Below are 60760 nucleotides of genomic sequence, written 5' to 3' on the forward strand. Positions count from 1 at the left end.
TATTCTATCTCTCTTGTTTCTCTACTCTCTGTTTCTATACTCTCTCTCTCTGTATACTCTCTCTGTTTCTATACTCTCTCTGTTTCTATTCTCTCTCTGTTTCTATTCTCTCTCTGTTTCTCTACTCTCTCTGTTTCTCTACTCTCTCTGTTTCTATACTCTCTCTGTTTCTATTCTCTCTCTGTTTCTATTCTCTACTCTCTCTGTTTCTATACTCTCTCTGTTTCTATACTCTACTCTCTCTGTTTCTCTACTCTCTCTGTTTCTCTACTCTCTCTGTTTCTATTCTCTCTCTGTTTCTATTCTCTACTCTCTCTGTTTCTATTCTCTACTCTCTCTGTTTCTATACTCTCTCTGTTTCTATTCTCTACTCTCTCTGTTTCTATTCTCTACTCTCTCTGTTTCTCTACTCTCTCTGTTCTATTCTCTCTCTGTTTCTATACTCTCTCTGTTTCTATTATCTCTCTGTTTCTATACTCTCTCTGTTTCTATTCTCTCTCTGTTTCTATTCTCTCTCTGTTTCTATACTCTACTCTCTCTGTTTCTCTACTCTCTCTGTTTCTCTACTCTCTCTGTTTCTATACTCTCTCTTTTCTATTCTCTACTCTCTCTGTTTCTATTCTCTACTCTCTCTGTTTTCTCTACTCTCTCTGTTTCTATTCTCTACTCTCTGTTTCTATACTCTACTCTCTCTGTTTCTATACTCTACTCTCTCTGTTTCTATACTCTACTCTCTCTGTTTCTATACTCTACTCTCTCTGTTTCTATACTCTACTCTCTGTATTCTAGTCTCTACTCTCTCTGTTTCTATTCTCTACTCTCTCTGTTTCTATCTCTACCTCTCTGTTTCTTCTGCTACTCTCTCGTTTCTATTCTCTACTCTCTCTGTTTCTATACTCTACTCTCTCTGTTTCTATCTCTACTCTCTCTGTTTCTATCTATACTCTCTCTGTTCTATACTCTACTCTCTCTGTTTCTATACCTACCTCTCTTTTTCTATAGCTCTACTCTCGCTGTTTCTATTCTCTACTCTCTCTGTTTCTATACTCTCTCTGTTTCTATACTCTACTCTCTCTGTTTCTATACTCTACTCTCTCTGTTTCTATACTCTACTCTCTCTGTTTCTATTCTCTACTCTCTCTGTTTCTATTCTACTCTCTCTGTTTCTATTCTATTCTCTCTCTGTTTCTATTCTCTACTCTCTCTGTTTCTCTACCCTCTCTGTTTCTATACTCTCTCTGTTTCTATTCTCTACTCTCTCTGTTTCTATACTCTCTCTGTTTCTATTCTCTCTCCGTTTCTATTCTCTACTCTCTCTGTTTCTCTACTCTCTCTGTTTCTATTCTCTCTCTGTTTCTCTACTCTCTCTGTTTCTCTACTCTCTCTGTTTCTATTCTCTCTCTGTTTCTATTCTCTCTCTGTTTCTCTACTCTCTCTGTTTCTATTCTCTCTCTGTTTCTCTACTCTCTCTGTTTCTCTACTCTCTCTGTTTCTCTACTCTCTCTGTTTCTATTCTCTCTCTGTTTCTCTACTCTCTCTGTTTCTATTCTCTCTCTGTTTCTATTCCCTTAAGTGTGTTAAAACCCTTAAGTGTGTTAAAGTCAGAATAGTTAGTGAATTGATCGACTGTGTAGTCGATAAAACACTGACGGCCCTGACGCTGTAGTGTGGACGGGCCCTGAGTCTCTCACGTACTCCTTTCAGCGGTCGCCTAGCAACAGAGTTACTAAAGCTTAAACCCGACTCTCCGTTCAGCGAACAGAGACAGCTGTCTGGAGCGATCTTAAATTCAGACGACTTTTTGAATGACCGTTTGCTCTGGCGACCGAGCCCAGCGCGCTCAAACCGGTGAAGTGGATTCTGAAACAATTAACAATGAAAAACACATTTATTGATAACGTAGTAACTGAGTGAGAGCGCCGCAGCTCGAGGCGGAACGTCAGCAGCACGTTAAACAGAACAACGAGCTGCGCCTCGAGTAACGTGTTGAAAGCTTTATACGGTCTGTGGTTTAGAGGCAGCGCCTCTCTGTGAGACATCGATCCACTGCAACGAGCAAACTGAAAGAGCCTGTGACACGGTTTCCCCATCACTCTGAGTACACCTCGTCCCCTTCAAACCGTCACTGAACTGATTTGGATATTTGTACTTTGATAACCGTTAATCTCAATGTCGACCACTTTCTGGATTCTTCAAGTCCCGCCAAATGATGTGTGAGTCATTGGGGGCACAGCGCTCCAGCTGCACCGCCAGGATCCCAGCGTGTAAACCTTTATATATATACAGTCAGATGCAAACGCACGACGGCGCTCAGACAGCGAGGACAGGTTCATGTTGAACGTGTCTGAGAGCTCGTATCAATCATCAATCAATGTTTATTTAGAGCCCAAATGTTACATTTGTCTCAGTGTCTTCACAGTGTGTACAGAATATCAGTATGACAATACGACACCCTCTGTCCTCAGACCCTCTGTCCTTAGACCCTCTGTCCTTAGACCCTCTGTCCTTAGACCCTCTGTCCTCAGACCCTCTGCCCTCAGACCCTCTGTCCTTAGACCCTCTGACCTCAGACCCTCTGTCCTCAGACCCTCTGCCCTCAGACCCTCTGTCCTCAGACCCTCTGTCCTTAGACCCTCTGTCCTCAGACCCTCACATCGTACAAGGAAAAACTTCCAAAGAAAACCCAGTTTAAGGGAACATGGAGAAACCTCAGGGAGAGCAGCAGAGGAGGATCCTCTCCAGGACGGACAGACGTGCAATAGATGCCGTGTGTAATTTGAAAAGATAATACATTTGCAACATAGGTAGTCCAAATGTTTGGAAATGCATGTGTGTATAATAGGAAGATGAATCCACGAGGATATCCATCAGGACCGATGATCCAGGACCACAGCCACGACTCAAGGTCCAGGGCTCGCGATCCAGGACACAGGACCGCAGGATCATCCATGACTCCGGATCCCAGCGTATATAGACACCACAAAGAAAGACATTTGGGGAAGCTGGGTTAATGGAACATGAGAGGACACAGGTACAGACAGAGAGAAGGAAGAAGCAAGATGTCCCCATGAGAGGACACAGGTACAGACAGAGAGAAGGAAGAAGTAAGATGTCCCCATGAGAGGACACGGGTACAGACAGAGAGAAGGAAGAAGCAAGATGTCCCCATGAGAGGACACGGGTACAGACAGAGAGAAGGAAGAAGTAAGATGTCCCCCGACAAACTAAGCCTATATCAGCAAAACTAGGGGCTGAATCTAATCAGCCCTAACTATAAGCTTTATCAAAAAGGAAGGTCTTAAGCGCACTCTTAGAAACGGATAGGGTGTCTGCCGCCCGAACACAAACTGGAAGCTGATTCCACAAATGTGGAGCTTGATAAGAAAAGGCTCTGGCTCCCATTGTACTTTAGAGACTCTAGGAACAACCAACAACCCTGCATTCTTGGAACGCAATGCCCTAGTAGGCCAGTAGGGTATAATGAGTTCTTTAAGGTAAGATGGCGCCTGCCCATTAAGGGCTTTGTAGGCGAGAAGAAGAACCTTAAATTCTATCCTGTGTTCTATAGGGAGCCAGTGTAAGGCAGCCAGAACAGGAGTCATGTGGTCCCTTCTCCTAACTCTGGTTAGTACACGAGCCGCAGCATTTTGAATCAGCTGAAGCCACTTGACTGACTTCTTGGTACTCCCTGATAATAAAGAGTTACAATAATCCAGCCTAGAAGTAACAAATGCATGGACTAGTTTCTCTGCATCGTTTTGAGGCAAGATATGTCTGATCTCTGCAATGTTACGTAGATGGAAGTAGGCGGTCCTTGAAATTGATTTTATGTGGGCGTTAAAGGATAAATCCTGATCAAATATAACACCAAGATTCCTTACGGTCTCACTGGAGGCCAAATTAATGCCATCCATAGTTAGTATGTCTTTAGATCATTTGTTTCGTAGATTCTTCGGGCCAAGTACAATAACTTCAGTTTTGGTCGTGTTTAACATCAAAAAGTTTAAGGTCATCCACGTTTTTAAGTCCTTAAGGCAGTCTTGAATTTTATTTAGATGATTAATTTCATCAGGCTTGATTGATAAATATAGTTGAGTATCATCCGCATAACAATGAAAGTTTACAGAATGATTCCTTATAATATTGCCTAACGGAAGCATATATAATGTGAACAGAATAGGTCCGAGCACTGAGCCCTGTGGCACTCCATGGCTAACTTTGGTTTGCGTGGAAGATTCATCGTTAACACGTACAAACTGAGAGCGTTCAGATAGATAGGACCTGAACCAGCCTAAAGCAGTTCCCTGTATGCCAACTAAGTGCTCTAGTCTTTGCAATAGGATGTCATGGTCGATAGCATCAAATGCAGCACTGAGATCGAGCAGAACAAGAATAGAGACAAGTCCCTTGTCTGAGGCTATTAGAATGTCCTGTGTGACTTTAACCAGAGCTGTCTCTGTGCTATGATGTGTTCTAAAGCCAGACTGAAAATCATATGAGGCTGAAGGATCGGTTTATGTTGTATCTGTTAGAAGTTTAGGAATGAGGTGCGTCAATATGGGCGATCATACGGTCATGTAGCCAGTGGTGGACTGGGACTAAAAATCATCCCGGGACTCTCGACCGGCCCACTTCGGTACCACTAGTAAATTGTCAACGGGGGGAGCGGGGGATGTACAATACAAATATAATGTATAATGTCTGTGTCTTTGACCTTAGCGCTGCTAGTCACCTGTGCCCTGTACTACGAAGCCAGTTCAACAGACCCTGGATATGTTTGAGTAACAAACAAACAAACAACAACAAACTAACAAACGAGATCTCGCTAAGCGGTCCTACGACGCTGGTTATCAACTCGGTAAATCAAGCCAGGGTTTCTCTCTCCAGCTGAGAGCGCGTTCACGTCTAAGACACGCGTGGATCTGACTGTAATTACATTTGTCTCGAGTGTTTCGTCAACATAATGTGTTAAATAATACTTCTGCATCGAGTCTGTGACACTGAGTGCTGCACGGCCAGATGAGGAGAAGCTGACTCAGATCAGGAGATATATGATATATTATGATATTATCTGATCGATGATCTGATTGATGATGTAATATGAATGATAAGTGCGACACGTCGGCGTCTTCTCTGCATACGGCAGTTTAAACTGTATTTCCTTTATCCTGTAATATGACTTGAGAGATTTAAACTCCGCACACTGAGTGGATCTCTTTTCTATAGACGCCGGAGGCGGGCAGCGTCAGGTAAAAGAAGTTATTTAGCCTTCCCAAACCTGAGCCTCACGCGCCGCCTATGGGGGATGTGCTTGTGACTTATCCGACCGGCCCACTTCGGTACCGGCCCATCGGGATTCGTCCCGATGGCCAGTCCGCCACTGCACCCAGCCCACGTAAACTGTCAATGGGGGGAGCCTCGCTGCGGGGAAAGCGTGGACCTCGTGTCCCGATCGGAGTGGGAATAATAATAATAATAATCCGTGCATTTTATCCATTAATTTCCCAACATTGTGGTAAAAAAACCACACGTTTAATCCACGTTGGTGTACTACAACTACAAAAAGCATCGGTTTGTTTTCTCATCAGGAAATGCAGACCGGCTCAAACAAACGATCATTTAATGTATCATATGTCGCCGAATTGACATGAAAGCACTAATAAATGTAGTTTCATTGACTTGAGTTTACAACCACAAAAATAATCGATTTGTTTTTATATCACATCCGACGGGAGGAAATTCAGCAGCTCTCACTGCCGATTTGTAATCCCAATGTAATCATCATCTTCACCACGATCATTTATGTTTATGTCGCCGAATTGACATGAAAGCACTGACACATATGAATATACTGTAGTCAACTTCATTAAAACGTTATTAACGTGCCTAATCTCAGTAATTCACCATTTCTACGCATGACAACACACTTTGTCCGTGTTTGGCTCTCGAAGCGTTCCCGCATTGACGTCACTTCCGGCTTCCCCCAAAACTTCAAAATGAGTCGAAGGAATTTCCCCGCGATGTTCGAAATTATTGATATTTAACGGAACGGTATCGCTTTTTCTTTTTTAAACTGACGGTTCGAGATTACTAGTAGCCCAATATTTCATTGCACAACAGTTGTTGGGATGCTGTCACCGGCTCTTTAAAGCATGCTGCATTCAGCAAACAGATCGTATTGTTCTTATTTACGTGGATAAACAACCACCAGTTGTGCCTCTAACCGATCTGTATAAACACGTATAGAGAGCCACCGTGACGCGTCCTGAGACTCGGAAGTGAACTCTATCACTCACTACTCTATCACTACTCTATCTCTACTCTATCTCTACTCTATCTCTACTCTACTCTATCACTACTCTATCTCTATCTCTACTCTATCTCTACTCTATCACTACTCTACTCTATCTCTACTCTATCTCTACTCTATCACTACTCTACTCTATCTCTACTCTATCTCTACTCTACTCTATCACTACTCTATCACTACTCTATCTCTACTCTATCACTACTCTATCTCTACTCTATCTCTACTCTACTCTATCACTACTCTATCTCTATCTCTACTCTATCTCTACTCTATCTCTACTCTATCACTACTCTACTCTATCACTACTCTATCTCTACTCTACCACTACTCTACTCTATCTCTACTCTATCTCTACTATATCTCTACTCTATCACTACTCTATCTCTACTCTATCTCTATCTCTACTCTATCACTACTCTATCCCTATCTCTACTCTATCACTACTCTATCTCTATTCTATCTCTACTCTATCTCTACTCTACTCTACTCTATCACTCACGAAGACGAGAAGGGAGACAGCGCTCCGGGCGAGAGAAAAGCTACACCAGGGTGAAGGAATGCAGGAGAGGGGGGCGGATGTGTCGGACCACAATCCAGTCTTCTTACAGATATGTTTAAATAACAGGACACGACACACTGTCTGGAGACTCAACTCTGGATATTAAATAGTGAACAAAGAAAGGAGAGAATGAAAGCAGATACTGCAGAACACATAGAGGAGGATGACAGTGGAGCAGTCGACCCTGCAGTCCCATGGGACGCCATGAGAGCTCATCAGAGGGAAACTGAAACTGGAACTGCAAAGAAGATTAAATTAGAGGCATATAGAAAACATTCAGAAAGATGAAGAGGATTGGAAAGGGAGTTTCAGAATACAAAAGAATCAGAAACAGAACAAGAAATCAAACATTTGAGAACAAAGATAAATGATTTACTACTTGATGAAATTGAAAAGAGAAACAAGTTTGTGAAACAAAACTATTATGAAACCGGACCCAGAGCCACTGAACTATTAGCAACACGAACACAACAAGTCATCAACACTATAAATACAATTAGGGACCCAGATACAATCGGATAGAAATAATCTTTCAGGATTACTAGAGACAATTATATACGCAACCAGCATCCGCAGGTAAAGAGGAAAGAGAACTTTTTTAAACCCACTAGACTTGCCGTCAATTGGCAACATACAAAACGATGTTCTTCCAGCGGACATCACAACATGTTGTGATGTCCGCTGGAAGAACATCGCACCAGAGGAGGTGAATAACGCAATAAGTTCATGTCCGCTGGAAGAACATCGCACCAGAGGAGGTGAATAACGCAATAAGTTCATGTCCGCTGGAAGAACATCGCACCAGAGGAGGTGAATAACGCAATAAGTTCACTAAAACATAATAACTCACCAGGCAGTGATGGATACCCTGCGGAGTGGTACAAGATGTTTAGAGAAGAGCTGGCACCGCTTCTCCTCTCCTCTTTCAATTGGACAATTCAAAACAACAAGATGCCACCATCATGGACTGAGGCATCGTTTCAGTCATACCTAAACCAGGAAGAGATAAAGAGCGCTGAAACTATAGACCCGTCTCAATATTAACGTAGACTATAAAATATACACAAACATTATTTCTAAAGACTGAACACCTTTATGTCAGAGATGATAGAAGAAGACCAGACGGGATTCGTAAGCCAACGTCAAGCACAAGATAACATTAGAGGAACCCTGCACATCGTGGACCATGCACAACAGACTCAACAAAGCACTGTGCTCGTAAGCATTGACGCGGGAAAAGCATTTGACGGGTCAACTAGCGGCTATTTTTAATAACCATTTTATTGATTCTGTGAGGCTGACTATAAACAGTCCCCAAATTGGTCAAATACATTCATCACCTATTGATTATACACAGCCAGTCTTCTCCCTGACAGAGACTTCTGAATCCAAAGTTAATTCTATAATTTCTTCTTTAAACAATTCCAAATCAAAAGACACGTTTGGACTGGACTCTCTGTTTCTAAAGAAACATGCTACTACCCTCACAGGGACAATTACCAAAATAATTAACACCTCTTTTAGGGAGGGAACATTCCCAAAAGACTGGAAGTTAGCCATTGTTGTGCCAGTCCACAAATCCGGGGACACAACTGATGCAAACAACTATAGGCCCATTAGTATTTTACCTGTCATGTCTAAGATCTCTGAGAAATGTGTAGCTGAGCAATTGACTGGACATCTTAACAGTAGTCCTTTCACCCTACACCCCATGCAATTCGGCTTCCGAGCCAAGCATTCCACTGAGACCGCAAATTGTTTCCTTGTGGAAAATATTAAATTAAAAATGGACAAAGGAGGCATGTTGGAGCAATCTTCTTAGATCTTAAGAAAGCTTTTGATACAGTCAATCATCAAGTACTCATTCACAAAATGTCCTATTTTAATTTCTCACCCAGTGCAGTAGACTGGATGAGCTCCTATCTGTCAGACAGAGTTCAGTGTGTAAGGGTGAGTGGCGAGACATCACCACCCCTGAGGAATGAACTGGGTGTACCCCAGGGATCTATCCTGGGCCCAATACTATTCAGCCTTTATATAAATGACTTGCCCTCAGTGTGCACTGGATGTGAGGCGCACGCTGATGACACTGTCATTTATGTCCATGCAAAAACCAAGGCCCAAGCTGCGGCCAAACTAAATGATGCAATGGTTCATGTAAATCAATGGCTTACTGACTCTCAGCTATATCTGAACGTTAAGAAGACAGGCTGTATGTTTTTTAGCAAGACCAACACTGTATCACACGGTGAACCCAAGGTCTATGTGTCTGGGGAGGTCATTCAAACATCTAGGCATTATCCTTGACACTACTCTATCCTTCAATAAACAAGTGAGAAAGGTAACGCAAATAACTCAATACAATCTAGCAAACTTTAGATATATAAGGAACTGCTTGACAACACCTGTTGCAAAACTCTGTGACTGCCATGATCCCTCCCCACCTGACAGACTGTATGACCAGCTGGACCCAGGCGAATAGCACCACATTAAGGCCTATCCTGTCACTTTACAAGCAAGCTCTCAAAGTTTTTGACAAAAAACCAAAGCTATACCACCATTGCAAAATCCTGGACAAACATGACCTGCTCAGCTGGGAAGATATATTAAAACACACTGATGCATGTCTCGTTTTTAAAATTCTAAACGGCAAGGCACCCCCACCACTCTGCACTTTTATACAACAGAACAATGCAAACAGTAGAACCACAAGGTCTGCCCTAAGAGGGGACTGTGTAGTCCCTCTTAGGTCCAGTTCCTTTGGCAGACACTGTTTCTCTGTGAGGGCACCTACACTCTGGAACACGACACCAATGCAGATCAGGAATAACACCTCCTTTCATACATTTACCCACAATCATAAGAACTGGCTTTTAAACAATCAAACATGTGAACACTTTTAACTGAATCAAGGTATGATGATATTTCATCTGTTTGCATGTTTGTTTGTTCCTCTCTATTGTTGTACTGCTGTTTATTTATTGTTGAACTGCTATTTATTTATTTTTGTACTGCTGTTTATTTATTGGTGTACTGATGTTGTCTGCTGTACTCTATTTCATTATGTTTTTATTTTCTAGTCTTGTTGTGGTCAGTTAACATGTTGCCAAGGACAACAGTTGAAAATTAGCCTGCTGGCTAATACTGGCTCATTTACAGCAATGTGGATTAATGTGCACTGTCCTTTAAATAAAATAAACACAAAAAAAAAAAAAAAAAAAAAAAAAAACTGGGAATGTCTGTATCAAATATTGGAGCGTATTGGATTTAATAAGAAGGCAACACGACGCATAAGAACATTATATCAGAAACCAACGGCTAGAATCAAAATCAATGGAAGCTTGACGGACAAAATTGATTTGCAGAGATCAACCAGACGAGGATGTCGTCTCTCACCCACTCCATTGGCTCTCTCCACGGAGCGCTCGGCACAGGCCGTTCGCCAACGTAAAGAAATGAAGGGTGTTGAGATAAAGGGAACATAAGATAGGGCTCTTTGCAGACGATGTCGTAGCCTTCCTCGAACAACCGAAGACATCACTTCCGGTGCTTATCGAGCTTCTGGAGACATACGGACACCTTTCTGGATATAAAACTAATACTTCAAAAACACAGATACTAACATTTAACTACACGCCGTCAGCAACGATCAGGGACTCATTCAATCTGAACTGGAATTTAAAGCAAATAAAGTATTTGGGGATCAACATTACTAGAGGATTAAATAAGATATACAAAGCGATAAGCAATAAGATAAATCAAGAGATACAAAACGATATCGAGAGACGGTCTACTCTACCACGAGACTTTACCTCTAGAATTGAGACGGTGAAAATGAATCTTCTGCCACGACTTCTCTCCCTGTTCCAGTCCCTGCCAGTGGAGGTCGCCCAAACTCAGTTTACAACATGGGACAAATATCAAGGTTCATTCGGGGGGGCAAGAAACCCAGAGTCAAACATGAAACCCTCCAGTTATCTAAGAACAAAGGGGGCGTGGGACTTCCAAAGCTAAAAGAATACTGTAACGCTGCTCAGTGAAGATATGTGGTGTGCAAACAGATCACACATCAGAGCGGAAGGAGAGAGAAACAGAATGTGTTGAATATCCGATCCAGAATATTATTGGCGATAAAGAAGTATACGAGAAAATAGATTTAATTACATCCTTCACTCGAAATGATGGTTTAAATAGTTAGAAAGCACGGGACGGGGAAAGATACACATTCACTCACACGGGTAGCATCTGATAGCAGCTTCAAACCTGCTGGTATGATGAGGGATCAAACTGTGGGTAACCACGGGGATATCAGCACGGTGCACATCAGAGAAGGACGGGGAGCTGCAGAGCTTCAGAATCTGAAGGATACATAATCTGGACGAACATGACTTCTAGAAGTCCTCAAGTCAGGGACTGCTACGAGAAGCAAATGAAAAGAGACACTCTGCGGAAGTGAAGGCTGTGATTCAACTCATAACTAACGCGTACAAAGAAACCACCGTCAGAATCAGAACCGCTCTACAAAGTCCACAAATAAACATTCAATAAATATACAAAAGAGAAACGGGAAACAGAATTTAACCATTTCAGATGAGGATTGGAAAACATGTGGAAGATCAAACATCCACCGACTCACGGACATGGAGGGAATCCTCATGGAAGACTCTGATCAGATGTGTATCACAGTAGATATGTAAATACAGGTTCTCTGGAGAGCACGTGGAGAATCAGAGGCCAGCCAACACACATGTTTTGGAAATGCCAGAAAATACACACGTTCTGGGAATCGATACACGAGGTTATGCAAAAGATACTGAGCTACGAGGTTCCTCTGGACCACATGGTTTCTATCTGGGAACTTCACAGAGGAACATATATATACACACTACATAGAGAGATATCTAAATACTGATGATAGCTGGCAAGAGAGCCATAACGAGGAGGTGGTGCAAGGTGGAGCCCTGCTGTGGAGCAGTGGAGGAGATCCACATAATGGAAACAATGACATCTCGTCTGAGACGACACGAAACACAATATGAAGAGAAATGGTCGATAAGAAGCAAGCCAGCGACAAGTCATCCGGACCGATTGAGAAGTTCAAACTAATGTTCAAATGAGAACGTGACTCCCGACTGCATTTTTACCTTTTTTTATTTATTTATTTTTATACTATCTGTATCTGTACCTATAGCTCCATTGCATTGTTTACTTTATTTGTGTTGTTATGAACGTGCACAGCTGTTGTTGTCATGCTTTTATATAATAAAAAGTGTTTAAAAAAAAAAACACATCATTAACTTAAATGAATTAGAGTGTTTATCTGCACTTGGAAACCAGCACCAGAGAAAACCTCACACAAACACACACACACACACACACACACACACACACACACACACACACACACACACACACACACACACACACACACACACACACACACACACACACACACACACACACACACACACACACACACACACACACACACACACACACACACACACACACACCAACGCGTCTCCGGAGCCTCACACACCGGCGCCTGGTCCTCTCTCCGTGGCTTTGAGACAAGAGACCGGCCGTCACAAGCTCCGCCCCTTTTGGAGCGTGTTGCCGGAAGCGGCATTCATATCTTCCTGCAGCTCGCTTCTGAAGGCAGCCCACGCTATCCAATAAACAAACACCCTCTCCTGGTGTTGAACAATACTATAATACTAATACTATAATACTAATACTATAATAATACTAATACTATAATAATACTAATACTATAATACTAATACTCCAAATGAAAACACATCATTATTTATTAGTCCGTTTCTCACAGATCTTACATATTGACCTTCGTCTCGACCCCTCCCGTGAGCTCCTGGTTCCCAAGGAGCCACACCACTCGTCACCTTCAAGTCCCGCCTGTTCTCCACAGGAAGTGAGACGACCAGGCGCCGGACTCTCCATGGAGAGCAGTGGCAGGGATCCTGCTTGATGACCCGTGTCCCCTCCACAGACTTTACTCTTCATCGCTGGGACCGGGAAGCCGGGAGAGGTTCTCACATCCCTTACGATGCCTTCTCCACAGTCTTTACGCGGACCGCTCCCACCCGTCTGTAGTGTCCTCTCCGGCCTTTTGGCCACACCACGTCTCCCACGGCGACATCTCGAGTCCTGGTGTGCCACTTGCTTCTCACAAAGAGGTTCGGACCGGCCAACCGGCTCCATTCCCTCCAGAACCTGCTGACCTGCTCTGGCCTCTTGTTTGGGTAGCCTTCAAACTCCAAGTCCCTGGTGTCCCCCGAATGACTTGCTCCTCCTAGCAAGAGGGATGTGGGCCGATGTTCTCCACCAGCCCTCTCGGCTCGAGTCCTGGCATCTATGGGTCTCTCATTCGCAAGGCCATGAAGAGAAAGGTCTGGAACTCGCCCCGTGTGAAGACTCCTTCTCCTCCAAGGCTGCTCAGGGCCTGCTTTACAGTCGTGACTGCAGCCTCTGCTGCTCCATTGCTATGTGGAGGCTCTGCAGGATGGATCTTCCACGTCCACTCGGTCGCATGCTTTGCAGCTTCGTCTTCAGCTCGGACGTGGTTCAGTGGTGTAGAACCTGCAGAGCGGCTCAGGAGCCGGTTTGGCCCCAACAGAGTTTGTGCCAGGATCCGACCACCATGTTGCGGCGTGTCCTCTTTCTGAAGTGCATCCTTGGTGAGCCAGCAGGAGTCCTTCAGATGACGGGTCACTCACCAGATCAGCATGTATGGCTTTGAAGCCATGCAACAGAACACTGTCCCCCAGACTCTGAGTCTGACCCGTTTGTTCACCTCGTCTTTCACTTCGTGCGGCCGAACGGGTCCAACGCTGTGAGTTCAAAAGGCTGAGCCTCATGCTCTGCTTCCTGGGCTTCTTCTGCCGGTAATGAGGACACCCATGCTTCAGATGGTACCAGCGCCACTGCAGTCTTGTCCTCATGAAACATCTGGACCCGGCTCCACCAACCAGAAGCCCGACTCCTCGTGTCTGCAGACCGCCAGCTGCTCACGGTGGTGTGGGGGACGTTGCATTTCCCTGAGCTGCACGGAGGAGACATTTCAGCGCGTCATCAAGCTGACGCTCCCTTGACCTTCCCTTCGGAGATCCCACCCCACCTTTGATCCTGTCCTAGGTCCTTGATCTCCAGCCACCTTGTGCAGCTCTTCGTACCCAGGCTGTGACCCTGACTAGTCTTTGAAGGCTGCTGAAGTGTTTCACCTCCACCAGACCCTCCACAGTCCTTCCTGTGAGTGTCCTGGTAGGAGTCTGCTTGGCACTAGGCTCCTCCCCTTGGCTCTCTCTTCTCTGTGTCCCCGTGGGTCTTCTGGGCATCTCTTTCATTCCTTTGGGCTTGAGCTCTTCTTATGGCTGCTGAGAAGGCCTTCCTCTTGTCCACTCTCTCTGGCTCGCGCTGCCACCTCTCCACTGATCTGATAGGCCCCTCCTCCACTGGCCACCTCTCCACTGATCTGATAGGCCCCTCCTCCACTGGCCACCTCTCCACTGATCTGATAGGCCCCTCCTCCACTGGCCACCTCAGGAACTCAGGTCCATCTTGCCATGTAGATGTCTCAGCTAGATTTTCAGGAGCGCTTCCTCTTGTAATGAGATCAGCAGTATCGAAGGCTCCTGGGATCCACCACCAGCCTTCCTCCGGCCAGCCTTCTGTATCTCTCCAACTCTATCCGCGAAGAAAGTCTGGTACCCATAACTGTCCCTCTTAATGGCTCCCAGGACTGTTGGGCTGTCCACTAGGTGGAGCCATCGCTCGATCTCCATTCCACCATGCCTTCCAACATATGTCCTCAGTCTAGCTGCAAAGACTGCTAGCTGCAAAGACTGCTAGCTGCAAAGACTGCTAGCTGCAGAGACTGCTCCGCAGGTCTCTGCTTTGACAGCATCTCCCTTTTGATCCAGCGGCGTTAGCTTGGCCTTCGATTCCACAGATCGGACCTCAGTCCCTCGATCTGTCTCCCACCTCAGGCACGTCACAGCTCCAGGTGCTTTCCCCCTGCAGCCATCTGGCGTGATGCTTCTCTGGATGTGATCTTTCCAGGCTGCGCATAGTCCTCACAGAGCTGGATGGCTTCCTCCCTGGGCTCTCTGGTCTATCCCAGGTCTCCCTCGTCAGCTTTCCACCCCCTGTTTCCTGGAATGCCTTCCTGACAAGGATGCTCCCTCTGTTTGACAGGTGTAACGAAGCCAAGTGGTCGTAACGTCCAGCCACCTGACTTGGCAGTTCCGTCTCCTCAGTGGGTGAGGTGCCTCAGGTCTCACTTGCTCCAGGAGGAGATCAGTCCCCTCTCTCCTCTCCTCTTCCTTTTGGAGAAGCTGATTGATTGGTCCTCCCAGAGCGCTGCTGCAGCTTCTCGCCTCCCGCGTTGAGCAGCCGGACCCTGGTTTGAGGAAGAAGCCGCCCGCTCTCAGGATCTCCCCCTCTCCTTCTGTGCCCTCTCCTTCTGTACCCTCTCCTTCTGTGCCCTCTCCTTCTGTACCCTCTCCTTCTGTACCCTCTCCTTCTGTACCCTCTCCTTCTGTACCCTCTCCTTCTGTGCCCTCTCCTTCTGTACCCTCTCCTTCTGTGCCCTCTCCTTCTGTGCCCTCTCCTTCTGTACCCTCTCCTTCTGTGCCCTCTCCTTCTGTACCCTCTCCTTCTGTGCCCTCTCCTTCTGTACCCTCTCCTTCTGTACCCTCTCCTTCTGTACCCTCTCCTTCTGTACCCTCTCCTTCTGTGCCCTCTCCTTCTGTACCCTCTCCTTCTGTGCCCTCTCCTTCTGTGCCCTCTCCTTCTGTGCCCTCTCCTTCTGTACCCTCTCCTTCTGTGCCCTCTCCTTCTGTCCTGGCTGTTACGGGAGGTTCAGAGGTCGTAACCTAGCTGTCCTCTTACAGACCTCTGCGTTCCTCTCTCACGGGGGACACACGGGTAGACTGGCTGTCTCTCTCACGGGGACACACGGGTAGACTGGCTGTCTCTCTCACGGGGACACACGGGTAGACTGGCTGTCTCTCTCACGGGGGATACATGGGGAGACTGGCTGTCTCTCTCACGGGGGACACATGGGGAGACTGGCTGTCTCTCTCATGGGGGACACATGGGGAGACTGGCTGTCTCTCTCATGGGGGACACATGGGGAGACTGGCTGTCTCTCTCATGGGGGACACATGGGGAGACTGGCTGTCTCTCTCATGGGGGACACATGGGGAGACTGGCTGTCTCTCTCACGGGGACACACGGGTAGACTGGCTGTCTCTCTCATGGGGGACACATTGGGAGACTGGCTGTCTCTCTCATGGGGGACACATGGGGAGACTGGCTGTCTCTCTCATGGGGGACACATGGGGAGACTGGCTGTCTCTCTCATGGGGGACACATGGGGAGACTGGCTGTCTCTCTCATGGGGGACACATGGGGAGACTGGCTGTCTCTCTCACGGGGACACACGGGTAGACTGGCTGTCTCTCTCATGGGGGACACACGGGTAGACTGGCTGTCTCTCTCATGGGGGACACACGGGTAGACTGGCTGTCTCTCTCACGGGGACACACGGGTAGACTGGCTGTCTCTCTCATGGGGGACACATGGGGAGACTGGCTGTCTCTCTCATGTGGGGACACATGGGGAGACTGGCTGTCTCTCTCATGTGGGGACACATGGGGAGACTGGCTGTTCCTCTCATGGGGGACACATGGGTAGACTGGCTGTCTCTCTCATGGGGACACATGGGTAGACCGGCTGTCTCTCTCATGGGGACACATGGGTAGACTGGCTGTCTCTCTCACGGGGGACACATGGGGAGACTGGCTGTCTCTCTCATGTGGGGACACATGGGGAGACTGGCTGTCTCTCTCATGTGGGGACACATGGGGAGACTGGCTGTTCCTCTCATGGGGGACACATGGGTAGACTGGCTGTCTCTCTCATGGGGACACATGGGTAGACCGGCTGTCTCTCTCATGGGGACACATGGGTAGACTGGCTGTCTCTCTCACGGGGGACACATGGGTAGACTGGCTGTCTCTCTCATGGGGGACACATGGGGAGACTGGCTGTCTCTCTCATGGGGGACACATGGGGAGACTGGCTGTCTCTCTCACGGGGACACACGGGTAGACTGGCTGTCTCTCTCATGGGGGACACACGGGTAGACTGGCTGTCTCTCTCATGGGGGACACACGGGTAGACTGGCTGTCTCTCTCACGGGGACACACGGGTAGACTGGCTGTCTCTCTCATGGGGACACATGGGTAGACTGGCTGTCTCTCTCACGGGGGACACATGGGTAGACTGGCTGTCTCTCTCATGGGGACACATGGGTAGACTGGCTGTCTCTCTCACGGGGGACACATGGGTAGACTGGCTGTTCCTCTCATGGGGACACATGGGGATACTGGCTGTTCCTCTCACGGGGGACACATGGGTAGACTGGCTGTTCCTCTCATGGGGACACATGGGGAGACTGGCTGTTCCTCTCATGGGGACACATGGGGAGACTGGCTGTTCCTCTCACGGGGGACACATGGGTAGACCGGCTGTCTCTCTCACGGGGACACATGGGGAGACCGGCTGTCTCTCTCACGGGGACACATGGGGAGACCGGCTGTCTCTCTCACAGCCCCCTGCGCAGTGCACCCGGCCGGTCTGTCCCCAAGGTGACTCTAGTGATAGCATCCTCACATGTCTCTTCTTCTGGACGCTCTCTCCAGAGGAACCTGTGCATCTCACGCCCTCATGCACTCCTCTCCTGAGCCTCATGCACTCCTCTCCTGAGCCTCATGCACTCCTCTCCTGAGCCTCATGCACTCCTCTCCTGAGCCTCATGCACTCCTCTCCTGAGCCTCATGCACTCCTCTCCTGAGCCTCAACAGCACAGCTCTGATTGGATCAGGAACATCAGGTCCCTTCAGCAGAATGTCATCCATGCTTCCTCTGAACTCCTGGCTGCTGCTCCACACAGGCCGTGCTGCTGTAGTCACTAACGAGGGTGTGGGGCTACCAAGTGGCTCACGCACCCCACTGGTCCTTCCCAGTGGTCTTGATTCGGTCCGTGAGTTTGATGGCTGCACCTCTTTCAGCCACTGCGTGGACCCGGGCTCTCTCTGCAGCCACTCGGGCCTAGCTGCTTCTCTGTCCGCAGGCCTGTGGCCTCCGCAGCACGTGTGTTGTTGGGGAGAGACGTGGGGTCTGCAGTCCCAGTGCGGTGATGCAATATGAGCATCCTGCCTGACGTGGGTTAGGCCTGCCCTTATGGTCTCCAGCTCTCTCTCTCCTGCGCCAGGGTCCTCTCTCTCCCTCCTGGTTGGCAACTTCCACACCGACCCCCTCCACACTCAGGCCCGCAGGCTGCCCCAGTGCTGCCCCCCCCCCTCCACCTTCCAGGGACTCACGGCTAGTTGCAGCTGTGACCTTTACTTCAGTCCTATCTTCCTTCTGAAGCTGTGCTGGTCTGTCCTTTGGAAGCTTCCTCTCCTCATGCCTGACTGCAGCTGTCCTCGTGGAGCGAGCAACGTGTGTTGGACCTGTGTGACCTCCCTCTCCTCAAACAGTCGGGGTGCTCCGCCTACTGTCTTCCCAGAACAAGGTCTCCACACACCTTCACTCTCTGTGGAGCAAGTCTTCCTTCCCTGTGGCTTACGAGGAGCTCAACTTCTTCTGGCCTCTTTAGTTCTTCGGGCTTGACCTCTGGGAAGAACTCCTGCAGCCTTTCAGGACTGATGACTTCATGCACGTTGGCCATCTCCTCTAGGAGGAGCAGACACGTCCATGTGCCTTCCCTGTCCCTTAAGGAGTCTTGACTCTCACCCTAAGGAGGTATCTTTAAGGAGGTATCTTTGTGTTCACCTTGATGGTCAGTCCTCCTACACCATACCCAATCAGAGTTATGTTTCACCTTGCAGCCTCAGCCTGTCAGCAGCCGTATGGGTGATGCAACTTGTGTCTGAGGCAAGGTCCACTAGAGTCCCAATCTTCTGCCCTGCATTTGCCGAGACCTCCATCAGCATCATGATGACAGGAGGCTCCCTGTCCAGAAGCCTCACTGTCCTCCAGCTCTGCCTGTAACGGCTGTTTGGTGGGTAAAGGCTTTCCTGCACCTTCCGGCACCTTCCGGCACCTTCCGGCACCTTCCTGCACCTTCCTGCACCTTCCTGCACCTTCCTGCACCTTCCGGCACCTTCCTGCACCTTCCAGCACCTTCCTGCACCTTCCTGCACCTTCCTGCACCTTCCGGCACCTTCCTGCACCTTCCTGCACCTTCCTGCACCTTCCGGCACCTTCCTGCACCTTCCAGCACCTTCCTGCACCTTCCTGCACCTTCCTGCACCTTCCGGCACCTTCCTGCACCTTCCTGCACCTTCCGGCACCTTCCTGCACCTTCCTGCACCTTCCTGCACCTTCCTGCACCTTCCGGCACCTTCCGGCACCTTCCTGCACCTTCCTGCACCTTCCTGCACCTTCCTGCACCTTCCTGCACCTTCCGGCACCTTCCGGCACCTTCCGGCACCTTCCTGCACCTTCCGGCACCTTCCTGCACCTTCCTGCACCTTCCGGCACGCTCTGGGGAAAGCTCAGCCAAGGGTTTCTCCTGCTCCTCTGTGAGCCTGCTCTTACCTCTCCAGTCTCCTCCTCTCCTCTCTTCAAAGGACACTCTGCCTCCCCCTTGTGGACACAGAGAGAAATGGTGATCTGAGGTGTCTCCTTTTCTACAGTCTTTGTTCCGGCACAGGTCATTGTCTCTGCAGTATCCTCCTTCCTCATGACGTCCAGGACACTTCCTGCATGCTCCTCGCTCCCTCAGAACGGCTCTCCTCTCAGGCCAGTTGGCTCGTTGACTTCCTGCAGAGGAACCTCTCGTCACAGTCTCTCATCTCCACGCTCAATGCACCCTCCATGCTCGGCCTTCTCTGCACATCTCGTGGAAGCATATCTCTTCTCATACCTCCTGTCTGGACGGTCTGGTCTGTCAGTCCTATCACGACCCTCAGCTGCTCCAGCCTCTCCAGAACCTCTTCCTGCTTCTTTAGGAATCTAAGGAGCATGTCGAAGTGGTTGTGTGGTGTGACGTTATTGTTTGGATCCACCATGAAGCCAGTCTCTCTTCACATAGTCAGGTAGCTTGCTCTCCGTGGACCTGATCATGAGTGGGTTCTTCATGGCGCCTGAGCTCCAGCTCTGTGAGGTCTGCAGGGCTTTCTCCACATGCTGCATCAGATCAATCTCCTCTCTTGGCTGGTTCCTTTCACATCAGGGATTCTCTCCAGTTCTTCTAAGATCTCTATGGCAATCGTTATTTCCATACCTGCTGTCCATTATCCTGAACATGTCTTCCCAGAGTTGCAGGTTGAGAGTCTTAGTCCACACCGTCTAGAAGGTGAATGTTCTTAGCTTCAGAAGGTCCAGATGGCTCCCCCTGTCTCTGCAGGCTCTCCCAGTCTTTCCTCCATCGGTGGTATTCTCTTCTGCGCCATAGAAGATGGGAAGACGTGTGGGCTTAATCCTCACTGCTGGTCTTGCTGGTGATGGCAGTCCTCCCCTTCACCTGGTGATAGTCCTCCCCTTCACCTGGTGATAGTCCTCCCCTTCACCTGGTGATAGTCCTCCCCTTCACCTGGTGATAGTCCTCCCCTTCACCTGGTGATAGTCCTCCCCTTCACCTGGTGATAGTCCTCCCCTTCTACCTGGTGATAGTCCTCCCCTTCACCTGGTGATAGTCCTCCCCTTCACCTGGTGATAGTCCTCCCCTTCACCTGGTGATAGTCCTCCCCTTCACCTGGTGATAGTCCTCCCCTTCACCTGGTGATAGTCCTCCCCTTCACCTGGTGATAGTCCTCCCCTTCACCTGGTGATAGTCCTCCCCTTCACCTGGTGATAGTCCTCTTCTTCACCTGGTGATAGTCCTCCCCTTCACCTGGTGATAGTCCTCCCCTTCACCTGGTGATAGTCCTCCCCTTCACCTGGTGATAGTCCTCCCCTTCACCTGGTGATAGTCCTCCCCTTCACCTGGTGATAGTCCTCTTCTTCACCTGGTGATAGTCCTCCCCTTCACCTGGTGATAGTCCTCCCCTTCACCTGGTGATAGTCCTCCCCTTCACCTGGTGATAGTCCTCTTCTTCACCTGGTGATAGTCCTCCCCTTCACCTGGTGATAGTCCTCCCCTTCACCTGGTGATAGTCCTCCCCTTCACCTGGCGCTTCTGCAATCCTGCGTGAGTTGACAAATTGACCTTGCCTCATCTCAAGTCTACTCCTCATTGCTTTGAGGTCCTTGACTCTGCCAGCTAGATCTGACTTCACCATCATGGGTACCCAGCACTCCCAAGCTGCCATCACTCTGGTGGCCTCCTTCATCCGCCTCTCTAGAATGGTCAGGAGCACCCCGTGGCCTTCCAGGTAGGTTCCTTGCACAGGCACATTCCCAGCTGGTTCACTGGCTTCTTCTGCTTCCTCCATTGAGCTTATACTGGCCATATCTGGACCACAGGTCATCTTCAATAAGGCCTCTCACCTCTTCCATCCTGGCTTCAGCCTCCTCTGCAGTCCTTCCACCGTCGGCCTCTTCCGGCTTTGCAAGAACTTCTTCTTCGTTCCTTCGGCCTTTTGAGCGTCTGCCTGTAACCCAGCCATGCAGTCCTCATTTGCTCCAAGACCCTTTCTTAATCCCTCCTTCAGCTTGGTGAATTCCTCCCTTAGCTCTGCTTCCACCATTCTACCTGCTTCTCTGTTGAGGTAGTTGGCCTGCCTGGTGAAGTTGCTTTTTGCACTTGTTCTTGCTTTCTTGAGCTCTTTAACCGGCTTCCCCAGGATTTCTTCCGCCATTTTGAGCTAATGGAAATCCACAGTTCCCCTTCTCTGCGTCAACAGCTTTCTCTGGACGTCTGAAGCCTTTCATCCTCTGGCCCAGGCTGCTCCGCTTGGTTTTCAACTGTCAAGTCCTTCAGGTTTTTGGCCTGTTTCAGTGATTTAGCCTGACTTGAGAGGCTAGACGGCAACAGAGGACGCTTTGGACAACTCAAATTCGTTCTTTTTGTCTTTATTTATTCAAGACAGCTCCAAGAATTCATCAGGTTGAAAACCTTCAAAACACAAAGAACAAACAAAAGTTAGCTCAGAGATGTTCACAAGTCTTTTTTTGCAAGACCAAGTCACGTCTCAAGTCTTTGGTCACGAGTCCAAGTCAAGTCTCAAGTCTTTGTGGGGTGAGACTTGATCAAGTCTCAAGTCTTTGGTCACGAGTCCAAGTCACGTCTCAAGTCTTTGGTCACGAGTCCAAGTCACGTCTCAAGTCTTTGGTCACGAGTCCAAGTCACGTCTCAAGTCTTTGTGGGATGAGACTTGATCAAGTCTCAAGTCTTTGGTCACGAGTCCAAGTCAAGTCTCAAGTCTTTGTGGGGTGAGACTTGATCAAGTCTCAAGTCTTTGGTCACGAGTCCAAGTCACGTCTCAAGTCTTTGGTCACGAGTCCAAGTCACGTCTCAAGTCTTTGGTCACGAGTCCAAGTCACGTCTCAAGTCTTTGGTCACGAGTCCAAGTCACGTCTCAAGTCTTTGGTCACGAGTCCAAGTCAAGTCTCAAGTCTTTGTGGGGTGAGACTTGATCAAGTCTCAAGTCTTTGGTCACGAGTCCAAGTCAAGTCTCAAGTCTTTGTGGGGTTAGACTTGATCAAGTCTCAAGTCTTTGGTCACGAGTCCAAGTCACGTCTCAAGTCTTTGTGGGGTGAGACTTGATCAAGTCTCAAGTCTTTGGTCACGAGTCCAAGTCACGTCTCAAGTCTTTGGTCACGAGTCCAAGTCAAGTCTCAAGTCTTTGGTCACGAGTCCAAGTCACGTCTCAAGTCTTTGGTCACGAGTCCAAGTCAAGTCTCAAGTCTTTGGTCACGAGTCCAAGTCAAGTCTCAAGTCTTTGGTCACGAGTCCAAGTCACGTCTCAAGTCTTTGGTCACGAGTCCAAGTCACGTCTCAAGTCTTTGGTCACGAGTCCAAGTCACGTCTCAAGTCTTTGGTCACGAGTCCAAGTCACGTCTCAAGTCTTTGTGGGGTGAGACTTGATCAAGTCTCAAGTCTTTGGTCACGAGTCCAAGTCACGTCTCAAGTCTTTGGTCACGAGTCCAAGTCACGTCTCAAGTCTTTGGTCACGAGTCCAAGTCACGTCTCAAGTCTTTGTGGGATGAGACTTGATCAAGTCTCAAGTCTTTGGTCACGAGTCCAAGTCAAGTCTCAAGTCTTTGGTCACGAGTCCAAGTCAAGTCTCAAGTCTTTGTGGGGTGAGACTTGATCAAGTCTCAAGTCTTTGGTCACGAGTCCAAGTCACGTCTCAAGTCTTTGGTCACGAGTCCAAGTCACGTCTCAAGTCTTTGGTCACGAGTCCAAGTCACGTCTCAAGTCTTTGGTCACGAGTCCAAGTCACGTCTCAAGTCTTTGGTCACGAGTCCAAGTCAAGTCTCAAGTCTTTGTGGGGTGAGACTTGATCAAGTCTCAAGTCTTTGGTCACGAGTCCAAGTCAAGTCTCAAGTCTTTGTGGGGTTAGACTTGATCAAGTCTCAAGTCTTTGGTCACGAGTCCAAGTCACGTCTCAAGTCTTTGTGGGGTGAGACTTGATCAAGTCTCAAGTCTTTGGTCACGAGTCCAAGTCACGTCTCAAGTCTTTGGTCACGAGTCCAAGTCAAGTCTCAAGTCTTTGGTCACGAGTCCAAGTCACGTCTCAAGTCTTTGGTCACGAGTCCAAGTCAAGTCTCAAGTCTTTGGTCACGAGTCCAAGTCAAGTCTCAAGTCTTTGGTCACGAGTCCAAGTCACGTCTCAAGTCTTTGGTCACGAGTCCAAGTCACGTCTCAAGTCTTTGGTCACGAGTCCAAGTCACGTCTCAAGTCTTTGGTCACGAGTCCAAGTCACGTCTCAAGTCTTTGTGGGGTGAGACTTGATCAAGTCTCAAGTCTTTGGTCACGAGTCCAAGTCAAGTCTCAAGTCTTTGTGGGGTGAGACTTGATCAAGTCTCAAGTCTTTGGTCACGAGTCCAAGTCAAGTCTCAAGTCTTTGGTCACGAGTCCAAGTCAAGTCTCAAGTCTTTGGTCACGAGTCCAAGTCAAGTCTCAAGTCTTTGGTCACGAGTCCAAGTCAAGTCTCAAGTCTTTGTGGGGTGAGACTTGATCAAGTCTCAAGTCTTTGGTCACAAGTCCAAGTCAAGTCTCAAGTCTTTGGTCACGAGTCCAAGTCAAGTCTCAAGTCTTTGGTCACGAGTCCAAGTCAAGTCTCAAGTCTTTGTGGGGTTAGACTTGATCAAGTCTCAAGTCTTTGGTCACGAGTCCAAGTCAAGTCTCAAGTCTTTGGTCACGAGTCCAAGTCACGTCTCAAGTCTTTGGTCACGAGTCCAAGTCAAGTCTCAAGTCTTTGTGGGGTTAGACTTGATCAAGTCTCAAGTCTTTGGTCACGAGTCCAAGTCACGTCTCAAGTCTTTGTGGGGTGAGACTTGATCAAGTCTCAAGTCTTTGGTCACGAGTCCAAGTCACGTCTCAAGTCTTTGGTCACGAGTCCAAGTCAAGTCTCAAGTCTTTGGTCACGAGTCCAAGTCACGTCTCAAGTCTTTGGTCACGAGTCCAAGTCAAGTCTCAAGTCTTTGGTTACGAGTCCAAGTCACGTCTCAAGTCTTTGGTCACGAGTCCAAGTCACGTCTCAAGTCTTTGGTCACGAGTCCAAGTCACGTCTCAAGTCTTTGTGGGGTGAGACTTGATCAAGTCTCAAGTCTTTGGTCACGAGTCCAAGTCAAGTCTCAAGTCTTTGTGGGGTGAGACTTGATCAAGTCTCAAGTCTTTGGTCACGAGTCCAAGTCAAGTCTCAAGTCTTTGGTCACGAGTCCAAGTCAAGTCTCAAGTCTTTGGTCACGAGTCCAAGTCAAGTCTCAAGTCTTTGGTCACGAGTCCAAGTCAAGTCTCAAGTCTTTGTGGGGTGAGACTTGATCAAGTCTCAAGTCTTTGGTCACGAGTCCAAGTCAAGTCTCAAGTCTTTGGTCACGAGTCCAAGTCAAGTCTCAAGTCTTTGGTCACGAGTCCAAGTCAAGTCTCAAGTCTTTGTGGGGTTAGACTTGATCAAGTCTCAAGTCTTTGGTCACGAGTCCAAGTCAAGTCTCAAGTCTTTGGTCACGAGTCCAAGTCACGTCTCAAGTCTTTGGTCACGAGTCCAAGTCACGTCTCAAGTCTTTGTGGGATGAGACTTGATCAAGTCTCAAGTCTTTGGTCACGAGTCCAAGTCAAGTCTCAAGTCTTTGTGGGATGAGACTTGATCAAGTCTCTGGTCACGAGTCCAAGTCAAGTCTCAAGTCTTTGTGGGGTTAGACTTGATCAAGTCTCAAGTCTTTGGTCACGAGTCCAAGTCAAGTCTCAAGTCTTTGGTCACGAGTCCAAGTCACGTCTCAAGTCTTTGGTCACGAGTCCAAGTCACGTCTCAAGTCTTTGTGGGATGAGACTTGATCAAGTCTCAAGTCTTTGGTCACGAGTCCAAGTCAAGTCTCAAGTCTTTGGTCACGAGTCCAAGTCACGTCTCAAGTCTTTGGTCACGAGTCCAAGTCACGTCTCAAGTCTTTGTGGGATGAGACTTGATCAAGTCTCAAGTCTTTGGTCACGAGTCCAAGTCAAGTCTCAAGTCTTTGGTCACGAGTCCAAGTCACGTCTCAAGTCTTTGGTCACGAGTCCAAGTCAAGTCTCAAGTCTTTGGTCACGAGTCCAAGTCACGTCTCAAGTCTTTGTGGGGTGAGACTTGATCAAGTCTCAAGTCTTTGGTCACGAGTCCAAGTCAAGTCTCAAGTCTCTTCTGGTTGTAATCAGCCTTCTATCGTCTGCTGCTATCCAGTCTGTTCAGAATACTGCAGCTATATCTAAGAAATTCAAAGCATGTACTGTGTTATTATCACTCCTATATCTATTAGCATGCAGCATCAGTACTGACTAGTTGTTTGTTATATGATCACTTTAAACAGGCTATTGCAATGTGAGGACAAACATCACACTTTAGCTAAATGCAAACAACTTATAAGCAAAGCACTCAGAATCAGAAATCAGTATCACAAATACAAAGCTAGCAGCAAGCTAAGTTAGCATTACACAGCTGATGCTGAGCTAAACATGTTTGCTAACCGTCCATGCGTTAATGTGACTGACCTCTCCGGGTGACTTTTCAAGTGCCTGATGAAATTCGACGTTGTTGCGCCAGCATCCTTGATTTTGATATTGCAGACTTTGCAGTGTGCGCTCCTTTTGTTGGTGCCGCCGGCGTTTTGTTCGAAGTGTTTGTAGTTGAACCGAATTACAAGCGGTACAGCCGCAGGTGTGCCGCCGGTCGCCATGGTGTTACTACGAGGTAGTAACAGAGGCGCGCACGTCTGCGTAATGAGCCCGGCTAAAGTAACTGGATGGCCTGCCTGCCTGTCAGCCTTCCATCTGGGCACACACTGATCTCGTGCCCTCATTGGTCATGTGCGCGTTCGTGTGTGTTGGAGGAGGCGGGCTCTATAAGGAAGTAGCAGCCTCTAGCAGATTATCTCCGGTTGTGTATTTTCAAATTCTAGCGATCTCGAGCCGGTTTCTCTTCAATGTACCTACCCCACCTTTAATACGCCAAAAACCCTACCCCACCTTTAATACGCCAAAAACCCTACCCCACCTTTAATACGCCAAAAACCCTACCCCACCTTTAATACGCCAACAACCCTACCCCACCTTTAATACGCCAAAAACCCTACCCCACCTTTAATACGCCAAAAACCCTACCCCACCTTTAATACGCCAAAAACCCTACCCCACCTTTAATATGCCAAAAACCCTACCCCACCTTTAATACGCCAAAAACCCTACCCCACCTTTAATACGCCAAAAACCCTACCCCACCTTTAATACGCCAAAAATAGAAAACACAATGATTGTTCACGAGTCCCAACACACGAGTCCAAGTCGAGTCTGAAGTCTTTTGGTCACGAGTCCAAGTCGAGTCTGAAGTCTCTGTGTGTGCAACTTAAGTGCGACTCGAGTCCCCATCTCTGCTGTGACCCCAACTGTACTCCGGGAGACTGAGTGCTGCCCCCTGCTGCCACACACAGGAAGTGCTGCCAACATCTTCTTCTGTGGTGTTTATAGGACTGTCGTGTGTTCTGAAAGGATTCAGTGCTGCTGTGTGTTGATGTGTGTCGCCCTCTGGTGGAGACAGTCCGGTAACACTGGACTAAAGACAAACACAGACTTTATTTTGAAGGTTTATTACAAAACGCAAGACAAAACATGTCAACGGGTGTTTAACTATCGGCAAAACACGAACCACGACGAACGCTCTATCAGCAGGAGAACCGAGGAAACACAACGAGGGGGGGCAGCTTCGACTGAGGAACATACACCTGGTTCTCCTCCTCTGGTGTTTTCTGCCGCCTACACACTATAAATATATCACATTAAATTAAGATAACCCAATTCACAGAAGTCTCTCACAAAGTGTCCGCAGGAACAGGAAGTGCAGCGGGGGGGGGGGGGGGGGTCTGTCAGCGTCATAGTCTCTCTGGAAACAGATGTTCTGCAGGTGTTCTGCGGATGTTCTGCACGTTCTCTCCAGGCGCTGAGGTTCTCACATTAACTGGTTCCACTGGTAATAAGTGTAGTCCAATCAGCATCTCTAATCTCACATTTGTCTCAAATCTGCGTTGTTTATTTTTTTATAAATTAAGAGTTTTTTCTTCAGGTTTTTATTTGAATAAACTACTTTGGAGGCTTGTACTTTGAAAAGCTGTCTGCTGAAGTCGTCTCCTGTCTGATGATGAGGGGGGGGGGGGTGTAAGTCACATTTAAATATTCATACATTACAACATTGTTCCAAATTCATCATAAAGTGCAGTTTTCTCTTTGACTTCCTTAAAAAACTACAAATATGGCCGACCGGCTGCAGAGGAGTCTTCATGCAAACATTAACGTGGAGAACCAATCAGAGCGTCTAAGCTTTAAACAGGGAACCAATCGCTGCATCTGTGTACCAATCAGTCGCTCTGAGCGATGATAACAAAGATGATATTATGAATTATAATAACGACTGGTATTAAAGTTATAATTGAATACTTTCATATTATTACTAACTTACAAAAACAGAGAATTATTATTATTAACGGATCAGAAATAATAATCAGTATGAACAGAGCCAAAGAAATAAAAGGGACTACAAAATAAATAATGATAGAGGTGATCCTCGTGGACCAATAGGATTTCAGGAGAGAAGCTCTGATTGGATTGGAGCAGCAGGGGGCGGGGCTTGTAGTTTTCAATTGAAAAGTCTAATTAAAATGTGTTCTCTTTTCTGTGGGACTCCGTTTCCCAAAATGCTCTGCGTGCTCAACCCAGGTGGCTGATGGGAAATGGAGTGAAGAACAGCGTCACTGTGCAACCTGACAGACAGGTGGGGGGGGCGGCGCCTGGGGGGGGAAGGGGCACTAACCCATCCGTAAGAGCCGTCATTATGACCATATAAGGAGACTGCCACACGACCATATATGGATGTCCTGCTGCTATTTACACCAGAGATGCAGGTCCAGTTCTGGGGGGGAGTCACTCCGAGTCGGACTCCAGCGGTGCCGTCTCGTCCAGCGCTGGCCTCTTCCTGCGGCGCTGCTCCTCCAGGTGAGCCTTCTTGTGGCGCTGCTCCTCCAGGTGAGCCTTCTTGTGGCGCTGCTCCTCCAGGTGAGCCTTCTTGTGGCGCTGCTCCTCCAGGTGAGCCTTCTTGTGGCGCTGCTCCTCCAGGTGAGCCTTCTTGTGGCGCTGCTGCTCCTCCAGGTGAGCCTTCTTGTGGCGGGAGAAGCTGCTGGAGTGCATGAAGGTTTTGCTGCAGGCGGTGCAGGTGAAGGTCTTCGTCCTGCCGGGGGGGGGCAGCTTCAGGTGTTTCCCGCCCCCCCCCCGGTGGGTCAGCTGGTGTCGGGCCAGGCTGGAGGCGTGGCTGAAACGCTTCCCGCATTGGCTGCAGACGTGACGCCCCGCCCCCTCCTCCTCTGAGGGGGCGGGGCCTCTGCGGACGCCCCGCCCCCCCCCTCCCCGGCGGCGGCGGTTCTTCTTGCACAAAGTGTAAAAGTTGGGTTTGTCCCGGGAGCAAAGCTTCAGGCGGATCTTCAGATCTGAAGACGACTCGCCCAGGTTCTCCTTCCCCGGGGTGTAGCTGTCCAGCAGCTCCTTCACATGGGTCACCTGGGGGGCAGAAGCATACCTTAATACACCTTAGCATGACTCAGCAGATACACCTTAGCATGACTCAGCAGATACACCTTAGCATGACTCAGCAGATACACCTTGATATGACTCAGCAGATACACCTTAGCATGACTCAGCAGATACACCTTAGCATGACTCAGCAGATACACCTTAGCATGACTCAGCAGATACACCTTAGCATGACTCAGCAGATACACCTTAGCATGACTCAGCAGATACACCTTAGCATGACTCAGCAGATACACCTTAGCATGACTCAGCAGATACACCTTAGCATGACTCAGCAGATACACCTTAGCATGACTCAGCAGATACACCTTGATATGACTCAGCAGATACACCTTAGCATGACTCAGCAGATACACCTTAGCATGACTCAGCAGATACACCTTGATATGACTCAGCAGATACACCTTAGCATGACTCAGCAGATACACCTTGATATGACTCAGCAGATACACCTTAGCATGACTCAGCAGATACACCTTAGCATGACTCAGCAGATACACCTTAGCATGACTCAGCAGATACACCTTGATATGACTCAGCAGATACACCTTAGCATGACTCAGCAGATACACCTTGATATGACTCAGCAGATACACCTTAGCATGACTCAGCAGATACACCTTAGCATGACTCAGCAGATACACCTTAGCATGACTCAGCAGATACACCTTGATATGACTCAGCAGATACACCTTAGCATGACTCAGCAGATACACCTTAGCATGACTCAGCAGATACACCTTGATATGACTCAGCAGATACACCTTAGCATGACTCAGCAGATACACCTTGATATGACTCAGCAGATACACCTTAGCATGACTCAGCAGATACACCTTAGCATGACTCAGCAGATACACCTTGATATGACCTCCCGAATACCATTTTTCGGGCTCCGGATATTCGATAGTAACCAGCAGCGAATATTCGGCCCGCGCGGGGGAGGTTGTAAATGTCTTAAGTGTCATTCATTTGGCTTGGCTTCCTATTTATGGACATGCTTTTATTTTGAAGGAGAGGTAGCGCTGTTGACAGGAAGTTGTTGTTGCTATGGAAACAACATGACAGAGATTAACGGAGAAGAGTAATATCTACATACAAAGACGGAGAAAGTAAACGATAACGTTTATGGTTAAGTGTTAGCCCCCCCCGAAGAGGCACAAGCTCTTAGTGCCAAACCCGAATAGTACTCCAACGAACGAATATTCGGGTACAGCCCTAGTATTTAAGCAATAGCTCACTTCAGGCCGTGGTATATGCTCAGTATATCACAGCTAGGGGGGTTGAACCACGCCCCCTAGCTGTGATATAAAGAGCATATATCACGGCCTGAAGTGAGCTATTGCTTTTATAAAACCAGGTGTGGCAATACGAAAGAAAAATACATCCATCCATCTTCTCCGCTTATCCGCGGTCGGGTCGCGGGGGTAGCAGTTCCAGCAGAGAGCCCCAAACGTTCCTTTTCCCTCATCAACCAGCTCTGACTGGGGGGTCCCAAGGCGCTCCCAGGCCAGCGAAGAGACATAACCCCTCCACCTGGTCCTAGGTCTACCCCTCGGTCTCCTCCCTGCTCTCACCCCATCCCTAAGGGAGACGCCAGCCAGCCTGCGGAGGAAACCCATCTCGGCCGCTTGTATCCGAAAAATACACACTAATTTAAATAGTTTTTATTAGTAAATAATGATGTTCAAAATAAAATAGTCCCTCCGTTGCCTTCTGCACGAAACATAGTGCGAGGTGGTTGCTAGGCAACAACACTAAGCTAGCGAACATATTAGACAGAGAGCGTTGGTCCATTATCTGGCTATTTATTTACAGTCATGTGTTTGCTGTGCAGCCGCTGAAACCTGTGCAGCATCAGTAGCATGCTCACGAGGTCACTTGTTGAGGTTGACATGTCTCTGCTTTGTTTCAAGACCCCGTCAGAACGCTTTGATGGAGGTCCTTCTCCAGTTGGTCCGCCTGCTCTTCACGCAGCTCTGCACGTCGTCCTGTAGGTGCTCTCTGGAGAGGCACTGCTCCATAGTGAACCCCCCCCCCCCCCGGAGGTCCAAATTAACCTCACATGTTTCCATCGTATGCTTTGTAAGTTTGTTTCGTAACGGAAGAAATGTAAATATATTTATAAAACTGACAAGTCAAATCAAGCAATCTGATTGGTCGATAGTGTTTTTGCGGACCTCTTTGATTACGTCGCTGCTTGCTTTAACAGTAGCACACCTCATGATGTCAGACCGTGGAGAGCATCTAGATACCCCGCCCTGATGCCAGAGGACCTGCACACTGAGTATGTGTCGCCGCTTGATGTCTGTGTCTGGACCGCTGCGTGACCAGGAGGGCTTCTGCCCCGTTACTTCTCCGCTGCTTCCTTGTTCCAGTTTGAAAAGCAAGCTGCAGCCCAACGGCATACTGTTTTTCTCAGACGCGGAGGGATACTGACTTGTTGTGAAAAGTAACTTACAATTCTACCCGTGATATATACGCTCAGTATATCACGGCTAAGAACCAATCAGATTGCTTGATTTGACTTGTCCGTTTTATAAGTATATATATACCTGGTGTTTGGAGAGGAGCGTGTATAAGTATATATAGTATATATCAGAGATGGAGTACTCGAGTCCTGGACTCGGACTCCAGTGCCGATTTTCGGGACTCGTGACTCGACTCGGACTCGCGCACTGATTGACGCGACTCGGACTCATGAATTTCCCCCCCCACGATGACTCGGACTTGACTCGTACGTTGACGCTCCGACTCGGACTCGAGCAAGTTTTCTCTGGAGTCCGATGTCCTCTGTCCTGGCGTGTGCGCCTGCGAGGCGAGTTCACGGACTGGGCCCCGCTGTTCCAGTCTAGAGATAGAGACACCCCCCGCATCGTGCTGGATGCTTTCACTCTTTCTGCTTCCACATCGGGAAAGAGCAGAACGCTCGTTATGTGGAAACAACATTGAAGAGAAGGCTCCGTAGCTCATGACTCTCAGGGTCGAGTTCAGACGGCTGTCTTGAACACTATCATCAGAGTGATCTAATCAATAAATAAAGATTCAGCCATCACACGAAAGCACATGGCTAGTTAGCATGCTAAGTAGCCATGTGCTTTCTGGGGCTCAATCTTTGTAAACTGATTTAACCGTAAAAGTTCCTTCAAAATAAGAGTCCCGATCTTATTACTATCAAAATAAAAGTGCAAAGGAAAATATTGGCATACAAATATAATCACTTCTCTAAACTCATTTTAAATATAGTTTATTTATATATAATAATAATATTAGTAATAAGCTTTATATTTGTTTAGCACCTATTACAAGAGTTGTAGCCAAACTGGCTTCACAGCAGTTCAACAGACAGATCAGTAAAACATGACAGGATCAAAGCAATGCAGAGGAGCAGCTACATTTCAACACATCCACGAAGGTTAATACATGAAGACTTGAGACTCGGCTCGAACTCGAACTCTTCTTGGGTGACTCGGACTCGACTCGGACTCGAACACAGGTAATGATGACTCGGACTCGACTCGGACTCGAAGAGTGGTGGCTCGAGAGTGACTCGGACTCGACTCGGACTCGAACACAGGTAATGATGACTCGGACTCGAACACAGGTAATGATGACTCGGACTCGAACACAGGTAATGATGACTCGGACTCGAACACAGGTAATGATGACTCGGACTCGAACACAGGTAATGATGACTCAGACTCGAACACAGGTAATGATGACTCAGACTCGGCTCGGACTCGAACACAGGTAATGGTGACTCGGACTCGACTCGGACTCGAACACAGGTAATGATGACTCGGACTCGGCTCGGACTCGAACACAGGTAATGATGACTCGGACTCGAACACAGGTAATGATGACTCGGACTCGGCTCGGACTCGAACACAGGTAATGGTGACTCGGACTCGACTCGGACTCGAACACAGGTAATGATGACTCGGACTCGGCTCGGACTCGAACACAGGTAATGATGACTCGGACTCGGCTCAGACTCGAACACAGGTAATGGTGACTCGGACTCGACTCGGACTCGAAGAGTGGTGACTCGAGAGTGACTCGGACTCGACTCGGACTCGAACACAGGTAATGATGACTCGGACTCGAACACAGGTAATGATGACTCGGACTCGAACACAGGTAATGATGACTCGAACTCGGCTCGGACTCGAACACAGGTAATGGTGACTCGGACTCGACTCGGACTCGAAGAGTGGTGACTCGAGAGTGACTCGGACTCGACTCGGACTTGAACACAGGTAATGATGACTCGGACTCGAACACAGGTAATGATGACTCGGACTCGACTCGGACTCTTCTTGGGTGACTCGGACTCGACTCGGACTCGAACACAGGTAATGATGACTCGGACTCGACCCGGACTCGAACACAGGTAATGATGACTCGGACTCGACTCGGACTCGAACACAGGTAATGATGACTCGGACCCGACTCGGACTCTTCTTGGGTGACTCGGACTCGACTCGGACTCGAACACAGGTAATGATGACTCGGACTCGACTCGGACTCGAAGAGTGGTGGCTCGAGAGTGACTCGGACTCGACTCGGACTCGAACACAGGTAATGATGACTCGGACTCGAACACAGGTAATGATGACTCGGACTCGAACACAGGTAATGATGACTCGGACTCGAACACAGGTAATGATGACTCGGACTCGAACACAGGTAATGATGACTCAGACTCGAACACAGGTAATGATGACTCAGACTCGGCTCGGACTCGAACACAGGTAATGGTGACTCGGACTCGACTCGGACTCGAACACAGGTAATGATGACTCGGACTCGGCTCGGACTCGAACACAGGTAATGATGACTCGGACTCGAACACAGGTAATGATGACTCGGACTCGGCTCGGACTCGAACACAGGTAATGGTGACTCGGACTCGACTCGGACTCGAACACAGGTAATGATGACTCGGACTCGGCTCGGACTCGAACACAGGTAATGATGACTCGGACTCGGCTCAGACTCGAACACAGGTAATGGTGACTCGGACTCGACTCGGACTCGAAGAGTGGTGACTCGAGAGTGACTCGGACTCGACTCGGACTCGAACACAGGTAATGATGACTCGGACTCGAACACAGGTAATGATGACTCGGACTCGAACACAGGTAATGATGACTCGAACTCGGCTCGGACTCGAACACAGGTAATGGTGACTCGGACTCGACTCGGACTCGAAGAGTGGTGACTCGAGAGTGACTCGGACTCGACTCGGACTTGAACACAGGTAATGATGACTCGGACTCGAACACAGGTAATGATGACTCGGACTCGACTCGGACTCTTCTTGGGTGACTCGGACTCGACTCGGACTCGAACACAGGTAATGATGACTCGGACTCGACCCGGACTCGAACACAGGTAATGATGACTCGGACTCGACTCGGACTCGAACACAGGTAATGATGACTCGGACCCGACTCGGACTCTTCTTGGGTGACTCGGACTCGACTCGGACTCGAACACAGGTAATGATGACTCAGACTCGACTCGGACTCGAACACAGGTAATGATGACTCGGACTCGACTCGGACTCGAACACAGGTAATGATGACTCGGACTCGACCCGGACTCGAACACAGGTAATGATGACTCAGACTCGACTTGGACTCGAACACAGGTAATGATGACTCGGACTCGACTCGGACTCGAACACAGGTAATGATGACTCGGACTCGCTCGGACTCTTCTTGGGTGACTCGGACTCGACTCGGACTCGAACACAGGTAATGATGACTCAGACTCGACTCGGACTCGAACACAGGTAATGATGACTCGGACTCGACTCGGACTCGAACACAGGTAATGATGACTCGGACTCGACTCGGACTCGAACACAGGTAATGATGACTCGGACTCGACTCGGACTCGAACATAGGTAATGATGACTCGGACTCGACTCGGACTCGAACACAGGTAATGATGACTCGGACTCGACTCGGACTCGAACACAGGTAATGATGACTCGGACTCGACTCGGACTCGAACACAGGTAATGATGACTCGGACTCGACTCGGACTCGAACACAGGTAATGATGACTCGGACTCGACTCGGACTCGAACACAGGTAATGATGACTCGGAACCGACTCAGACTCTTCTTGGGTGACTCGGACTCGAAGAGTGGTGACTCGAGAGTGACTCGGACTCGACTCGGACTTGAACACAGGTAATGATGACTCGGACTCGACTCTTCTTGGGTGACTCGGACTCGACTCGGACTCGAACACAGGTAATGATGACTCGGACTCGACCCGGACTCGAACACAGGTAATGATGACTCGGACTCGACTCTGACTCGAACACAGGTAATGATGACTCAGACTCGACTCGGACTCGAACACAGGTAATGATGACTCGGACTCGACTCGGACTCGAACACAGGTAATGATGACTCGGAACCGACTCAGACTCCTCTTGGGTGACTCGGACTCGACTCGGACTCGAACACAGGTAATGATGACTCGGAACCGACTCAGACTCCTCTTGGGTGACTCGGACTCGACTCGGACTCGAACACAGGTAATGATGACTCGGACTCGACTCAGACTTGAACACAGGTAATGATGACTCGACTCGGACTCTTCTTGGGTGACTCGGACTCGACTCGGACTCGAAGAGTGGTGACTCGGACTCGACTCGGACTCGACTCGGACTCGAACACAGGTAATGATGACTCGACTCGGACTCGAACACAGGTAATGATGACTCGGACTCGACCCGGACTCGAACACAGGTAATGATGACTCGGACTCGACCCGGACTCGAACATAGGTAATGATGACTCGGACTCGACTCGGACTCGAACACAGGTAATGATGACTCGGACTCGACCCGGACTCGAACACAGGTAATGATGACTCGGACTCGACCCGGACTCGAACATAGGTAATGATGACTCGGACTCGACTCGGACTCGAACACAGGTAATGATGACTCGGACTCGACTCGGACTCGAACACAGGTAATGATGACTCGGACTCGACCCGGACTCGAACACAGGTAATGATGACTCGGACTCGACCCGGACTCGAACATAGGTAATGATGACTCGGACTCGACTCGGACTCGAACACAGGTAATGATGACTCGGACTCGACCCGGACTCGAACACAGGTAATGATGACTCGGACTCGACCCGGACTCGAACATAGGTAATGATGACTCGGACTCGACTCGGACTCGAACACAGGTAATGATGACTCGGACTCGACCCGGACTCGAACACAGGTAATGATGACTCGGACTCGACCCGGACTCGAACATAGGTAATGATGACTCGGACTCGACTCGGACTCGAACACAGGTAATGATGACTCGGACTCGACTCGGACTCGAACACAGGTAATGATGACTCGGACTCGACCCGGACTCGAACACAGGTAATGATGACTCGGACCCGACTCGGACTCTTCTTGGGTGACTCGGACTCGACTCGGACTCGAACACAGGTAATGATGACTCGGACTCGACTCAGACTTGAACACAGGTAATGATGACTCGACTCGGACTCTTCTTGGGTGACTCGGACTCGACTCGGACTCGAAGAGTGGTGACTCGAGAGTGACTCGGACTCGACTCAGACTTGAACACAGGTAATGATGACTCGGACCCGACTCGGACTCTTCTTGGGTGACTCGGACTCGAAGAGTGGTGACTCGAGAGTGACTTGGACTCGTGAATTGGTGACTTCACTACAACACTGGTATATATATATATTACCTGGTGTTTGGAGAGCTGCGTGTATAAGTATATATATATATATTACCTGGTGGTTGGAGAGCTGCGTGTATAAGTATATATCGTATATATATATTACCTGGTGTTTGGAGAGCTGCGTCTATAAGTATACGTATATATAGTATATATACCTGGTGTTTGGAGAGGAGCGTGGACGTCCTGAAGCTCATGTCGCACTGCGGGCAGGCGTAGAAGGTGTCGCCGGGCGGACTCTGAGCGACGGCCCGGCGGCTCTTCTGTCTCCGGCCTCCTGCCTTCTGGGGGTGACGCAGGGCGGCCATGTCTTCTTTCGGGAGCCCCTTCCCCTTCTTGTGGACGAGGCGGTGGCGCGACAGGCTGGAGCTGTGGTTGAACTCCTTCCCGCAGATGTTGCACGGGTGGATGCGCCGCTTCCCGTGCAGCCGCAGGTGGCTGCCCAGCATCCTGCACACAGCATCAGACTGAGCTTAGAAGCTTCAGGCGACTGAACATTAATCATTATTAAAAATGCATCTCAAATTAAAAACGTAATAAAATCTTAGATCAATCGTTAATCAAGTTAATTAAATAATTAATTAAAAAACTGAAAGTATTAATAATAGTTATTAATTTAAATAATCCATTTAATGGGATTAATTCAAAAATTAAAAGAGATAAATGAAATAATTAATCAAAACAGAAAGTAGTAATAACATTAAATAAAAACTGCAGAAAATAAATAAAAACTAAAATAAATAATAATAGTTATTCATTTAAATGTAAACGAATTAATTAATTCTAAAATGAAAAGAGATAAGGGTAGATGGGGGTACCTGCTCCCCTTGAAGGTCATGCCGCAGTGGGGGCAGGAGTACTGCGCCTCCTGGTGGGGGGGCTCCCTCTTGATGGGCGCCGCCCCCTTGCTGTGGGTCTGCTGGTGTCGGTACAGACTGGAGGCGTGGCTGTAGCTCTTCCCACAGAAGCTGCAGCGGTACTGACGCTCCTCCTCCTCCTCCTCTTCCTCTTCCTCCTCCTCCTCTTCCTGCAGCTGGCTGACCCCCGCCTGCTCCTCCTGCTCCTCCTGCTCTTCCTCCTCCTCCTCCTCCTCCTCGTCAGAGTCCGTCTTGATCTCCACGCTCTGCTCCGTCACCTCGCACGGATAGACCTAACAAAACATAATAGTGTCAGATGTTAGAGGGTAACCAATCAGAGGGTAACAAGTCAGGGGGTAACCAATCAGAGGGTAACAAGTCAGGGGGTAACCAATCAGAGGGTAACCAATCGGAGGGTAACCAATCGGAGGGTAACCAGTCAGAGGGTATCACATGACTCTGCAGTAGATCACATGACTCTACAGTAGATCACATGACTCTACAGTAGATCACATGACTCTGCAGTTGATCACATGGCTCTACAGTAGATAACATGACTCTACAGTAGATCACATGGCTCTACAGTAGATCACATGACTCTACAGTAGATCACATGGCTCTACAGTAGATCACATGACTCTACAGTAGATCACATGACTCTACAGTAGATCACATGGCTCTACAGTAGATCACATGACTCTACAGTAGATCACATGGCTCTACAGTAGATCACATGACTCTACAGTTGATCACATGACTCTACAGTTGATCACATGACTCTCTAGTACAGTGATTCTCAAATGGGTGTACGCGGACCCCTGGGGGTACGTTGGAGTACGTGAGATTTATTTTATGTTAATGGAAATAAAAAACATTAGTGATGCATTTAAACAAACTGCTAGTAGTAGATGAACTACTTTCTTCAAAGGCTTACAGAATCTCTGGATAATACAATGGGAACAATAAACGCTCTCTTTCCTCTCCCTCTCCTGACAGCCCTCAGGCTCGTGCAGCTCGCTGAACCTGTAATGAGTGACCCGACAGTAAAGAATACATATATGTATAACTAGTTTAGCCAGTTCCAGAGCAGATCAACTAGCTAAGTGTGATAGGTCTAACGCTTGGTGTACGTTGCTGCGCTCAGCGCTCCGTCACACAGAGCTGCGTGTTCTCCGTCAGCAGCAGCTGATCTGATCTCTCTCTCTCGGTTAGACTTCACTCGCGTTGATGTCCAAATCTATCAGATCCAGCTAGTTCTAGTTAATGATATGACTTCCTGCTTATCAAAGGACCTAAACAATAAGCGTTGCTCGGCAACGGCGTGTGGCCGCAAAGTACAGCGCAGCATTATGCATATGTTTATACGAGGGGTCAAAATCCCACGCTCATAAAATGCTCATGTTTGTTTCTCTTCCCCCGAAACAAATAAATAAACCCATTTTAGGAAAAGTAAGGAAGTCTGAGCCGTGTGGGTTGATATGAACAGTGTAACAGCTGCAGCTGCCTCGCTGTCAGAACGACGAAGCTCTCAGTGAAGCTCGAGCCCACGTTTCTCTACATCAAGTACAACTTATTAGAAAGATCAGTTCAATGCAGCTCATGTCGTCTCCGTGCTGCTGCTCGATGTTAACATGAATTTAGTGATGGATTGTAAACATTTGAAATGTAGCATTTAAGTGTTTCTCAGTTACAAGGTTGTTGTTGTTGTTGTTGTTGTACTGTACCTCTTTATATAGACATTTATTCCTTAACAAATTGTTGTTGCGCTGATCAGGGGGTACTTGGCTGAATCTTTTTTTCAAAGGGGGAATATTATTGTAAAAAGGTTGAGAACCACTACTCTAGTAGATCACATGACTCTGCAGTAGATCACATGACTCTGCAGTAGATCACATGACTCTACAGTAGATCACATGACTCTACAGTAGATCACATGACTCTGCAGTAGATCACATGACTCTACAGTAGATCACATGACTCTACAGTAGATCACATGACTCTGCAGTAGATCACATGACTCTACAGTAGATCACATGACTCTGCAGTAGATCACATGACTCTGCAGTAGATCACATGACTCTGCAGTAGATCACATGACTTTGCAGTAGATCACATGACTCTGCAGTAGGTCACATGACTCTGCAGTAGATCACATGGCTATCCAGTAGATCACATGACTCTGCAGTAGATCACATGGCTATCCAGTAGATCACATGACTCTACAGTAGATCACATGACTCTACAGTAGATCACATGACTCTCTAGTAGATCACATGACGCTCTAGTAGATCACATGACTCTCTAGTAGATCACATGACTCTACAGTAGATCACATGACTCTACAGTAGATCACATGACTCTCTAGTAGATCACATGACTCTACAGTAGATCACATGACTCTGCAGTAGATCACATGACTCTAGTAGATCACATGACTCTACAGTTGATCACATGACTCTCTAGTACAGTGGTTCTCAACCTGGTACGCGAGCTCCCGCTAGGTGGTACGCGGAGGAATCTGAAATATTTAAAACAATTAATTAAAAAAATGTAATTTTTAGGAATTAGGAAAGCACTTCACTAACTGCAGTTCCCAAAAGGAGCTGTACAAATGCCGCAGTTTGTGCGTGGCTGTGTCTTTAGTTGAAAGCCCAGTGGCGATCTGCTCATCTCTCATCGAAATAATATGCTACAAAGCGGCGGACTGGCCATCTGTGTTGAACCTTCCTGTCGGCTCCCAGACCGTAGGGGAGGAGGGCAGGAGCAACAAGCTTCAGGTGCAATAACCCACTTTAGCTTCAATGGCTGGAGAGAGGCGAGCTCTTCTTGGGAGGCCGTTGCATTTATTTAGCTGTTCTTCTGTTTCACAAAATACATCACAGACCTCTGTTTTTCTGCTGCCTCGTTTCACTTCCAGAAACACACACACGTTCTCTCCATAGGTTCTCTCAGTGTCGCTCTACCATCCACAAACACACATGCACAAGCCACACCCCTCTCTCTCTCTCTTAAAGGCACAGCGATCTCATCTCACTCTGCATGACCCTAATATCATAACATGTGTGTTCTGGAGATCGTCCTTATTATTATGCCGTTTAAACCAATTATTTAAATGTGTTTCTTAAATTCGGCATCATGTAAGTTGCGAGAATCCCCCGCCCTCCTGCTGATAGTTGAAGCTCCTCAACCCCCCCCCCTTGATAATTCTCGATCTTATTGAGCACGCTGATAACAATTTTGTTTTTAAATGGCGCTTCATATCAAACGGGTTGCCCACCCCTGTAATAGGCTATTGTTGTTTTTAGATTTAGAAACGAAAAAAAAAGGTTTTTATTTATTTTTGGCGTTGCTATGACGACCATACTACCCGCGAAACATTAGAACGTTGCAAGCAAGCTATGAAAGAAAGAAGAAAGCTGAATTATGCTAAAAACGTGGCTCAAAACGGGAGGTATACGGAAGAGAGGTACAGAGGAGAACATTGCCAGCTAAAGGGAACAAGTGAATGAGGAGGAGGACAGTCAAGCGAGCGCAAGCGCAGGCTCCGCCAGCAACGCAACAGTGATATGCGCAGCCACAACGCTGCCCAGTGCTAACGCTGCTAACGTAGCTGCGAGTGACTCCATCAGCAGCAGACGACGCTGAAGTTGGCTTCCGAATCAGAGCATCCGTTTCGGCAGTTAAGGGGAAAGTTAAGGGACATTTAATTTACAGCGTTGAGCGAACAATCCTCCGTGGTTTCACAAATCTGAAACTGTGTTATAAAGAATCCTTAGACTCTCTGGGATAATCCAGTCCAGATAAATCGGCTATGGAGCGATTTAAGAGGTTCAAACACGGAGGATTGTTCGCTCAGCGCTGTAAATTAAATGTCCCTTAACTTTCCCCTTAACTGCCGAATCGGATGCTCTGAATCGGAAGCCAACTTCAGTGTCGTCAGCAGCAGCGCAAGTGAGTCCATAAAAAAGAGACACAAACCAGTTCGGAAATACAACCAGGGTTACATTACATCTGGATTCAGCTGCAGTGGGACATGAGCCCAGACCACAGTGCGTGATGTGTGGTGAAGAGTTAAGTAATCATTCTATGAAACCATCGCACCTCCAACGGCACCTTACGACTAAACACGCCCACCTGCCGACTAAACACGCCCACCTGCCGACTAAACACGCCCACCTGTCGACTAAACACGCCCACCTGCCAACTAAACACGCCCACCTGCCAACTAAACACGCCCACCTGCCAACTAAACACGCTCACCTGCCAACTAAACACGCCCACCTGCCAACTAAACACGCCCACCTGCCAACTAAACACGCCCACCTGCCAACTAAACACGCTCACCTGCCAACTAAACACGCCCACCTGCCAACTAAACACGCCCACCTGCCAACTAAACACGCTCACCTGCCAACTAAACACGCCCACCTGCCAACTAAACACGCCCACCTGCCAACTAAACACGCTCACCTGCCAACTAAACACGCCCACCTGCCAACTAAACACGCCCACCTGCCAACTAAACACGCCCACCTGCCAACTAAACACGCCCACCTGCCAACTAAACACGCTCACCTGTAGGGCTGTGCAATTTAATCGATCTTGCGATATATATCGATATTTAGTTTTCCGAGAAAGTATCGATATTTCAGCCGCGGGTATCGATACATTAAGTCTGATAACTGTGTTCGTTATACTCGCGTCCAGGAGAGAAGCTTTAAAAAGGAGACTAATTGAGTCTCTGAGAATGTTCAAATGTATACTTTAATTAATAAAAAGCGCGGTAATGTTACAAGCAGAAGATGATTCAGTCAGAAAAACAGCTGTGTTCTGGCTCTCGTGAGCGAAGGGAAGAGAGCGAGCTCCACCTTTCCAGCTGTTAAATATCCTCTGCTGAATCCTCCCTGTGGGCCGGTTGGGCTGCTGGGGATCGGCCCTCCACGTCTCCAATGTTCGTTGTTGCGCATTACAGAGGATTCAGACATTGCACATTAAATATATAACTAAACACGCCTTTTCTCCTCCTTATCTCTTTCATGACTTTTCATTTAATACATTTTAAACGCTGTAATCAATACTCCAAAAATACCTCACGGCTGGTATCATTTCCGGTAGTTCCGAATGTTGTCTCATGCTACCCACGTCTGTAAACAAACGTATTCAAATAAACTGTACCTTCATTTAATATTCAGCAATAATAATATCTCGACGTCTATAGTTGTAGTGTTGAAATCAGTAGGTTTCGGTGTGCAACACTCCGTGTCATATCGCTACTAAATTCACCTCTATAGGAAATTGTATATTAGCCACATGCTAAATGCTAACCGGAGATGAAGGATTTTCAGAATAAAAGCTCAACAACTGGTTGTGCACGACAACTTCTGGGTTTTCAGTATAAAACAGCATTTAAACTGACGGTATGTTTATGGTACTTTATGCCATCAAAACATTGATTTTAATTTCTAACAAGTCTCATTCAAATCCCCCGTGTTCCGCCACCTGCTGCACCTTTTCATTCTCCATTGTCTATCGTGATACTGCACTTTACAGCTACAGTTTGCATTGTTTCAATAAATGAAACTAATTTTCTCACCACATCTTTTGATTCATTTGGTCCAGCATTTGCAAGCTGGAGACTCTCTGTCAGAGCCATATATTGTATAATGGATGCTTTCAGTTTTCAGTTGAATTAATTCAATCCAAGTCAATGGAACACTCACAAGATGTCACCAAAATCACACTGTCCCTTTAAAATCTTTCAGAAAATGATATAAGTGTATCGAATTATATCGAATCGTATCGTTGGCTGAATATCGTGATATATATCGTATCGTTGGCTGAATATCGTGCATCGTATGGTATCGTGAGATTAGTGTATCGCCACAGCCCTACTCACCTGCCGACTAAACACGCCCACCTGCCAACTAAACACGCTCACCTGCCAACTAAACACGCCCACCTGCCAACTAAACACGCCCACCTGCCAACTAAACACGCTCACCTGCCAACTAAACACGCCCACCTGCCAACTAAACACGCCCACCTGCCAACTAAACACGCCCACCTGCCAACTAAACACGCTCACCTGCCAACTAAACACGCCCACCTGCCAACTAAACACGCTCACCTGCCAACTAAACACGCCCACCTGCCAACTAAACACGCCCACCTGCCAACTAAACACTCACCTGCCAACTAAACACGCCCACCTGCCAACTAAACACGCTCACCTGCCAACTAAACACTCACCTGCCAACTAAACACGCCCACCTGCCAACTAAACACGCTCACCTGCCAACTAAACACTCACCTGCCAACTAAACACGCCCACCTGCCAACTAAACACGCCCACCTGCCAACTAAACACGCCCACCTGCCAACTAAACACGCTCACCTGCCAACTAAACACGCCCACCTGCCAACTAAACACGCCCACCTGCCAACTAAACACGCCCACCTGCCAACTAAACACGCTCACCTGCCAACTAAACACGCCCACCTGCCAACTAAACACGCTCACCTGCCAACTAAACACGCCCACCTGCCAACTAAACACGCCCACCTGCCAACTAAACACTCACCTGCCAACTAAACACGCCCACCTGCCAACTAAACACGCTCACCTGCCAACTAAACACTCACCTGCCAACTAAACACGCCCACCTGCCAACTAAACACTCACCTGCCAACTAAACACGCTCACCTGCCAACTAAACACTCACCTGCCAACTAAACACGCCCACCTGCCAACTAAACACGCTCACCTGCCAACTAAACACTCACCTGCCAACTAAACACGCCCACCTGCCAACTAAACACGCTCACCTGCCAACTAAACACGCTCACCTGCCAACTAAACACGCTCACCTGCCAACTAAACACGCCCACCTGCCAACTAAACACGCTCACCTGCCAACTAAACACGCTCACCTGCCAACTAAACACTCACCTGCCAACTAAACACGCCCACCTGCCAACTAAACACGCCCACCTGCCAACTAAACACGCTCACCTGCCAACTAAACACGCCCACCTGCCAACTAAACACGCCCACCTGCCAACTAAACACGCTCACCTGCCAACTAAACACGCTCACCTGCCAACTAAACACTCACCTGCCAACTAAACACGCTCACCTGCCAACTAAACACGCTCACCTGCCAACTAAACACGCCCACCTGCCAACTAAACACGCCCACCTGCCAACTAAACACGCCCACCTGCCAACTAAACACGCTCACCTGCCAACTAAACACTCACCTGCCAACTAAACACGCCCACCTGCCAACTAAACACGCCCACCTGCCAACTAAACACGCCCACCTGCCAACTAAACACGCCCACCTGCCAACTAAACACGCCCACCTGCCAGACAAGCCAGCGGAATTCTTTACCAGAAAATGTGACCTGCTGAATAAGTGCAAGTCAACAATCCAGTCCAGCGTACGCCCATAGCCAAGGCCCAGGAAGCCTCGTGTCGTGCAGCCTCCGCATTGCAGAAGCCGGTAAGCCACACACAATTGGCGAAAAACGTTGTCTCCCACTCGCAATAGAAATGACAGAAATCATGTGTGGTGAGAAGGCTGCCAAACAGTTACATTTGGTGTCACTTTCAAATGACACTGTCACGGAGAATAGTAGAGATGGCAGAGGATGATAAAAATACATTGAGCGCATTAAAAGTAGTAGCTATTCTTCCATCCAGCTGGACGAGACTACTGATGGTGCAGCTCAGGAAGACGTTCTGTTCTGTCAGCCACTGGAGACCAGAACAACAGCTGAAGGGCGATGGACACACTGCAGCATCCACCGGGAGGCGCTGGACACACTGCAGCATCCACCGGGAGGCGCTGGACACACTGCAGCATCCACCGGGAGGCGCTGGACACACTGCAGCATCCACCGGGAGGCGCTGGACACACTGCAGCATCCACCGGGAGGCGCTGGACACACTGCAGCATCCACCGGGAGGCGCTGGACACACTGCAGCATCCACCGGGAGGCGCTGGACACACTGCAGCATCCACCGGGAGGCGCTGGACACACTGCAGCATCCACCGGGAGGCGCTGGACACACTGCAGCATCCACCGGGAGGCGCTGGCGGTGGAGAAGATGCCCGATGGCTTGAAGTCTGTGCTGGACTCTGCTGTGAAGAGTGTGAACTTCATAAAGGCCCGCCCGATGCAGTCTCGCCTATTCCAAGTGCTCTGTGATGAGATGGGCAGCGAGCATGTCCAGCTTCTGCTCCATACAGAAGTAAGATGGCGATCAAGAGGGAAAGTGCTTTCAAGGCTTTTTGAATCACAGAGAAGTTCAAGTGTTCTTCCAGGACGAACACGTCCCCTTATCAGATGTGATGATGATACAGTGTGGCTCAGCCAGTTGGCATACTGTCAGACATTTAAACGACCTGAATTTGGGACTACAGGGACTCTCCATCAATGTGTTTGTTGTGCAGGACAACATCAACACAATGCTGAAGAAGTTGGAGTTCTTCGAAATCAGAGTCAAGGCAGGCGATGTTTCAGCTTTCCCTGCTTTAGATTTAGGTGACTTGTCAATGGACACCAACGTGCGTGTGTGTGTGTGTGTGTGTGTGTGTGTGTGTGTGTGTGTGTGTGTGTGTGTGTGTGTGTGTGTGTGTGTGTGTGTGTGTGTGTGTGCGCAACACCGTTCTCACTCCCATCCCGTCACATATTGACTGACGGTCAGGGCCCCTCCCCGTCACTCTATTACGTACAGGGACCCCTTGCCCGTCAGGCTGCTACGGGCAGGGCGTCCCATAGACCTTCATTGCGGAGCCCTTGCCCGTCAGGCTGCTACGGGCAGGGCGTCCCATAGACCTTCATTGCGGACCCCTTGCCCGTCAGGCTGCTACGGGCAGGGCGTCCCATAGACCTTCATTGCGGACCCCTTGCCCGTCAGGCTGCTACGGGCAGGGCGTCCCATAGACCTTCATTGCGGACCCCTTGCCCGTCAGGCTGCTACGGGCAGGGCGTCCCATAGACCTTCAAAATGCCTATTTTAAGGTTCATTTGGCCTTAAAATGCGTTTTGATGTCATTTTATGAGTAATGAGTTTTTATTTCTGATTATTTGTGCAGTACATGTACATGAGGTTTAGTTTCTAGTTATGACGAAGATGACTTCATGAATGTGTACACATGGTTGCTAACGTTTTTTTGGTGGAAATGTGTTCTTCCCAGCAGAGTCACCCTCTGGACTTGGACTCATTGGGAGAATCTAAAGGCAAGAACATCCCAAATATTCATGTAGGTCTTTATTGTAGACCTTTAGTGTTGCCGTCTGTGAGGAAAATAAATGGCGCTCAGAGCCTCAGGATACTGAAATCTGTATTTTTTAAATCTTTTTTTCCTTCTAATTCGTTATTCTTTTCAAAATAACACACTGTTATTTACTCACCAATAACACTCAATTATCCTTGCTTTTATTTATTGGTTTGATTCCATAATCTCGGGCTTTGTTGGCGTCCGTCAGGAACTGAATTTCAAAATAAAAATAACCGGAAACAGACGTAGGCATTTCGAGCGATTACCCAAGATCCTCAGCTATGGTTTAAGCTCGCTGATTGGATGTTTTAGCCGCAATGCATGCTGGGATTTGGTGTTTATATGATATGAAATCGGGAAAACATTTTAAAATAATAAAATAATACTTAATTCCGAGTGCTCTTGCTTTTCTCTTTGAAAGCCATCACATAACGGCATTGTAATACACGTTTCGGCTGCATTGCATATTACAGATCTGCCGTAGTTCTTTATTTATAGAGCCCTGATGAGAAGACCTGAAGAAATGCCGCCGAAACTGAATACTTGACTCAGAAAAGAAAAAAAGTAAGTTAAGAGCAGTGAGAAAGTGAGTATTGTTACCAGTCAGATAGCTTGTTTACTGATAACATTTCTTCCATGTTCACTCTGGTGTGTTCAGAGTAAAGAGAGAGAGGGAGAGAGAGGATGTGAGCATGGCGACCAGACAGGAGAGAGTGCGCTGGTGACATGGAGGTAAGTCAGAAAGGAGCTATATTGACGGTTAAGACAGAATAGTGACAACATAGTAGTCTAATGTTAAAGGAGACCTATCATGCAAAATGCACTTTGTACGTCTTTTAAACATGAATATGTGTCCCCGGTGCGTCAGCGAACTCACCAAGAGTCTGAAGACACAACCCTCTCTATTTTCCTCCGTGCCCAAATCTCTAAAAAAGGGGCTGCAACGGATCTGAAAAAAACGGATCCAGATTGAGCACCGTCAATACGGCTATTGGGCCAACTCCACCAATCAGGAGGAGGCAGCCACGTGCTTTGCCGTTCTAAAGCGCTGGAGAAGCTGTAGTACATTTAAAAGGCCAAAAGATGGTGCTGTTCTCACTGAATCCAAAATGTCAGGCTCAGTGTTCATTTGAGCGAAATAGAGAACCGCAGTCCTAAAACCCGGATGTGAACTTCTTCCGGTTCCTTCATCAAAAACCAAAGCAATCTCTCCATAGGATTTTTTAAAACAGCTGGAAATAAGGTCTGTGGTTGACACACATTTAAGAGAGGGATCACGTTTTGTTCAGCCGGATAATCTCCACATGTCTACCCAACTTTTATAATTTTTTAATCATAAATCTAGTCGCCAGAAGCAAAATGCTAACGTTATGCTATAAACGAACTACAAGCCAGAACAGCAGCAGGGTCGCACGACTTCAACGTCACGCCAACTTAAGATAGTTTCAACTGACTTGCACTGAAACTGCACTTTGAACACTTTAAATATATTAACTTTTTAAACTGTATACCCCGGTTATCTAGGCCCTTTTTGTTTTATGTATAGGCTACATGTCACACTGTGGGAAACGATATCTCTGGATGTATAACACATGTAGAATTTGTTTACAATAAAGCTGACTTTGACTTCCGCGTGCTTGCATATTTTAACAAAGCTTTTCATTTGAGCCACACTGAATTTAACTAGAAGTCATGGCTGTGTCAATGACCAGTCTGATATCGTTTTACAAAGATGACAAGAAGATTGGAGATAGAGGAGAGAGCCACTACAAGTCAGGACACGTACAGCAGTGCAGCCGAGATGAAGGTGTGCTTACCGGTGTGTCAGGGCATGAGGGACAAGGTTTATAGAGTGTCGGTGAGTAGTGATAGCAAGAGTACCGTTAACCTAGAGTTCATTTATTCACATTAATTCCCATCAACAAATCCATTTGACGTGTCACATGACATCTTTATTAGGCAAGGCAAGTTTATTTATACAGCACTTTTCAACACAAGGCAATTCAAAGTGCTTTACACAAAATGAAAGACATTCAGAAAATGGAATTTAAAATCAGTCATTAAAAAGAAAAGATAATGAAAGAAACATTAAAAGAAAAATACATGGATAAAAGTTACAGTGCAGTCTAAGATGTGAATAGTTCAATCAAAAGCAGCGACAAAAAGAAAAGTCTTCCTGCTGGATTTAAAAGTAGTCAGAGTTGCAGCGGACCTGCAGGTTTCTGGGAGTTTGTTCCAGATGTTTGGAGCATAATAACTGAACGCTGCTTCTCCAGGTTTAGTTCTGACTCTGGGGACAGAAAGCTGACCAGTCCCTGAAGACCTGAGAGATCTGACTCTGGGGACAGAAGCTGACCAGTCCCTGAAGACCTGAGAGATCTGTCTCTGGGGACAGGAAGCTGACCAGTCCCTGAAGACCTGAGAGATCTGTCTCTGGGGACAGGAAGCTGACCAGTCCCTGAAGACCTGAGAGATCTGTCTCTGGGGACAGAAAGCTGACCAGTCCCTGAAGACCTGAGAGATCTGACTCTGGGGACAGGAAGCTGACCAGTCCCTGAAGACCTGAGAGATCTGACTCTGGGGACAGGAAGCTGACCAGTCCCTGAAGACCTGAGAGATCTGACTCTGGGGACAGGAAGCTGACCAGTCCCTGAAGACCTGAGAGATCTGACTCTGGGGACAGGAAGCTGACCAGTCCCTGAAGACCTGAGAGATCTGACTCTGGGGACAGAAAGCTGACCAGTCCTGAAGACCTGAGAGATCTGACTCTGGGGACAGGAAGCTGACCAGTCCCTGAAGACCTGAGGGATCTGTCTCTGGGGACAGGAAGCTGACCAGTCCCTGAAGACCTGAGAGATCTGACTCTGGGGACAGGAAGCTGACCAGTCCTGAAGACCTGAGAGATCTGACTCTGGGGACAGGAAAGCTGACCAGTCCCTGAAGACCTGAGAGATCTGACTCTGGGGACAGGAAGCTGACCAGTCCCTGAAGACCTGAGAGATCTGACTCTGGGGACAGGAAAGCTGACCAGTCCCTGAAGACCTGAGAGATCTGACTCTGGGGACAGGAAGCTGACCAGTCCCTGAAGACCTGAGAGATCTGACTCTGGGGACAGGAAGCTGACCAGTCCCTGAAGACCTGAGAGATCTGTCTCTGGGGACAGGAAGCTGACCAGTCCTGAAGACCTGAGAGATCTGACTCTGGGGACAGGAAGCTGACCAGTCCTGAAGACCTGAGAGATCTGACTCTGGGGACAGGAAGCTGACCAGTCCCTGAAGACCTGAGAGATCTGACTCTGGGGACAGGAAGCTGACCAGTCCCTGAAGACCTGAGAGATCTGACTCTGGGGACAGAAAGCTGACCAGTCCTGAAGACCTGAGAGATCTGACTCTGGGGACAGGAAGCTGACCAGTCCCTGAAGACCTGAGGGATCTGTCTCTGGGGACAGGAAGCTGACCAGTCCCTGAAGAGCTGAGAGATCTGTCTCTGGGGACAGGAAGCTGACCAGTCCCTGAAGACCTGAGAGATCTGTCTCTGGGGACAGGAAGCTGACCAGTCCCTGAAGACCTGAGAGATCTGTCTCTGGGGACAGGAAGCTGACCAGTCCCTGAAGACCTGAGAGATCTGTCTCTGGGGACAGGAAGCTGACCAGTCCCTGAAGACCTGAGAGATCTGGATGGTTCATAGTTTAGCAGGAGGTCAGAAATGTATTTTGGGCCTAAACCATTCAGTGCTTTATAAACCAGCAGCAGTATTTATAAACCTATTCTTTGACCCACAGGAAGCCAGTGTACAGACTTCAGAGCAGGACTGATGTGATCCACTTTCTTAGTGTTAGTGAGGACTCGAGCAGCAGCGTTCTGAATCAGCTGCAGCTTCCTAACAGATGCTTTAGTGAGACCTGTGAAGACACCTTTGCAGTAGTCCAGTCTACTGAAGATAAAGGCATGGACACGTGTCTCCAGATCCTGCTGACATTAGTCTTTAATCTAGATATATTCTTTAGGTGATAGTAGGCTGATTTAGTAACTGTTTTAATGTGACTGTTGAGACTCAGGTCAGAGTCCATGACTACACCTAGATCTCTGTCTCTCTGTTGGTTTGAACATTGCAGACTGAAGCTCAGCGCTAACTTCTATACGTTCTGCCTTGGCTCCAAAAACCATGACCTCAGTTTTATCTTTGTTTAATTGGAGAAAGTTCTGACACATCCAGTCATTGATTTGTTCAATGCACTTACTCAGTGTTTGAATTGGAGCATAGTCTCCTGGTGAAATGGTTAAAGGGTAAATGTGTGTGTTATCTGCATCGCTATGGTAACTTATTTAGTTGTTCTTCATTATCTGAGCCAGTGGTAGCATGTAGACGTTAAAGAGAAGAGGCCCCAAGATGAAAAATATTACACCCCAGAAAACACAGAAATATCCATGATATAAACATACAGTAGGCTATAAACAATTAAAGGGATAATTAGGAAGGCATTACAAATGTAAATATATTTTAAATAATAAAACATCCCACCCCCACAGGTATCTGCAGGAGAAGAGGGAGCTCTCTCCACAGAATGGGAATGCCCACGTGGAGAATGGAAATGCAGTCATGCGGCTCATTAGCCATCTTTGCCATCCACACTTTCAGCTGCACTGACACCCCGTCAGTGGAGGAAGCCAAAGGCAGCTACACGTACGCATCCAGTGGAGGAGCTATTTCCTCCAACCAATAAGTCACTCAACCGGCTGACGAGAGAGCCCACCTCCGAAGACCGTGACCGGCTGAGGGACAGACTCGGGGCAGGTTCTCAGGAATGTCTTGGCTTCTCTCCCCCGAGCCAGAAGAGGAACACTACAGCTTGGAAACACTTACTGTTCCTGAAATGATCAAACCTGTTGGGCATCAGGGACCTGAGGCAACTGTCTGAGGAGCAACAGAGGGCAATTCAGGCGGCTACACTGGTCAGCGAACCAACCCAAACTGGCCTTTGTTCAGGAGAGGAAGGTTGACTGGCAGCAGCTTTGGAGCTGAGGTCAAAGCGTGTGACTGCTGCCCTTAGTGCCAGGGTGCGAGGGCAACAACAGGCCCTGGTTGGTGTTCTGTCTGTACAGTGCGGGACTATGAATGAATGTGAGGGCGTCAGGGCATTCACCACTGCAGCCCTATGCAGGTCCATGAGTCAGGTTGGTGGCTCTCCCCATCAGGAGTGCTGGGGCATCTCCAGATGGTCTGGTAGGGTCTCCCGCTGTGCTGGAGGTAAAGTGTCCCTACGGAGCCAGGGAAATCACAATTAGTGAAGCATTGCAAATCAAGGGCTTCTGTGTCAGTAAGGAGGGAGACACATTCAGCCTGCGTGAGGAGCATCCTTACTGGCACCAAGTGCAAGGTCAGCTTCACCTCACGGCAAGAGAGAAGAAGAAATTAAAAAATTGTGAATCGTTTTTAATTTACATTTACTCGCCTTTGCAATGTTGTGGTTGTTAGAGTGTTTCCTGTCAGCTCGTCTGTTGGGAAGATATCAAATAGTAGTTTCATGGAAGTCACACCGTCACATGTAAGAGCGTTAAGACATACAGTACATCGGCTAAAACAAAACATCAAAAGATATAACCTCGCACTTTGTCTCGTGAACATTTTCACTATTTTGACATTTTTATAGATCAAAATCGAACTAAAGAAATAAAGGTAGATTAATCCATATTGAAAATAGGTGTCAGCTGCTACACTGATTATAATAGTTATATTTCTTAATTAATTAAGATATTACTGTATTGATCCCAATTTACGAAATGTTTGTGTTGCAGCAGCATAACAAGAAAAACTAAATATAAGTTATTATATATACAAAAGTACGTGAGGGATGGAATATTAAATTGAATATAAATGTAGAATGTACATGTGATGTTACGTCCGAGAGAAGCTCTGGAGCAGAGCGTTCTCTGCCAGCCAGGTGATTTGTTATTAGTTCAATATGTCAAACTGATTTCCCTGACTACGATCTTTAGTCACATGGTGACACGTTATGCTGCTTGTTCTAATTAGACTTATCATATAAGCCACACAGGTTTTAATAGGATGTATTCATTATCTTTACTTATGTCTTTTCAGCAGCGCCATCTCTAAAACGGCGATACACTACCCATCGTTTACATTTCACGTGACATGGACAAAAATGTAACGTCAGCTTACCTCATGGCACGAATCCAGACTCTCCTTTGGAAAACATCGGCCGGGAAACGATAGAACGAGCGCCTTGCATGCGAAGACCTGTGGCTGCAACCCGGAGCAAAGCAACAAACCATTGCGTAGCTAACTAGTAGCGCTAACTAGTAGCACTAGCTTTAGCTAACGTTAGCTAAAGCTAGCGCTAACTAGTAGCACTAGCTTTAGCTAGCTTTAGCTAACGTTAGCCAACGAAACGAACTGCCGAGTAAAATTGGAAAACACTGGTAATTAATTATTCTATAATTTGTAAAACTACGGTGTTAAAAAAGACAATTTCAAAAATACAGATTCTAATGGTCAGATATAGAAATACAGATACTAGAGATACTAGAGATACTACAGATACTAGAGATACTACAGATACTACAGATACTAGAGATACTACAGATACTACAGATACTAGAGATACTACAGATACTAGAGATAGGCAGGTACTAGAGATACTACAGATACTAGAGATACTACAGATACTAGAGATAGGCAGGTACTAGAGATACTAGAGATACTACAGATACTACAGATACTAGAGATAGGCAGGTACTAGAGATACTACAGATACTAGAGATACTACAGGTACTAGAGATAGGCAGGTACTAGAGATACTACAGGTACTAGAGATACTACAGATACTAGAGATACTACAGATACTAGAGATAGGCAGGTACTACAGATACTAGAGATACTACAGATACTAGAGATACTACAGGTACTAGAGATACTACAGATACTAGAGATACTACAGATACTAGAGATAGGCAGGTACTAGAGATACTAGAGATACTAGAGATACTACAGATACTACAGATACTAGAGATAGGCAGGTACTAGAGATACTACAGATACTACAGATACTAGAGATAGGCAGGTACTAGAGACACTAGAGATACTAGAGATAGGCAGGTACTAGAGATAGGCAGGTACTAGAGATACTACAGGTACTAGAGATACTACAGATACTAGAGATAGGCAGGTACTAGTGATACTAGAGATAGGCAGGTACTAGAGATACTAGAGATAGGCAGGTACTAGAGATACTACAGATACTAGAGATAGGCAGGTACTAGAGATACTAGAGATAGGCAGGTACTAGAGATACTAGAGATACTAGAGATACAACAGATACTAAAGATACTACAGATACTAGAGATAGGCAGGTACTTGAGATACTACAGATACTAGAGATACTACAGATACTAGAGATACTACAGATACTTGAGATACTAGAGATACTAAAGATACTAGAGATAGGCAGGTACTAGAGATACTAAAGATACTAGAGATAGGCAGGTACTAGAGATACTACAGATACTAGAGATAGGCAGGTACTAGAGATACTAGAGATACTACAGATACAAGAGATACTACAGATACTACAGATACTACAGATACTAGAGATAGGCAGGTACTTGAGATACTAGAGATACTAAAGATACTAGAGATAGGCAGGTACTAGAGATACTAGAGATACTACAGATACTAGAGATACTACAGATACTACAGATACTAGAGATAGGCAGGTACTAGAGATACTACAGATACTACAGATACTAGAGATAGGCAGGTACTAGAGACACTAGAGATACTAGAGATAGGCAGGTACTAGAGATAGGCAGGTACTAGAGATACTACAGGTACTAGAGATACTACAGATACTAGAGATAGGCAGGTACTAGTGATACTAGAGATAGGCAGGTACTAGAGATACTAGAGATAGGCAGGTACTAGAGATACTACAGATACTAGAGATAGGCAGGTACTAGAGATACTAGAGATAGGCAGGTACTAGAGATACTAGAGATACTAGAGATACAACAGATACTAAAGATACTACAGATACTAGAGATAGGCAGGTACTTGAGATACTACAGATACTAGAGATACTACAGATACTAGAGATACTACAGATACTTGAGATACCAGAGATACTAAAGATACTAGAGATAGGCAGGTACTAGAGATACTAAAGATACTAGAGATAGGCAGGTACTAGAGATACTACAGATACTAGAGATAGGCAGGTACTAGAGATACTAGAGATACTACAGATACAAGAGATACTACAGATACTACAGATACTACAGATACTAGAGATAGGCAGGTACTTGAGATACTAGAGATACTAAAGATACTAGAGATAGGCAGGTACTAGAGATACTAGAGATACTAAAGATACTACAGATAGGCAGGTACTAGAGATACTACAGATACTAGAGATACTACAGATACTAGAGATAGGCAGGTACTAGAGATACTAGAGATACTACAGATACTAGAGATACTACAGATACTAGAGATACTACAGATACTAGAGATAGGCAGGTACTAGAGATACTAGAGATACTACAGATACTAGAGATAGGCAGGTACTAGAGATACTAGAGATACTACAGATACTAGAGATACTACAGATACTAGAGATAGGCAGGTACTAGAGATACTAGAGATACTAGAGATACTAGAGATAGGCAGGTACTTGAGATACTAGAGATACTAAAGATACTAGAGATAGGCAGGTACTAGAGATACTAGAGATACTAAAGATACTAGAGATAGGCAGGTACTAGAGATACTACAGATACTAAAGATACTACAGATACTAGAGATAGGCAGGTACTTGAGATACTAGAGATACTACAGATACTAGAGATAGGCAGGTACTTGAGATACTAGAGATACTAAAGATACTAGAGATAGGCAGGTACTAGAGATACTAGAGATACTACAGATACTAGAGATAGGCAGGTACTTGAGATACTAGAGATACTAAAGATACTAGAGATAGGCAGGTACTAGAGATACTAGAGATACTAAAGATACTAGAGATAGGCAGGTACTAGAGATACTACAGATACTAGAGATAGGCAGGTACTTGAGATACTACAGATAGGCAGGTACTTGCTTTCAAGCAGAACACGGGGGGAAACAAACTTAGCGGGAGTGTTTACGTGTTAGGCGTAATGACGTACAACGGCCTCGACAATTTCTGTAGTCCTATTCAGCCACTCGGTAACAACCATCGTTTTTCAGACACGTAAACTCTTCAAAAATCACTGCTGATGTATTTAATGTCGTAGAACAAAACGTGATCCGTCTCTTCAATGCGTCTCAACCACAGACCTTATTTCGAGCTATTTTCCAAAACCCTTTGGAGAAAATGCGTTGCTTTTTGACGAAGGAACCGGAAGTGCTAAAAATGCTAACTTACTTCCGGGTTTTACGACGCGTCACTGCGGTTCTCTATACATGCGTTTATCTTTACCTGATCTCTACCCATGCATGCACAATAACAACGGCCCCACACGGTTCTCTCTGAGCAATGGCTCAAATGCATGTTCTGTTTGGTATTTTGAAAAAAATAAGTATAAATATGCCTTTTGTAGGTTTGGTCCTCCATGATAGGTCCACTGTACGGACTCCTGTGGCCCCCATATGGATAATGTGTCTCAACAGTCTTTCTAGTCAATAGTTTACTGATATTCCTTCCATGTTCACTCTGGTGTGTCCAGAGAGAAGAGCGAGAGGATGTGAGCATGGCGAGTGTGCGCTGGTGACATGGAGGTAAGCCAGAAAGGAGCTATATTGACGGTTAAGACAGAATAGTGACAACATGGCAGCCTAAAGTTAAAGTGACTTTAAGATGAGATCATCCTCAGGTGTAGTTCAGATAATACCATCAAGCAGGGAGTGAGTTTGACAAAGAGAGAGAGAGCAGCCAGGCGGAAAGGAAGGTACAGGAAAGGAAGGGGAGGAGCTTGGACTTCGCCCAAATCATCCCAACGTGAAAGTCCTACCCGTCAAACCCTGTCGAACAGAATACTCTACTTCCAGGAGAAGTGGGTTGAAGACCGTCCAGGGCTCCATCACAGCGCCTCTGGGAAAGGGCTCTGTTTCGATTGAGCTAAAGACTTTGCAGCACTAAAGTCTAAGCTTGCGTCAAAAGCAGATTCAGTTTGTCAGGACCGGTTTGAAGGCGCTGGAGGAACGCAGTGTGCATAAACACGGCAGTGGACAGGTGAGCTGTGATGACGAGGATTCAGGAGCCAGAGCCTGTTAATGTGCGACTTTCACGTGAGCTGGAAAGACGGCAGCAACGAGCAAGAAGAAACCGGATGAAGACTGGGAGGGTGTGAGGGGCTTGGCTTTTCGAGGCCATCAGAAGGAGGTGGGATTTAAGCCGGCTTCTAAAGGACAGGCAACGGGCGACGCAGAGCTGACCTCCTGGCTAAAGGGTCCCCTCCATTTCACCCGTCGAGCTGTGGAAGGTGATGGCCGATACAATCATCACAGAACATCAATGCCAGTGGTCCAGTTCGCAATCATCATTATGGCACCCAAGATATATCCGGGGTTGAGCAGGATATGTGTGCGCTCTGCAGATGCAGATCTAACCAAAGGAAGAGTTCCTGGGATCTACCAAGTGTCCTCAACAACAGGGCAAAATATAGCAGGATGGCATGTGATGGGATGACGCGCCTACAGCTTCCTCTGCCTCAGCTCCGAGGACACACTTATGATGGGGCTGGACCATTGCAGGGAGTACAAGCCGTGTACGCAGGCTGCCGTGGAGCCTCTCACTAGGAAGAGGTGCAGTGGGTCTGGTCCATGAATGGGGGCTTCTTTAATCACTTCGACACGTTCAAGTTGATTTTCCAGAATATCGCAAAATCAGAGCGTGGTTGAACTTTCAGCTCGTTGACGCCTCTCTGTCCCGCCAGGCGGACGGCACGCACCCCGGCCATCCGCTCAGTTCTCAAGCAGCCAATGGTCTTCATGGAACACTTCTTAAAGGGAACACTGTGCTCGGCCTTTTAATGGCTGAAGACCTGATGGGGGACTTGGAGTGCCTGAATGGCTGAAGACCTGATGGGGACTTGGAGTGCCTGAATGGCTGAAGACCTGATGGGGACTTGGAGTGCCTGAATGGCTGAAGACCTGATGGGGACTTGGAGTGCCTGAATGGCTGAAGACCTGATGGGGACTTGGAGTGCCTGAACGGCTGAAGACCTGATGGGGACTTGGAGTGCCTGAATGGCTGAAGACCTGATGGGGACTTGGAGTGCCTGAATGGCTGAAGACCTGATGGGGACTTGGAGTGCCTGAATGGCTGAAGACCTGATGGGGACTTGGAGTGCCTGAATGGCTGAAGACCTGATGGGGATTTGGAGTGCCTGAATGGCTGAAGACCTGATGGGGACTTGGAGTGCCTGAATGGCTGAAGACCTGATGGGGACTTGGAGTGCCTGAATGGCTGAAGACCTGATGGGGACTTGGAGTGCCTGAATGGCTGAAGACCTGATGGGGACTTGGAGTGCCTGAATGGCTGAAGACCTGATGGGGACTTGGAGTGCCTGAATGGCTGAAGACCTGATGGGGACTTGGAGTGCCTGAATGGCTGAAGACCTGATGGGGACTTGAAGTGCCTGAACGGCTGAAGACCTGATGGGGACTTGGAGTGCCTGAATGGCTGAAGACCTGATGGGGACTTGGAGTGCCTGAATGGCTGAAGACCTGATGGGGACTTGGAGTGCCTGAATGGCTGAAGACCTGATGGGGACTTGGAGTGCCTGAACGGCTGAAGACCTGATGGGGACTTGGAGTGCCTGAACGGCTGAAGACCTGATGGGGACTTGGAGTGCCTGAATGGCTGAAGACCTGATGGGGGACTTGGAGTGCCTGAACGGCTGAAGACCTGATGGGGACTTGGAGTGCCTGAATGGCTGAAGACCTGATGGGGACTTGGAGTGCCTGAACGGCTGAAGACCTGATGGGGACTTGGAGTGCCTGAATGGCTGAAGACCTGATGGGGACTTGGAGTGCCTGAATGGCTGAAGACCTGATGGGGACTTGGAGTGCCTGAACGGCTGAAGACCTGATGGGGACTTGGAGTGCCTGAACGGCTGAAGACCTGATGGGGACTTGGAGTGCCTGAACGGCTGAAGACCTGATGGGGACTTGGAGTGCCTGAACGGCTGAAGACCTGATGGGGACTTGGAGTGCCTGAACCCCTCCCTGCAGCTTAGGAGCAGAGCGTTTCAGGCCATGTCAAAACAAGCATGCCGGTCAAACGAGCGGAGGAGCATTTTGATGTATTGTTCTCGAAAGCAACTGCTGTGGCAACAAAGCTGGACCTCCAACCAATTCAGATCCCTCATGTCCGCAAGCCTACAAAGCGCCACACCGGTCAGGCTGCAGCCCATCTCCATCCCGATGCCCAGTCCTTGTACACAGTCCAATTCTACAATGCCTTGGACACAGTGAATACTCAATTCATAGAGAGGTTTGAACAAGCTGGATCCCACAAGCTGCAGCAGCTTGAACGTGTGCTGCTCCACGCAGACATGGACAAGGTGGTAGAAGAGTATCCTGAAGTGAATTCAAGACTACTGCAGGTGCAGCTGGCCATGCTAATTACACCTATGAAACCAGCTCCGATGTTGCTAGCATTATTCGGTGGTGCCAGAGGTGAGAGGTCTCTTCGCTCGGGTGGAAGCTTTAGCAAGGCTTCTGTTGGTCGAGGCTGGGAGGGGTTGTAGTGCCCTGAGGAGGCTTAAGACACGGCTTAGATCATCGATGAGTCAAACGACGCCATGTGGCCATGTGTGCACCAGAAGAAACTGGACAGACTGGACCTTGAAGGAATATGCCAGTCTTTTATCAGTGCCAACGATAACAAGGCTTTTGGGTCCTTGACTTGAGGGGTGGGCTTTTTGGCGTCTGGGAGGAAGTTGGGGGTCTTTTTGATTTTGAATGAGCGGCCAGCAGCTAGTGCGAGTCGTGGCTGCGAAACAAAAGGGCAATAAAGTGTTCCTGCTGAAACTGCGTGGCACAGACCTTTCTATGGACTGAAATGCTTTCATGTGATTATGGTTATAGTTGTACTTTATTCATCCCTAATCTCTGCCATTACAAACAAGAAAAGCTAAACTCGATAAAATAGGGCGATGTAATACAATGCACAATTAGACACTATGGTAAAACCTTTTAACCCCTTAAGCCCCAAGCCTGGTTTTCAGGTCTCAGGTTTGAAAACGACATTCCCAGAACAAATGACCATATCTTCTAAAAGGGTGAAATGAATAATCTTGTTTCTCAAAGCAACGATGAACCTGTGAGTCGGATGCAGAAAAAGTCAGAATCAATATAGATGTTTTTAAAGTAAATTCAGATTGCACATAGTAAAAAAATGTAAATGATAGATAAACCATGACTTATTGTGAAAACCCTTGAATGCTGGGACGTAGACTACAAGCTTTAGGGATCCAAACTATAACTTATTATAAGTGCCCTGTATCACGATTGATGCAAAACAAGTATTTCCAAGGCACACCTTTATATGATCATTATAGTTGTACAAAATAAGAGAATAACAGAATAACCGGTATGAAATCATTCCAACTCATACTACAGTTTAAAAAGGGAGTGATTTGTAAAATATGCATAAAGAAAAAGTAAATCTGTTCAGCTGTGTTTCACATGGGCGTTGAGAGATGTTTCCATAGAGCTCCTCGTGTTGCTCTCAAAGTGCACCAGATTGAT

The 60760-nt window shown here is 47.6% G+C and overlaps 1 protein-coding gene across 1 annotated transcript; it reads right to left on the reverse strand.

Annotated features, from left to right (window-relative positions):
- Positions 1–27383: 27383 nt before the first annotated feature.
- LOC117444069 (zinc finger protein 286A-like) lies at positions 27384–42663 on the reverse strand. The gene is made up of 4 exons (XM_071202691.1): positions 42587–42663; positions 37680–38011; positions 37020–37311; positions 27384–29079 (listed from the first exon to the last, which is right to left on the reverse strand). The coding sequence occupies exons 2-4, from the start codon at positions 37697–37699 to the stop codon at positions 28450–28452; spliced, it is 942 nt and encodes a 313-aa protein (XP_071058792.1). The 5' UTR covers positions 37700–38011; positions 42587–42663; the 3' UTR covers positions 27384–28449.
- Positions 42664–60760: the final 18097 nt, after the last annotated feature.

This window comes from Pseudochaenichthys georgianus, unplaced genomic scaffold (genome assembly GCF_902827115.2).
Source record: "Pseudochaenichthys georgianus unplaced genomic scaffold, fPseGeo1.2 scaffold_722_arrow_ctg1, whole genome shotgun sequence".
Classification (NCBI taxonomy): domain Eukaryota; kingdom Metazoa; phylum Chordata; class Actinopteri; order Perciformes; family Channichthyidae; genus Pseudochaenichthys; species Pseudochaenichthys georgianus.

Coding starts and splice junctions, on each gene's coding strand:
- LOC117444069 (XM_071202691.1), bottom strand. CDS start 37,699: ATGACCTTCAAGGGGAGCAG. Junction 37,312..37,679: donor ATGACCTTCAAGGGGAGCAG/GTACCCCCATCT, acceptor TGCTGTGTGCAG/GATGCTGGGCAGCCACCTGC. Junction 29,080..37,019: donor CGCTCCTCTCCAAACACCAG/GTATATATACTA, acceptor TCTGCCCCCCAG/GTGACCCATGTGAAGGAGCT.